The 58,056-nt window shown below is 45.0% G+C and overlaps 2 protein-coding genes across 2 annotated transcripts; one reads left to right on the top strand and one right to left on the bottom strand.

Annotated features, from left to right (window-relative positions):
- Window positions 1-12,919: 12,919 nt before the first annotated feature.
- On the bottom strand, window positions 12,920-15,328 carry LOC144141459 (uncharacterized). Its single transcript, XM_077673014.1, has 2 exons — window positions 13,748-15,328; window positions 12,920-13,081 (listed from the first exon to the last, which is right to left on the bottom strand). The coding sequence occupies exons 1-2, from the start codon at window positions 15,308-15,310 to the stop codon at window positions 13,073-13,075; spliced, it is 1,572 nt and encodes a 523-aa protein (XP_077529140.1). The 5' UTR covers window positions 15,311-15,328; the 3' UTR covers window positions 12,920-13,072.
- Window positions 15,329-26,632: 11,304 nt separating this feature from the next.
- LOC144141458 (uncharacterized) lies at window positions 26,633-37,054 on the top strand. The gene is made up of 5 exons (XM_077673013.1): window positions 26,633-26,774; window positions 27,319-27,470; window positions 30,523-30,590; window positions 34,095-34,178; window positions 36,899-37,054. Exons 1-5 carry the CDS (start codon window positions 26,676-26,678, stop codon window positions 37,015-37,017), a joined length of 522 nt encoding a protein of 173 aa, XP_077529139.1. The 5' UTR covers window positions 26,633-26,675; the 3' UTR covers window positions 37,018-37,054.
- Window positions 37,055-58,056: the final 21,002 nt, after the last annotated feature.

Below are 58,056 nucleotides of genomic sequence, written 5' to 3'. Positions count from 1 at the left end.
ACTCTTCCCTCCATTGTAAGCGAACTAGTAATGTCAACCTGCTGCTCCTTGCATGCCCCACTGTTTGTGTGACCACTATATTTGCCTGCGTCAATGATACGAAACTTCTCCTTCTTGGTAAAGATATTGAGCTTAATCCAGGTCCTCTAAATGAAGATAGCAAAGAGTACTGATGATGTACTTACCTGGTTGAAATCCTTGAGTACAGAAATAGACAAAAACCCTGCAGAAGTACTTTCGCAGATTTGTGAAGTTAAAGAAATACAGCGGACGCTTGAACATCAGCTAAATAACCTAAATGACAGGCGCATGGTCGTGGAGGAGGGAGTTTCTGCCTCTCAAACTCGAGTTGAATGTGGCATGGGTAGTTCTGCATCCGCCGCCGTCCGGAAAGAAACACACACTCTCGCACGGCGCTTAGACGAATTTGAGGACCTTACAAGACGGGAAAACCTGATCTTTCATGCTTTCGAAGACAGCCAGACGGAGACGTGGACCGAATCTGAGCAATAAGTTCGAGGAGTTCTCATTTCGGCAGTTAAAATTGAAGTACCTCAGCTGACAATTTCTCGTGCTCGCCGACTGGGAAATGTTATTCCAGAAAAAGGCCGGCCAGTGATTGTGAGGTTTTCAAGCTGCAAAACCAAAGACCCAATTTTTTTCCGGAAAGACAAAGCTCAAAGCAGCAGGCATTAACGTCAGCTAAGATTTTTGTCCCGCTACTCGTACATGCCGGATGAAATTAATTTAATTAGGGAAACATAGCGGCCAGAAGTGTATGCGTTACATAAGCTTCTTATAGGTAAAAATGCTACGCATACATCCCCTCCTGCGACAATGTGTGCAAAACTGATGCAGCTAGCAACGCCCGGGAATATGTCGGACTTGATAAATTTAAAAGCACAGAAATTCTATCCACGAGTCCCCTACCACGTACCTATCGAGCGCAAACCATGACAGGCCTACTTCTGGCATAGCTTACCTTCCTTCCAGGTCTTAGTGACTATTGCTTCATTCACTTTGTGCTTAATTAAAAAGTAACCGCCCAGTAACCAAACCGAAACAGATTCGAGATCATAGCAAGGGAAACTTTACTGCAATCAGCCAAGAACTAGCAATTTTTCTTGATGCATACAAGCGCAAGTGTGATGAGCACTCGGTTGAATGCAATTGGAACCTTTTTAAGGACAAAACTAGTGACTTAATAAACAAATACATTCCACTACGCACCATATCATGTAAGCATCGATAACCTTGGTTTGTTTCATTGAAACGTCTAGTGAATAAGAAAAAACGCATTTTTCGTAAAGCGAAGGGCATTGATGCGCATGAGCGGTGGCGTTCTTACAACCAGACTACAACTGCGTACAAAAACGCTGTAAAGAAAGCAAAGTTTGCCTTTTTTCATGACACACTTCCCACGCTTCTAACCCAGGATGTTAAAGAGTTTTGGAACTTGGTCAATGGCTTGAAACGTAACTCTGTATATTTAACTGATGACGACGGTGTAGCCTAAGCGGTTTCAGAGTGATGTAATGTGCTTAATAATGCATTTTCTAAACCTTTTTTACTGTTCCGTCGTGTGCGTTTCTACAACTTTGATGGTTCACAATTTCCACCCATGGATCCTGTGCACATTGATTGGGTTGGGGCAAAGCATATCATTCATAATTTAAAGCTCTGTTCTTCTTGTGGAGTTGATGACATTAACTCAAAATTCTTAACGAACACCGAGATGTATTCATCTATTATTCCCTCAAAATTGTTTTCCCAGTACCTTCAAACTGGTTGCATACCGAGCGATTGAAAGGTGGTTAAGGCGACGCCATTGTATAAATCCGGTAATAAACAATTACCGGTGAACTGTAGGCCGATATCAATAACTAACATGTCTTGCGAAGTCTTGGAACATATAATTCATCCCCAGGTAGTTACCTTCCTCGAGGTCAATTCGTTTTTTCCTCATTCAGCATGATTTTCGCAAGTCTTATTTGTGTGAAACGCAACTAATTTCTTTTACGCATGAACTTTTTGCAGCAATAGATAAGAAATCTGCAACATTGTATATTCCTAGATTTCTCTAAAGCATTTGATGTAGTGTCTCACCAACTTTTATTCCTGAAATTAGGCAAGCTAAATATCGACTAACAGGTGCTTACACGGATCAAAAATTTCCTTTCTAACCGAACCCAATTCGTTACAGCTAACGACTTCGACTCGTCCCTTTCTTAAGTTAACTCCGGTGTGCCGCAGGGATATGTTCTCGGGTCGTTGCTTTTCCTCATTTACATAAATGACTAGCCTAAAGTTGGTAACTTCTCCATTCAACTTTTGGCTGATGATTGCGTTATTTACAGGGAAATTAGTAATAGCTCCGACACTACAATGCTTCAAACTGACCTGGACAGTATTTCTGCTTGGTGGTCGTGGCACATGCGCTTAAATACTGAAAAATGCAAAGTGATGAGAATTTGTCGTAACACATATTGTAACGATTTTTGCAACTACCACCTCGATGGTTCTATGCTAGCAAACGTAATGTCATATCTCGGAGTTCACATTACCGCTAACCTATCTTGGGAAAAGCACATCGAGTACATATCATACAGCGCCAACCGCATGCTCGGCTATTTACGCAGGGGTTTTTACATGGCTCCTTCATCCCTGAAGATTCAGATATATAAGACCCTTGTGCGTTTAAAACTTGAGTACGCTTCCTCGGTTTGAGATCGCGGCCTCGATCATCTTTCAAACACCTCAGAATCAGTTCAGGATCGAAGCGCACCCTTCATACTATTCGATTATCAGCGTACTGCCAGCGTGTCGTCCATGAAGCTTTCTCTAAACGTGCCTCTTATTTCGTTACGTAGGAAATTGTCTCGCCTGTTTTTTTCACAAAATTTGTCATCACACCCCGAGTCTTAAACATGAACTCCTTCCCGCACCCGCACACTTATCTGCGCGTACTGATCACGCAAACAAAGTTAACATCCATATTGCGCGAACTAATTCCTTCTATCACTCTTTTCTTGTAAAAACGTTTAAAGAATGAAATGACCTGCCATCTTCAATTCCAATCCTTGCTAATACCCTCGGTTTTTAAACCGCTGTCGAGAATTCATATCGACCTCATTGATTGTATTTTGAATGCTGTATAATACTATATAATATTGTGGTACTTTGACGTGTTTTAGTTTTTTCTTTGATTTTTGTATGTATTGCTGCAATTGCATGTCCAATTTTTCATGTATTTAAGAGTTTCTTGTAGTGATTTTTAAGCTGAAAACCACTACCTTCTGTAACGCCCTACGGGCCCTGAAGGTATTAAAATAAATAAATAAATAAATAAATAAATAAATAAATAAATAAATAAATAAATAAATAAATAAATAAATAAATAAATAAATAAATAAATAAATAAATAAACAAATAAATAAATCTGTATCTGGGCGTACCTTGAAAAGCTTATTCTCCTTGGTAGATTTTGAATGCAGTAAATGGTCCGAGTGACATTCGTCTTGTAGTAAGGTCATTAAAACAATGTAAGGATGCCGACAGCGCCGGCTAAACTTTTTCCTGGTGATACAGTGCTGTTTCTTTTGCGATGGTCACATTTTCAGAAACACCCGCCCATAGTATACACCATACACCATCGGTCCTGCGTCTCCTTGAAAATGCCAGGTGTATAAACCCTTTCTTCCCGCTTTGTCGAACAGGGTCGTTTCCATTGCGAGACACTGCAAGTCTGCGTCGTCGCTTGATGTCATGGCCATAACGGCATCGGGCATAAATTTGATCACCTGCGAGAATATACGATTAACCGGTTGTTATCTCCGGAAGTTGCCGCGGGGTTATAGTATTTACAGCAGGCGAAAGCTATCTTCACTTCGTCTGGTATATTAATAACGGGACATGAAGTGAACATTGTGGGAACATTTATATATTAAGAGCGAAGTGGTTTTGAAATTGTAACTGTTCGTGTCCGCAGTTAAAAATACCAAGAAATTGCCGAGCGCGCACATGTGAGAGCGGGTTTCGCGGTGACCCCTCGGCAGTTAATAAAACAAAATAAATGCCGAGCGCTCGTGTGTGCGTGGCTTTCGCCGACCGCCCAGCGTCCCCGGCGCACGTTTGCAAGCCAAGCATACCCATTTAGGGAGATTGGCCAAGACTGCCCTAAAAAAAATCTCCAGCGTTCGTCGTAATCGTGGCAACACTTTCTCGAAACGAGCAAGACACGTCATAGGGTACGTCCTTCAAGGTGATGTCCTATGAATATCACTTACAAAAAATGAAGCAAGCTCGCATTTATAGCAACAATAATGGTGTAAAGATCATTGGGACAGCCCAAAAAAGCAAATCGACTGCAATCGGGGAGTTAAACCTTCGTGATGGTTGTGAAGGTTGCGAAAAGCTTCGCTGCATACAAGTTTCTCGCGGTAGTGTGACCTTCCTTCATTTTATGCTGTGTTAAGCTATGCCATAAACTGGAGTAACTGACAAAGCTTTGAAAAGAACACTTGACATTTCCCTGAAAGGGTTTTGATCTTTGAGGGCGTTCGGAATGCAGTTGGGCTATGTAGTTACCACGGTCTTGCCAAAGGATATTTATAGACTCGTTGTGTGCTTCTTGATCAGCAGGCATTTTAAACGAACTTTCGACATACTGCCACACTTCAGGTAAAAAAAAACGTTACTTTCTATCTTTGCTTACTGCATACGGCAGTGTAAAACTACAAAAGAAATTCAAAGCAGCAGACAGACCTAAATAATAAGGACGTTGGCTTCGCAATCGCATCATAAACACATGAAATTTGAGAAACGATGCACCTTAAAAAGTTCAACAATTTGCTCGGCCAATCGGCGTTTTTTCATGCCGAGAACCATTGACAGAAGCAGAAGGCTGAAATGAATACCAGGCACCAACACTGCGGCCGAAACCGTACAACGTCGGACGCAGTTGCAAATAACTTCTATCCGCTATTGAAACTCATGCTTCGTCCGGGCATTCTTTATTAAAAATGTTTTTTGCTTTATACTCTAAAGAATGTGAAAACAGAGATCCGTTTGGCAAAGCCATTTGGATACCGCTCCATGCTGCTTTCCATCATCTGGGGAGTGCTGCGTTTTACCCCGAGTTAAAAAAACTGGCCGAATAAAATCAGGGACTAAAAAACCATCCGCCGAACAGTTTGCTGAACTGTGAGCTTTTCTCCGTCGTTTCCGGCCAAGCCACCAGGTGCAGTGATTAGTTACAGGAAAAGAGATGTTTTCTCTTTTCGAATATCGGCTGGCAAATTTTATGAGAGGTTCCTACGACAAAAAGCAATTCACGTGCCAACCAACTCCCCTGTCTGTTTGCGATTTGTGACTTTTGTCGCACAGGAAGTGAACACTGCCGACTTCGAGTTAGAAAGAACAGCAAGAAGATCCACACCTGCACAGCTTTATGAACTGGAGGATAAAAGGGGTTCTTGAGTTGATATCCTGAACTTAGTACTTCAGAATTCTTTTTAGCTTTAACTGTCAGAAAATTGCACTGTAAGCCTGGATTGCGTCTATGTTCCTTTTTTTTAAAACTGAAATTATACGAATCACAAACGTTATATACGTGCACAGCTATATGTAATGCATTCTCTGCTTATGTTTAAAATTTAGAACCACTTTCTGCCCTCCAACCCTGGGCAAAGAAAAGTAGTTGGAGGGCAGACAGGTTGCGGAACTGGGCTGCTTATAAACGTGAAGTTTAATGTGGGACTAGAAGAGCCTGTTCGGCGACTTTTTATGAAAATTTAGCCTTTGTGTGATGTGCTCAATATCCTACTGTGTTCAAATATAATTTTATTATGGTAGAAATGTCCACGTTACAATCAATTATTGCAGGTTTGTTGGTTGCACCCAAAGGTAAGCAGCCGTTGTTGTCCAGGAAGAAGCGGTGACTGGTGGATTTGTCGACTGAGTACGCTAGAAACAGTGTTATACCTGCCCCATCTGCTCACTAAATGCTCATTATACTACTAATAAAATAGTTCTTTATTTACAGTATGCGCGCACAGGTTGCATTATGATGTTTTAGGATATAATAATAACAGCGGAAGTTTTGCATTTATACTTCCTCGTTAGTGGGATGTACGCGGCCACTTATGGTCGTTTGTACTCGTAGTTGATAGCTGCCCAGAAAAAAATCTATTATTTCGTTCTCGGTAGCTATTCGTCTCAGCCTGTGCACTGTATGACATAAAAAAACCTACTTGTACGTGTGAACCTCCATGAATGCTCCAACCCACATAACGGCTGACTTCGCATCAACTCAGTCGTTTCAAAAGATTATAATTGGTAACCACAAACAGAGGCTATTTATGGGCAAGCTGGAAAGGGAGGTTTTTGGTACAAGAAAACTGCGGCCGCTTTTTTACAAAAGGTTCATTGATAATATCTTTCTCATCTGGTGTCATAGAAAAATCAACCTTTTAGAATTCATCATGGGTTTCAATAACTTTCACGACCGCATTTCATTTTCCAGCTTATATTCTGCCTCAGAAATTAACTCCCTGGGCGGCTGAATCAAAAAGAATCTGTTGAAAACTCTTGTCATTAATTTAAAGCAGACCGACGGATAATAACCAATAATTGCACTTCAAGTGTAACCATGTCGAGCACTGAGAGACCGGCACACCGTACAGCCAGTCGCTTAGATTTAATTGTGCGTTCACACCCTCCTGAGTTGGAAGTTAAAAATGATTCGAAAGAAGTTGCGCTTCAATTGCACTTGCTGCAAATCATAGATGATACAATCGCAAAAGTTGATAAAAAAAGCAGAACCGAACTCGTATTTAGTAGTTAGGAGTGTGGTTCTGCTCCTTTATGCCGAAATTTCCACTTCAAAAGCCAAACGAACCTTATCCTGACTTGCTCTGCCAGTTCCCCGAACGTGAATAATATATATAAAAAGGATCACAACAGCCTCCCCCAAAGCAAGAAGAAACGCGTTCTTTCTGAACTAGCCCGAACTGTGTACCGGAGGGCTAGAAACACAAAAGGCATTGTAACTTCCTTTAAAATTAACTACTCCAACGGCACAGGTTGCAGACCATGCGGCAAAGCTCGGTTCAAGCGTTGTTCAATAATTCAAAGGACAACGGCCTCGCAGTGAGCAGTGTCACTCACATTTCTCTTTCCGTATACAAGGAAACTACAACTGCGACAGATCAAATGTAATTTATCTTCTCAAGTGTACAGTGTGCGAAGCGCAGTATATTGGACAGACAGGAAGCGTCCTCAGACTGTATATTAACAAGCACCGACGTCATGTAACCGGGCTGCCACACCTTCAAATATCCAAGCACGTCACCACACTAGGGCATCTTTAAACAAATTTGCAGTGACTGCATTTTAGTTAAGCCATAAGACAACTCACGACCGTCAAGTGCGGGAATATTTGGTGATGCACAAATTGAGCGATCTTGCAAATTGCACAAATGAGAGGGCTCGTAAACTTTACTTCCAGCCCGTGTGATCTATAGGACTTTGTACACCCCTCTTCCTGCACCCAGCTTATGGTCTTATCGGCAAATATATATCATTTACCACTAGTTTATCTTTCTTACCACTAGTATATCTCCCTACCCTTGGTGGTGTTACATGGTGTGGTAATGTATGCTGTTCACGACGCCACGTAGTTTGTAAGACCGTCCTTCAAACGAAGTGTGATACTACAACTAGTTATGTCATGTCCTGTACCTCGATAGCTATTTTGTAATGGTGTTCTGATGCCTATTTTTATCGTCAATATGGTTAGCTACAGGTCTAAAACTTTTTCACCTGTTCCACCGATTTGCTAGATGTGCACTCGAATTGATTCTGGTTTTGGCAGGTCTTCCCTTGGAGGGATACATACCAGCGCTTGTCTCTGTGTCAGTTTTTAAATGATCAATATTGTGATGTCAGAAGCACAATGAACGTGTTAAGACACGGAATATTATGTAAAAAGTTCATGAGATGTGACAACACTGAGACTTTCCCAAGTCTTAAACACTGTTAAAACCCATCACATTTACAACAAGCACTCATGTAATTTGCTTTTTTCTGTTTTCCTACTGTTATTTTCTTTTTATGCATTTATTTTTCAGTTTTCCTCTACCATACGCTGCTCTAATGTTTATTAACTTAGTATTTTTGATGTGTATCCACACAAGGTGAGTCTTGTCTGCCTTCTTAGCACTTATCACTGTCGCTTTGGCTTTCCGGCAGTTTAGTCCCATCGGCGTCGGTGCGTTTAGAGGTGCTTTGTTTAGACCGGCCATTTTCCGGCAGCCTTTTGGGGATCCCGTATATGCACTTCCCCAATTTGTCGGACACGTAAGTACCTTACGGCCATGGTGCCGGGCGCACATTAGGAAAACGTAGAGGGAGAAAAATGCGGGAACGTCTTTGGGACACGAAGCAAACACGTTCTTCTCGTACGCGGGAGGTTCAAAGGACGTGCACGTAAGACATTACTTGGGTATTGTACGCACGCCTTTGGAAGCTGGCGCTGACCAACACAAGTTACAACTGGTCACCCCTGCCAATCCCACAATTGTATCCCCAACCGCTCCCCGTCTAACAAGCCAAACATTCCCGCCTATCTTAATACCCCTGGCTCAATTTCATGCTTGTTTAGGTTTACTTTCCTCACCTAGTTACATCTTAAAAGGACAATAAAGGATAAATGAAATTTTGTTTTTACTGAAAGGTCATACGTTTCGTTGCACTCTCACCTTTTGTTCGAAGAGCAACGATGCGTTATTTCCAGAGAAATCCGCAAAGAAAGCTGGCCCTTCTCTCACCCGCTTCCCTTTCATTTTTTCGTTCCGTAGACATCGTGTCACAGATTAGGAGCGATGCACCGGTGCGGTGTGGCAACAGCAGCGTTAACGTGACCTAGCCAGAGCCGACCACCGAGAACGTTTCTTTGACCAAAGAGGCTGGTTTTCACCTTTAGTATTTGTCACCTACCGAACGAGAAATACTTTTCACCCCTGGCGTTCAATACACACTTGCTTCCCGCCGCTGTCTCGAGCAGTCTTCATGGCCGAATGCCCGAACATCGGTGCGGCTCCGCCCGGCCCAAACACAACAAGGGTAGAGCTACGCGCGCACGGTGTACGGATTATTTATCGCTGGCGGCTCGCAGCGAGTTGAACAGCACTAGTTCGGATCGTTCGGATAACGCCCTGCAGTATGTGTATCCCAACCATCTTGCTCCGTGCCCTAACCTTTCACGGTCGATAAGGTTCGAACCCGATAGAGGCACGCCTTACCGATAGCAACATCTGCGCGCAGAAAGCGCATTAGAAGCTCAGACTGGTAGGGTCGCTTAACCGCCTGCAGTGCATCTTGTCCCTTTGCCGCCTCCTGCGGGAGATATTGCTTGCACAAGCTCGGGCGTTCACCGTGGCAGGTTATTGATTTCGCTAATTGGCCACTAATATTCTTCTTTAAAACCGAACTGAAAGCATGATGGCTCAAGGCTGAAAGGTATGAAAGCTGCAATATGTTAGGAGCGGCAAAAATTCAAACTGTAAGTGGCAGTTACAACTCAGAAGCGAGGTATATTCAATAACAAGGAGTTCTGTTCTTTTACCCGGTTTGGAATGATGACTCATAGCAACGGAAACACTACAAGTGGCACCCATCACCGCTTTGTTGCTTCTTGGAATCGATTTTAGAGCACACATTCCAACCCAACGGCTCGCAGCGAGATAGCAAACTGATCGACACTTAGAGCATGGGCACTAACCGATGCTTCGATGACTGCGTCTGTTGTAGGCTTCTCACGCCTTCCGACGGAACCCAATTAGGCTGTACTAACGCGGTAACAAAGCGTCTGAATAAACTGTTTTAGCAGAAGGTGACGTTTTGCGGTTCTTTAAGGATTGGCGCATGTGCAGCGCGGTGATTTAAAACCAGCTAGCTTCTAGAGCGTGTGGTAAGAATATTATGTCCGCCTTTCTTAAAGAAGCCATGCAGACAAAGCTCAAGTTGGGTTCATTCAAAAGATTGCCTCGTTAGAACCACACTGGCACCACTTTTGACGCAAACTTCACTCAAATAAGCGATATAATTAGAACAAAAGGGAATCCCGATGCGACCCAGTAGCTCACTTCTCGCAATAGAGCCTATGATGTCATGTGCCCAGCCGTGCGATTGGTTGAGACTGGCAAAAGCAAACGCAAATTAGGCAGGGCTTATAAGCTCGCCGAACGAGCTATTTGCGCGTAGATTGAGGGCACATTCTTTTTATTGCAGTGAGAATTGGTGAGGGGGGGGGTATACGAATGAACACGCAAACACCGAAGCAGATAGTGCGGCACCTCGCCGGATGGCACTGCCTAACACAGTCGTCGGACGTGTTGGACTTGTCTCACACAACAATGACCGACTGACATAGCGGCAAGCTCACTTACAGTCGTGCGCGATTTGAAGGCGATCGCGCGAGCTTCGACCGAGAAAGATTATAACGCCACCGCGCGACATTTTACGGTGCGCCTGGGACCTAGTTTATGCATTCTCCTCTCCCTCGGTCGCTGTTACTCCAAGCTGTCATCACTCCGGCGGCTAGTAAGCACACTTTTCGCTTTGTGTTGATTTTGTGCGGTTGTGCCCACGTGTGCGCTTTCTTCTTGGTTAACCTGAGCAGCGATGGTTATAAATGCTCAGTGTTTCCCGACAATGTGTTTGTGCGCACCATTTCAAGAACTGCTGTAAGACACAAGTGGGATGTCGTTGTCGCGTGCACGATAAAAAAGTGGAAGAGGTTACTGGTTTTGCCGCGGGAGTGATAGCTGCCTGAATAAACCTCGGGCGAAGGAGAGAAGCATGCGTCAAGTAGGAACCAGGCGCAGTAAAACAAGCGCGTGGGGGCGTTATCGTCGTGGTCGGTCATCGCTCGCGCGATTACCATCAAATCGCACGCGGCAATACACGATGATGTTTGTCGAGTCATAGCTTGTGTTTCAGGAAACTATTAGTAAGAAACCTAATAAAAATCCGGCAGGTACGAAAGTCCGGCCCGAAGCAGAGGGCGAACACTGGCACTTCATCGTATTTCAGCGTCATATATAAAACTAGGAGATAAAAAAGACAACCAGACGGCCGCCTGTGCGATGGGAGGCCCTAATCTGCATGTGTCCTTGTCAACGTCCCGGAAACGGACGTTTTAGTTGGAGAATTGAAATTTGCCCGCAATGTTTAATTTCTTAGTCAATAAAGCATCGTTTGCTGCCGGATATGCGCTGAGGGCGCTATAAAACACGAAATCTTTGGAATAAAAAAATCGTTTATTTTGTCTGCGTGGCAGTAGTATTTAATGGGATGGGCAGCCACGAAAATGTTTGTGTGCCTGTTAGTCCGTTTACCCCAGTCAAAGCAAGCACAAAGAAAAAGTAAGATGCAAGAGCCAGGAACAAATTTCAGGAGAGGAGCAGGAATAGGAATTGATCCCGCAACCGGCGTCACCTTGTGGAACTCCAACAAGGCAGAAAATTGGGGTGGTTGGTACATTTTTAAAGACAGCAGAAACAGAGCATTGAACGACGCAAGTCCCGTTGTTCTTCCATGTCCACTCAGTTGGGCTGTTTCTGCTGTCTTTGTAAAATCTATTGGTGTTACCGCTCCTCACCACGTGCACCGAATGAAGGTGTCAACCCAGAAGCGGAATGGGTACAAGCAATTCCTATGACCACGTGCACAGACGCTGGTGGAGCTCGCATGCTGGTAAAAAGCGGACCACTTGAGTTGAGCCTGATGGATGCCTTTCTAGGTCCCTAGATCTTACCTATCCCCTTTTATTCCCCCTCTCCTCTTCCCCCCGACTGGGTTGTATGTTGGTGAACTCCCAAATGAGTTCAAAAAAAAAAAAAAAAAACCGAGTCCATTTCGTTTCCACTTTATTTCGATAAATCTCTCTCGCGAGAAAAGCTTTCGAAGGGGAATGACGGCTGATGGTGCTAAATGTCAGTGTTATAAACGCTGGTGTCACCAGATATTGTCTTCAGTGTCAAACTGCGCACCTTTAAATGCGCAGGAGCAAATAAATCTTGTCGCGTAATGAAGTATGCAATTAGACCCAAAATTGCGCTAGCTTAAAAATCTTTTCGTACAACAGCGAGGTGGCGGTTTCAGTGCTATTTACGGGAGATACAAATTGAAAGTGAATATAAATTCTTAGTTATTGGGCGATAAAATGGACACACCCAAGCCGCTGTTATCAATCGACATCACCACAGCGAAGCAAGTAAGCGTACGATAATTTTTTTAATGCCGCTTCGCACTGGCAAGCGAATAGAAAGAACCATGAGCATTGCTTGGTCATACAACCTGCTTGGCAGGCACGCGACTAGCATTGACCATTCCTAAAGGACAAGTCTGGCGAAAAGTGGTCACATTCGTAGGGCTGGTCGACACTAGAATAAAATTGCGTTGCTTATGTTTCACCCAAAACTAGAAGGCAAAGTAGGCTGTAAAAGCAAAGCTCGTACACAAAGGTGTCAAGCATGTCAACTGCAAATCCATCAGGAGCACCTGTGCAGTTTTTTTTTTACTTTCCCATTGCGCCCGTAGTATAGAGAGTCCGGAATGAGACTTGTTTGTGTAAATTGCGGTACACGCTAAAGAACTTCAGAACTGCTGTGAAAAGAAGCAACGGCGCGCCCTCGGCAAGGTCATCATTGTGTGCTGCGTGCTACTACCTTCGGAACAAGAACACGGGATGTTCCAGCAGCGTCAATAGCAATGCAATGTAGGTTGCCGAAGTGAGAAGTGCACGGATACTGGAAGCAGCAAAAAAAAGAAAGATGTGGGGAAAAAATTCACGAGAACGGTCATTGCAACCTACGGCACGCAGGAAATCAAACAATTCAAGATTGAAGTAGACCTTTATTTTAAAAGCAAGCGATCAGGGGAACAAAAACTTGGATGCCAAGGTGTAGGGTCATAAAAGCAAAAAGCAATGCGGCGATAAAATGATATGCGCCCGACACGTGTGGTGCGGTCCGCATGATTAGGCAGACGATTGAGTGCGAATGTCATGTCACGAGTCCTGAAAGAAACAGAAACAATGGTTGATTTACGGCAATGAAACCCAGCAGAGCTTAAAAGTTCCAAGCAGACAGAAATAAGTTGGAGCCATCACTGGTAATTGGAACTGTGACATCTGCCACGTCCTGTTGCCACGAATGTGTACAAGAACCGAATTCAATATAAAAAAGAAGCCAGAATATTCATATTGCGGGTATCAATGAAAAGCGGGGAAAACAATTTATGCGCTCGAAATTAACGACCAACGAAGAAGAACGCCTTATCACGGGAGCGGAATTGTGTTCTGAGCTTTAAATGGTGAAGCGAAAGCCCGTTTTAGTGACGAAAATACGGATTCTACATTTAAGGCGCGGATGCCTTCTTTCAACGAAACCAACTGTTACGAAATATGAACAAACGCCGCGAAGAAATAAAAACATACCGATGATTCCTTCAAGCTAACTTCCCGATACACTTCAAGTAATATTTAACCTCCCTCTGCGCCAGCAACGCGAGTTTAGGCCAAGGAAATTACTTCGCAAACTTCAAAACACTACTCATATTCGCATCACTAAGCGGCATTACCCCGCGAAATTCCTATAGTCAGCACAGTAGCCCATCCATTAGCATTTTACCCGGTATTCCCGTGTAAGTGACACATTCGTACCCCAAAGCGAAAGGGGCTTACATATTTCCACTGTCCGAAAGGGTGCTCGGGGGATCTTGGGGTTTCCGTTGCCCTCGTGGAACCCGCGCCGCCACTTGCTCCGCCGGGTTGTTCTAGGGCAGCCCCTCCACCTACGCCGCTTGGTTGCTCCGGGACCGCCCCACCGGTTCGTCCATCAGAAGGGTCCTCTTCAAAGGTGGCGTCCGACAAACTGCTACTGGCCTGTTCCGCAGCAACCGGACGCCGCGGTTCTGGATTCACGACGTCACTGGGGCGCTCAGGCTGGCCGCACAGCTCATAGACGAACCTCTGAGCGAGCCAGGCAGTGGTCGCTTCTTGCGGTGACAGCGGGTTGCTAGCGAGAAAACTCGAACCGTAGGCAGGTTTGAGGGCGAGGTCATCGGGCGGCAGAGTAGAGGCCGTGTTGGATGAGGGAGGTGAAATGGCGGAGCCTTCGTCTGGCGAGGACTGTTGAGCTATGACGGTGGAGTCGGTGCCATGCTGAGGATTGAGCACGGCAGCATCGCCGGAGGCTAAAGAGGCCGTATTGCCCGATGTAGGCGAGACGGCGGTGTCTTCAGCCTGTGAAGACGGCGCGGTGGTACTTCCGGAGTCGGTACTATGCTGAGGATTGAGCAGAGGATTGAGCACGGCAGCATCGCCGGAGGGGGAGGCCACGTTGTACGATGTAGGTGAGCGGGTGGCATCTTCAGCTAGGGAAGACTGAGCGGCGCTACCTGGGGAGTCGGTACCATGCTGCGGATTAATCCCGGCAGGATCGGCCGAAGGACTGGAGGCCGTGCCGGAGCACGTAGGAGAAGGGTCAGCGCCTTCGTTTTGCGAAGACCGCTCAGTACTGCTGGGGGAGTCAGTACCTTGAGGAGCATTAAGAATGGCAGCATCAGCGGACGCAGCAGTGGCCATGTCGTAAGGTTTGGGTGAACGGTCGGTGTCATCATTTTGCGAAATCTGTTGGGCGCTACCAGGAGAGTCGATACCATGCTGCGAATTAATCACGGATATATCAGCGGAAGCGCTAGAGGCCGTGTTGCAAGGTGTGACTAAACGGTCGGTGTCATATTCAGAAGACTGCGGGATGCTACAGGAGGAGTAGCTACGATGATGCAGATCGACACTGAGGACATCGGCGGAAGCAGAAGAGGTCGTGTTGTCTGATGTCGGTGAAAGAGCGGGGTCTTGGTGTTGCGAAGACTGCACGGCGCTGCCGCAGGAGTCACCGGTACGCGATGGATTCACCACGATAGCATCAGCGGATAGAGTGGAGGCCGTGTTGAACGATGTGGGTGACAAGGGCGCCTGGTGTACAGATGCGAGGCTAGCCGATGCTTCTGGAGAGCTCGGCATGGAAGAGCTGTATGCAAGACGTCTTTCCGGCGCAGGGGGTGGCAGAGACAGCTGTGGTGCGACGCGGTTGCGAAACAGCCTGTTCACTAGATTCCGGACCTGCTGCCGGGCTTCTTGGCAGCACCTACAACCACAACAGCTAAACAAGTGACCCATAACTACGCCCTGACCAGCTCCTATCACTACGGCAACTTCCCAGCAAGAAAGCAGCCCAGACATAAGTTGGATGCTGAGTAGGCCACTATATATTAGTATCGCTGCACTGAACGTCACACTAGAGTCGCCATCGTGATTGGCTGCGTTCGCATACACAACTTCATGACGTCACCAGTTAGCAGTGCTCTAAAAGAAGAAGCGGCAATGAATACACTCGTTTGTTTTTGCGGATTTTGTAAATTTTACGTGTCAGCTCGGTGTCTGCTTCCAGGTTGTGCGCGGGTGACGACAAAGGAAACGATGACGCTGCGAAGAGCGATTTCTTGTAATCATATAGTGACCATTTCGGCGTGGCTCCAGTAGAATCAAGGCCGATATGGAACAAAATCTGCACGACTGCAATTATAAATTTCAAGCCAGTCTGTGAACAGTTTTTGGGATCATTATACTTTCAGTGCTTTTCGTTTGAGGGAGCCGCACGCGTCTGCCTACAGTAAATTTCGTCATTTTTAACGACGACATTCTTCTGTGGTTACCTAAACGCGAACATTTTGGAGTGTGTGTCTGCATGTTTGTCACTTGACTTAGCCATCGGGCTAAGATGAACGAATGCTTGAACGCAAGCTATTTACATCCATAACGGTTCTAATCAAGTGGAACTGCTGGCACAGGTGCCGAGCTGCCGGTTGATTGTTAAATATCTGTCTCGGGTAACCTGTCTCGGGTATCCTCTGCAGTACCAGATGGGGGTTTTGTATTTCGGCAGCTCTAGTCGGGCGAGAGAAATATTGGAAGCGGCTCAGATAGCACATTCCAGTGATGAATGTGTCAGTAGATTATCGGTGGCTTCACCAAAACTAGAGCTTCATTTCTTGATGTTAGCGGCACGTGGCGGTTTTTCATCTCTCAGCTTTCACTCTAATTTCGATTTTTTTGCCTTTCCTTCTCTCCTCTTGCCAGCCAGACGTGTTTACATGCGCTGGTCCTGCAATAAACCATTTCTTGAAAAATAGCACTTTTCTCGTTCCTAGCCTCGTCCTCTGTTGTTACTGGGCTTGTTTTCTGTGTGCTGGCATGGCTGGTGCATTTCCGCATTACAGAGCGTGAAGACCTCGTGTGCACTTGAGGCAGTACGTAAGTAGATAGCCGATAGTACCAGCTTTACATTAATAGACAAATAATTGTGGCTTGAAATTGAATAGAAAATAAAAAACTAACACCTTGCAAACGGAGGCGAAGAGAGGGGAGATGAAAAAAAAATTGGCGCCAATCCACTCTGTAAATGTGGTTGGAAAGCAAAGCTGTAAACGGCGCCCACAACGATTAGCAATTTGATATCACTGAAATTCACTCACGTCGCTCTACAAATCGTGAAACCAGAGAGAAGCGAAATGCACTAACCACACCCTCTATTTCTTCAAAGAGATATTCTTGCTCAGGTTGAATTAATGCATGATGCATTAATGGTGGTTGGGTGAGTTGTATTGGTGTAGCACATGAGTGGAAACTTTTTTTTTGTAAAATGAAAGCTCAAACCCGGTGTCAGACGAACTCTATTCTCCGTATCTGCCGTAGCGGACGGAGGCGACGAGATCGGCGGCTGAGACGGAGCAGGAGCAGGAGGAGGAGGAGGAAGCGCAGGAGGAGGAAATACTTCTATTGAGATTTCTGAATGGCCCAGAGTACGGCACGGGGGAGTGGTTCCTTCCTCACTGTAGCCCATATTCAGTCCGCGCCGCCTGTGCTCTGTCCACCGGCTGAAGCTGGGTAGGCAGAGAGGATCTCGGCAGCAGCATCTCCCATTGATTTTGTTCGATAGTTGACGGAAAGAGAGGACGGTGCTCTGGGCTAAAGTCGCACACCCCGATTGTGTGGCAGAGTGTTCCTACTTATCAGTAAAGTTTACATTCAGCGTCGTAGCGATTCGGTTGCTTAAGTGAAGACGCGTCCAGCGTGGGAAGGAGCCGGATTGTACGAGCCATATGGTAGTGTGTTGTTCTATGGAGAGGTCCGGGTAAGGTGAAGGTAGGGTCTGTCTCTGAAGGCGATAATGCTGGGTTATGTCCGTTAACGAGACAAGCGGGTGGCTGCCCTCGTGCAGGTCCATACCACGGGGGGTGAAAGTGCAGTTTTGGTGGGCGTATTCGTTGCCCTCCATAGAAACGTGAGCAGGTGTCCAGATGAGCTGAATGGAACCATTTGGGGAGTGGTTTTAGCACAAGCACTGAAGGTCGGGACACCAAACCCGACAGGTAATTCCGGTAGGCTTGTTGGGAATTTGTAACTACCTTACGAACCCCTGGTTGAGAGCCAAGGCGATGGCTGCCTCTTTTTGCTGACATCATGTCTTCGGTCTTAAGTGAGGCAAAAGCAAGGAGGTTGGTTCTGGAGGTAGCCACGATGATGGCGAACTGCTGTCCTCGATGTGGGGAGGCGCCTGTGTAGATAACTGCATGATCCCCACCGAGGGTGGTGTTGAGCGCTTGAGCCTGTGCTTGTCAGTGACTCTCGTCGTGTGAGGGGTTCATATTTCTAAGCAAAGGGAGCATATTTATTTCTTGTTGCCAAAATCCCAGGAGGACAACAAAAGGAGTGACGTTCTGCGCTGCCCAGCCAATCTGGTGAAAGATGCGGCGACCCGCCGCAGTTCTGCTCATTCGGACCTTGTGGATAGAAAGATGACCCTCTATCAGCTCCTCCACCGTGTTGTAGAGCCCCCTGCTAAGCAGCCTTTCTGTGGACGCAGTCATGGGAAGACCGATGGCTTGCTCAACAGCCTTTGTAATCATTATATAAAGCATCTTTATGTCCTTCTTGCCGAGAAGAAGACAGAGGGTTGACGTAAGTGATTCTCTAGAGGACGAAAGCTTGAACTAATCGAAAGGTATAGGATTCCTTGAGGCCTCGCTTCTTGTTGGCAACTCACCTGATCATGTGTATGATTTATTGATGCTGTGTTTGTGGCACTGCAAGGATACGTCACTCTTGGTGTTGGCCTGAAGGTGTAGGCCCAAGATTTTGATGCTGGGGCTTGGAGTGATGGCCTGGCCATCAAAGAGTATTTGAATGTGTTCCTTGAGGTATCCTCTGGCGTGAGGGCGGACGACAAGGAGCTGATGTTTTACGCGAACACTGCAAGCCACAGGCCCATTGGCGTACTAGAAGTGAGATGCCATGGGCTGGTGTTGGCTTCCTTTATTCGCTATCGCGTGGCATTTAGCGAGAATGCAGGGGTTAAACCCGTAGATGTGCTTGGTCAATGCACCACTAATCTTCCCGGTCTCCGCGATCAACCTGGGAGAGGACGAGTCGTACAAATCTCTTTCGACGTGTACGGGAAGGGGGGTTAGGTTTAACGCATCTCTTTTTACGTCAGTTGGCAAACCGCTTTCTGTTTTGGAGAGATGTAAAAGATCCCTTTTTGAGCACCGTTTGCCAAGTGAGATTACGCAGGGTTTTGCCTGAGTTGTTCGTTACGACATTGTGTATGCCAGGTGGTATACGTGGCTATCTCAAAGAAGTTGTGGACTCGTTACGTTTTCTATGCGCACGGTTTTCGTTAGAGTATTTGAGCGCAGTTACTAGGAAGAGACTGTATAGCAATCTCTGCGACACTGTTTTTCCCGTTCCTATGTACAGAATTGCTCACTCGGCTGGCATGGGTCGAGATGTGTTAAATCGGGTTAAAAGAATGCCAGTTGCACCGGGATGGAAAACATTTTTCTTTCAACTACACACCGGGACGCTCCTTTTGAAAACATGGATGCAAGAAAAGGGCCTTTTTATGCCGTGGGGTGAACAGTGTTGGTTATGCAACAAACCGGAAAACACTGAACATGTTTTCATTGACTGTTGGGACGCGGTCTTCTTCTGGGATGTGCTGCAACGTACGCTGAAAAAAGATCTGCCAATCGATGTCCATGGTATTCGGTATTTGTCCGTTGAACATGATGATGATGGCGTCCCTCTAGATCTAATAATGTTACTAGGTCTGCAGAGTATATGGAGATGCCGAATGGCAGTCCGCCACTCGGACATTGATGCGCGGCCAGTAAATGAGTATTTCCGAGAGGCCATATTCTCTTTTCTTGAAGTTCAAAAGACACGCCAATGTGTTCCAGACTGGTTGTCACAAGTGGAGGAGTTAACAAAAATGAAAATATTTCAGCAGTCAGCACTGTATTCTAGAGTGGAACAGTGATTTTATGTCTTAGTGCAATAGGTTTGTTTTGTTGTTGTTATGTATTATGTTTGTAACAGCGGTGTTTGTCTGAAAATAAAGATAAAAAAGCGCTCGTGGCTAAATTGGTACGACTACGGGCTCGTGCTTTGTTACTTTGTTAGTTCCAGGTTCGATTCCTGGTGGTGCAGTAAATTCTTTTGTTTATTCGCGGGAGTTTTCTGATGACACCAACGGTCGCGAAAGAACCCTTGGGGGGTAGAGGTAAAAAGCTTTGCTTTAAAACATTGTAAAATGTGTCTGCCCGTGTCGTTTTGAGCTCAATAAAAAAAGTTGCAAGGAACATCTACGCTGAGGTCTTAAGATGTATGACGCGGTAGCGTTACTTCGGCGTCTAGGCAGCCTTTTAGAACGGACTTTCTACATTTAGTATTCATGCTACCGAAGTACTGAAGTTTCGTTACGACAGCTCGGCTAGGTGCAACTGTTTTTAATCCGCGCGGCAGAGGAGTGGCAGAGGCCATCTACGCTTGTGTGTCCTAAGATGTGGGGGTGAAAAGTTGCTGCTGCGTGTTATTAGCCAGTTTGTGTGAGAAGACGAGGGTGCCAGTGTTTAAAAGTGTTTATTCTGAAGAGTCGTGACCTTATGGTTTTTTATAAGAGAGAGAGAGAGAGAAAGAGAGAGACGTTTGCTGAGTACGACTCAGTGAAAGTTTGGAAAAGTGGGGACAAAGAGGAGGTAGCCACGAAGTGTTGAACCTGAAGTCTAGGGCCCCAGAGTTATCTCATGCTCGACAGGGCAACCTGCTAGGGATCGATATAACTGAATACGTAATGTTTTAATGCTTCACCTATGAGCATATTCTCGGATTAGACGAGGTTTCGTAGAAGAGAGTGCCTGTTTTCCTTAATTTAGTTTTGATAATGTAAGACGTTTTACACTGAACATCTTTGCTTATCTAGATTTGTTGGCATATGTGTTGGTTTGGATCCTGCGCAGAGTTTGTGATTCTTCGACGTTGAAATCCCCGTGTGGCACAAGGAAGGATGGTCTTCCTATAGGCGTTGATTGATTGTAGGGTTTAACGCGACCACGCAACGCAGGCAATGAGGCGCGCCCTAGTGGAGGGCTCCGGATTAATTTTGACACCTGGGGATCTATAACGTGCGCCAAAATCTCTGACACACAGGCGTTTTTGCTTTTAGCCTCCATCAGACTTCATATTGGCGTCGAATGAGGAGAGTTCTCATTTTTTTCGCGGAGGGGATTTTATTGGTTGTAGTCAGTACAAAGCACGGTATATGAGTTAGTGTATTTCTCGGTCCGCTTCATGATTCTTTTTCAGACCCTTGGGTCCGGGTGCCATGTAATGTTAAATTTTATGATTGTGGTTTAAACAATCTTTCTCGGGCGTTCAGGTGTTCTGCCTGCAGGCAGAACACTAATCGTGTTTTGAGAGTGTGCAATGACGGCTAAGTAACTATTCGATAGTTCCGGTATGCTTGTCGCCACAGGAATATGGGTCAGATTTCCACTTTTTTCTGTGTTTGTGTGTAAGAGGGTAATGACGTCACAGCGACTGCCACGATAGTCTACTACGCCAATTATTGCCTTCGTACTCTCGAACGTCCCCGCGTCGGCGTACACTCTGTTTTCATGGTTTCGGAAATTTGATCGAAATACTGGCTTGTCTCCTGTCCTTGTGCGAATTTGGATCTATGTTTTTCGGTAGGGGTAGGGTTTTTACGGAAATGCGCTGGATCGACGACACATACACAATGGCGTCCAGCTATTTTTACTCTGAAGTTAAGCCTGTATTCTTTATGATAACCGGTTTAATTTTGTGTTTTCTCAGACGCTTCTTTTGGGCTAGGAGACGAACTCTAATTTGGTCATAGGTATTATATTACACAATTTAAATACCTTTACGATGGTCGTAAAAATTGGGAGGTTGAAAGCGGCGCGATATGCTGCCTCCTTCAGTGCAAGTAGGTTTCAGGTGTGGCAGTCTGTACAATATCTGGCTAATGATGAGTGTCTGCATATGTTTTGTCCATTCTTTCACTTCCGCTCTGCCACTGTACAGGCGTTTGACAATGTGGTTTGAATGCTCAAAGACCCCGGCATCTTAGGGATTGTGAGATCGGCTCTGCCGCTTCAAAGTAGGGCCATGCCAAGCGTTCCCTACCTGACTGTCTCTCTTCCTTTTTTCCTCTTCGTTTTCTTTCTGCCGATGCACGGCCGGGCTACGGCTGCGGCGTTCACCGCTCTAGCCCGGCCATGGCCGATGCTGCTGCGTTCGGGGTGCCGCCTCCACGAATTCCAAGTAACAGCTGGCAAAATCTCTCGTTTCACTCTTTGAAGAGCCACGTGCGTGGATTCAAGTGACGATGCATGGACAATTGTTGTGGGCGTCGTTTAAAGCTTTGCTTCCCAACCACCCTCACGGCATGGATTGTAGCCATGTTTTTTTTTATAAAATTAAAGGAAGAGCAAACACGGTGTTAGCAGGATCTCAATTCTTCTCCGTCTCTGACGCCGCCGACGGAGGCGGCGAGATCGGCAGGAGAGACGGAGAAGTGAGACGAGTGTAAAGCATGCCCACGGCGCTCACAGCTGCTGCAAGTTCCGTGGGTGGAGTGCACAGCGGCGCGAGAGGCCATGTGACGCTATCGAGTGGAATTCAGCGAGAACGCAGGGGGTAAAGCCGCAGATGTGCTCGATGATTGCACCGTCTATCTACCCCCGCCTTTATGTGGGCTCGTCGCTCAATCGGTAGGACAACGGCCCCTCACTCCGCTTCTTTTTTGGTCCAAGTTCTATTCCTGGTGGTCCCAGTAACTTATTTTATTTCTTCGCGGAAGTTTTCTGCTGACACCAACGGTCGCGACAAAAGCCTTTGGGGGGTATAGGTACAAAGTTTCGCTTTAAGAGGATGCCCTAATCAGAACTATGCTGTGTATTCTTTTATTTGGGGTCATGTATGTATTTAGCGGTTGTGAATAAAGATTGCAGTGGAGAGTAGGCAATTCTTTATGTATCCTCTAGCTCTGCTAAGTTCATTGCGTGCTTTTCGTCCAGCTCCCTTTGGTTCAAAAAGACGTTACACAAAGTTGTTTTATTGTTTTCAATTTACTTTGTGCACTGATAGGGCAACAACCCCATAGTTTTCCGATAGTTCGCAGATTATCTCCCGAGCGAACTCTCGTCCGTAATTCAGCCGCACCCAAGGCTGGAAACTTGTGTTGTTGTCTTGTTTGTTTGACCATATCGAAAATGGATGACGACAGAGGTGGATTGCCAATTTAAATCTCATCTAGAAGAGCCCGGTTCGAGAGGGGACGCTGGACTCTGGCCAAACAAGAAAGGTCTATGGGCACCTATAGAAAAATTTATGGTAACCTATCGCGTCCTATAGGTCCCTATGGTAATACATAAAAGGGCGTAAAATAGCCGGGTACTAATTTTTATTTAGCGATGTCGAAAGACCTATTTCCAGAAAATTCTCATAAACGGTTATAAAAAATTTAAACTTGTTTAATCTATAGACCCACAGTTACTCAGGCCGTTTTAGCCGGCTAAGGAAATGTGAGTCTAGTTATATAGCCCAACAGCGACCAAAGCTCCGTTGACTGGCTATACACTGGTGTTGAGCTATATACCTGACACGATCCGCCTTTAGGGCCAGCTTAGGGAAAGTATTTACCCTAAAGCTAAATATAGGTAGTCATAAAAGCGCCTCGAAGTAGCTATACCAGAATATATGAATGTCTCTTTAGATGTGCGTCAATCAAGCAATGTTGAGCCTGCTATACAGCTGTTTGTCCTTAAACTGGAAAAGTTTATTCAGCTGGTGTTAAACAGACGTATGGCTGGAAACCCCTATACTCAGGATATACTTTCATTTGTGCTGAAGAGGCGGTTAAAAAAAGTATTCGTCCGGTAATGTTAGTTAGTGACTCTGCAGAACATTTGTTAAACCATGGAACTGGAGGAATGCATAATTAAAGGTGCAATTCGCATTGTAATTTGGGAACGTGTATCTACACCGAACGAACTGACTTCAGGGTAGTCTTCTGAGGTACTTCACGGCTGTCAGTGCTGTGGGGACGGTTAAGAATCGGGCTTCCCAGAAAACTGCATACCCAGATTTTACGCAGATTGGAAATAACTTCGGGCGCGCGGTTGGTGGACACGGCCAGGGATATGGTGTCAACTGAAACCACGGCCATTGCTTCTCCCGGAAAGCCCAGTTAGAGATTAGAGAGTACAGGAGATCAAGAGCTTCAGAAAATGGAATCGGTGAAATTATAAAAAAGGAGAGGCGACATCCCTGCTTCTGGTCTTATAGATTGTGCGCTTGGCTGACATACCGGTTGTTGGCGCCGTGAACAAGAGATTGATTTTGTGGACAGTAAAGCTGCAGGTGTCCCGCGCGCGTATATGCGTTTCCTAATCAGTACAGCCAGCCGTCACCTGAGCTTGCTTATGGGGGCTATATCACAGCATTAACGTAGCTAAAGCATACAAAACCACCTGAACTGAAATAAATAACAGCCAAAACAGACGTGCAATGGTTGAAAACCACGGTGTAACCCGCTGCGGTAAATAAGTGGCTATGGCGTTGCGCTGCTGAGCACGAGGTCACAGGTTCGATTCCCGGCCGCGGCGGCCGCTTTTCTGATGGAGGCGAAAAGCAAAAACGCCCGTGTGGACGAGATTTCGGAGCACGTTAAAGATCCCCACGTGGTAAAGTTTAATCCGGAGCCCTCCACTAAGGCGCGCCTCATTGCCTGCGTTGCGTCGGCGCGTTAAAACCCTACAATCAATAGAAAACCACGTTGTAGAAAAATATTCAACAGAAATAGCCGAGACCGACATAAAAAGGGAAAACCCACAACAAACGTAGAAGAAGCAGTAGCTGAAACTGAACAAACGGCAACGAAAATACCCGAAATACCATTTATAATGCATAAAGATGTCATAAATGCATTAATATGCCTGGTAACAAATGTTAATATTAATATACCACAAACCCTTGAAAATGAAAAAAAAAAGCCGTAGCGGGCTTTGAACCCGAGTTAGGATGTTCGCTTTGCAGGAGGGGAACTACTACATTACGAGACCAAGCGGTTCTGAGCGACTAAATTGAAGGCCACATGCATGTGGACAGATTCGAATATGCCCCTAGATGGCGCCTTGTGTTGCTTGGCTGTGCTGATTAGGAAACGCCTATACGTGTCCCGTGCAGCTCTAGTATTCGTGCCCGCTGCAAAGTTAGTTGCAATTTATCCCTTAGTACTGAGAACGGAGATATTTTGTACTAGCAGAGTCCTTCAATGCTTTTCGCGTTCTTTTGTATTTCTTGCTTCTCATTATAATCCTCGAGGTACAATACTACCGGACGGTTGCCAGCTTTCCTTCAAAGTCTGTGTATGCGGCCTATTGAAGTGCAGTTAACTTTAAGTTTTTTTGTGAATCAGTTTGTTCACTACTTCATTCTTTAAGTCCTCTTCTGTTTCATTTACTTTTTCCGCGAGGCCATATATGACGAGATTGGAACGGCGGCTACGGTCTTCGTTATCGACTGGCTTTTCTGACGTGTCAGGTACGGAAGATTTTAGTTGGTTTAAATTTGAATCAACCTGATCAATTTTGCTGGTTGATTTGGTCATTAGTGTGACAAGATTTTCGAGGTCAGAAATTTTACCGGATATAAACGTAAGCGAATTCTTTTGGGACGTCTGTTCGCTCTTCAACTCAATTAAATTTTTCAAGATGACATCCTGTTGCTCCAAGACTTTGACCAGCATTTCTTGTACCTCGGGACCGGGATTTGTTTCAACGTCTCCGCAAAGAATGAGCTTGCAGACATGGAAACAGTCATACATAATGCATATGCAAGTGTGTGGGCATGACACAACAACAAGAAACCTATTACTTGATCGTACCTGGATAACGAAAGGTACGGACATGGTCAGCGTTGCTGTTTGTTTCACTTCGCTATGCCCACTTAAGTGGAACCGTTGTGGGCCGCTGTTTATACTCTGCGCCGACGATGACGTTACAGAAGAGTACGCCACGAGGTGGTCGACGGGAGGCTGACTGTACAACACGTGCCTTGGTTCTGGCTCGTGGGGCAGTGCTGTAGTTGGCGACAAGGCAGGTGTATGTAAGATGACGGGCTTGACGTGACAGGCTGGCTGGAAGACGACGCCACCAAGCAGGATTGCTTGGATAACGAAAGGGACGGACATGGTCAGCGTTGCTGTTTGGTTCACTTCGCCATGCCCACAGTACTGGAACATGGAGAACTATGGTAAAAATGAAAATATCTAACCACAGTCACACTAGAAGCACTTTAAAAAAATCTAAATTCCCGTAATAGTGATATGCCAACCGGTTCGCGAAGCCTCCCATTAAAATTTATATCTAAACAACCGAGTTCGGCAAACGTGTTCACCTGCCACTTTTGGTTGCCCTAGGTTTGCGGACATCAAGCGATCCTTAATTTTAAACTGTTAGTTACTGCGAATGCGTTACGGACGGCTGCGCATGTGTAGAACTTTTGGAAGTTGTCGGCTTTCAGTTTGGAAAAAAAGGGACGTGGACTTCATCCAGGCTTTCACTGCAACGTCCTGACAGCCAAACCTGAAAGGTATTTTCCAACACTGAGGTCATGTGAACTCCTAATAAGCGACCGCTTTTTTCCTCTACTTTGTCGAACGCGGCACGTGTGGACCGTGTTGCTTATATTTTCACGTCGCAATCGACAGTTAACTTCCTGCGGGACAAACGTCACAAATTACAAAGAGGCTGTGTGTTTGGTTGGCAGATAAATCGCTTTTCGCCTGAAAAACACATCATAAAAACTTGCAGCGGATGTTCCAAACGAGAAAACATGCCTTTTCCTCTAACTAGTGACTGCACCTAGGTGCTCGGCCTGAAACGGTACAGAAATGTTCACAGTTGAAAAAAACAACTGCATGCTGATGAGTTTGTAGTCGTCCGTTTCATTCGCCCAGTTTGTTGAACTCAGAATGAAACGCAGAATTCCACAGTTAATTGAAAGAGACATCGGGCGGAGGAAAAATGGTTCTGAAAACAGGTATTTTTTTACAGTCTTTAGAGAAAAATATCGAAAAAAAAACGTACCTTTTCAAAGGAAGTCAGAACGAAGGGAGGGTTTAAATAGGGAACAAAAGATATTTGGAACTACGTCCCGGAGTTGTGTGGTTGGGGTCGTAATGTCGCTTTCTGGTATACTTGTGTGCCTCCTGCTTTTGCCAATAGTATTTGGCATCGGAGAACTGAAATTGCCCGAGGAGATTGTTGGTCCTATTAAGGTGAACCGTTTTTTGAATTTTATGCATCCCTGAACGTGCTTATGTTGCGACGGGGAAAACAACGTCCCTCTTGCTATTTCTGTCAACTGCCCTCAATTTCTTTTCCGTATTGCACTTCTTATTAAAGTTTGCAATGATGGCAACTAACGTTTTTTTTACGTGAAGTATGGCAGTGTTTCCAAAGTTCGTTTAAATTGCAGGAAATGCAACTTGATCCCAATCTCTGCTTCCTGATGTAGTTCACCGCAACAAACCTGAATATGTTTTGACAAGAATGTGTAACCACTTAGCCCAGGTACATTACAAACGTTCGTGACTAGAAAACTTTTTAAGGGTAATTTTAAGCGGTCTTCTCCAAGCTTAGTCCCCTACTCCAATTTGTAGCTTAGCTTAAAAAGCATCGTTTACATATTAGAACAATGTTTGCTTCAGTTTCTGTTTTTAATACGCGAGAGGGGGTGGAGATGGCTTTTGTGTGCTGCAAAAGCCGTAACCGAGCTGGAACGTCCGGAGATAACAACACCTTGGTCATATTTTGTCGCAGGTGATCGAATTCATGTCGGATGCGGTTCTTGCCATGACATCCAGCAACGACCCAAACTTGCAGTGTGTCACCGCGGAAAGGTCTCTGTTGAACCTACTTCGAGGAGAGGGTGCATACACCTGGCATTTTCAAGGCGACAATGGGCCCGAGGAGTATGTTACGAACTATTCACGGGCGTTTGTGAAAATGTGAACGACATCGCAAAATTAACAGCATTGTCTCATAATATAAATGTTTACTGGACGTTGATGGCGCTCCTATATTGTATCATTCAAAGTCTGACAACAGCAATGATAGTCAAATGATTGATTGAAGCTAAAATCTAACCAGGACGATAGGCGTAGCAAAACTCGCTGCGATACAAATTTACGGGTAATGATTGGTGGCCCGCTCCATGTTTAAAACAGTTCTTAAGAATACATGATAGCATGACCTCACTTATGAATGTATAAATTTATAGTTGAAACTCGATGAAAATAAAAGTTGAAAATAAAAAAAACGAACATTTTCTTTATGCTTAAAAACTCACTATTTCCGCTTAGGGAACACTTTTGTAGTGCTATTGTGCCATAAAGTTAGGTTAGTTTAAAGTTCGACTTCCACGCTCTAAACATAGCTTTAGAGCGAAATATGCGTAAGTTATCAGAAAAGTACAGATGGGAAGCAACAGCACTGCAAAATTGCTAAGGTGAAAAATAGCATGTGGCATTAGGAGTCAATATATTTGGCCCTATATAATAAGCCAAAAAGCTCTGCATTAAAACACTAATAAGCGTTCAATATTAGTGTCTTAAGACAGCAAATATTACAAAATCGCGCGAAGTTTATATAACTTAAGGTAGAGTTCAAAATTGTTAGGTCCGGCTGAAATAAATCGACTCCCGTTGAACACATTGGCGATGCTACAAAAAGGCTAAGTTTGCAATTAGCGACAACTTTTAAATTTATCTGATTTGCATAAGTTATTGAACTTCATGTGCAGAGTATTTCCTGGGGGTTTTTTTGAATGGTTTAAATTTCATATTGTGTCTTTATAAATTTTTTCTGAAAGAGGTTGGGGGTGGCAGCACTATTTACTGAGCCGTTGTGTGAGAGGGGTCCCTCAGACCAGGGATTCATGGTCCGATCGTGTGGTCTTAGCTCTGGACGCCAGAAGAAGCAGGGCCTCCTTTTTACCACTGGCGCACAATTTCTCCGGAATCTCAGTCTGTGGGAGGGGAGAAGAGGAAGAAAGACACAAATATTTTTATTTCTCGAACAGTCTGAAGTATGGGCCTCGCACCGTGAAAGGCATCCCTACTCCGGGATTCCTCGGTTTCGACTGGCTGCCCTTGCTCGGGTCACCAGGGTGAGCTTGGTATCCTGGTCTGGACTGGCCAGGGAAGCCCTGCACTGCTAGAAGGCGTGGTAGGGAAATGGTGGCAAGTCTAGACTGCGTTGGCACTCCCATACAATATTTACAGGGTGCCAGTCAAGACAGTGAGCACAAAGGGAAGGTTGCTGGGTGGGGCAGGTGAGTTGAAGGCGAGTGAGAGGGGGGTATGCATTCGTTTGGAGCCGCCGCAAAGTTGTAGCTAGGTCTCGGGAAATGCGTCAGTGTGGGGGAGTGGGAGGCTGCAGCGAGTTTGCCTGTAAGAGGCGAGAATTTCTGTGTGGGCGAGGTTGATTTTGGGGAAGTGGGGTAGAAATTGGCCACTCAAGGCAATGGTTCGGTGTATCAAATCGCGACCAAGCGGCGTGAGCCGCTTCATAGCCGGGATTTCGGCGTGTACAGGAGCCAAGGCGATGGGAATATGAGGGGCCGTAGAGCAGTTTTTGAGGATGAGTAGGGATGATAGAGAGATGCGGCCAATCGGTTAATTGCGTGTCGATGAAAGACTGGTTCAAGGCGGGAAGTGGCGGCCAGGGCATTAGCTATTTATTCAGCGGCATCGATTGAGGTTGCGGTAGTAGTGGCAGCATTGATGCATTGTCCGGTATGCGTAACTACACAGGCCACATGGCAATCGCGGCCAGTGCAGGGTACAGCATCGGTGTATAGGTCGGGGGTGCCGTTCCCATATTCCGCTCTAAAGGCTTGAGCACGAGTAACCCGGCGGCCATGATGGTAGTTGGCGTGCATGTTGCGAGTGATTGTGGCCACCCCGATGCAATTATTCAGAAATCGAGGGGTGAGTTCTATTATTCCCTCGGTGGTATCGGGCGGTGTCCTAAGCTGTATGGATCATGATTCGACAAGCGTACAAAACCGAACTTGGCCTTCCCACTGCCACTGCGAGCCAAAAACTACTCGCTTTGGGAGTTCACAACACGTCGGAAGAGCTGCAATTGATTACCACAGGGAGAATGGGAAGAAAGACGCCTTGTGACCACCATGGGATGATGTGAGGTAGGGTGCCTGATTATTGGCATTATTGGCAGTCGGGAGAGTGTCGAGTACGACACAAAGAATGCATCGGTATTGTGCAATGGAAAGCGTTAGTTCGGTGTGGGTGTATGTTTGATTAGTCTCGAATTGTTCCAAGAGGATCTACAACACTGCGTTATTTCTTCAAAACTGAGAATTGATATCTGCTTATTAATTTTACGATTCACAACGGCAGGTTCGCGCTGCAGGTATTTTGTTCATTACTTTTAAGTCAAACGAATGTCCGAAATCTCACCGAAGCCTGTCGCATACAAGGGGCCTAGAAATTACTCATACATAGATTTCTTAATTTCTACAATCGTAGGTGACCTCGCATAATAGATCACCGTGTAGATAGCGTTTGCGGAAATTGAGAAAACAAATTTTCCGCAAAAACAGCCGGTGCACATCACGAAAGTTATACAATCACATTGATTTGAACACGGTTACCTCTTAAACCAAATTTGGCCGTTAGCGCGGATGAAAGAAGATGCCAGAAACACTAACCGGATGTTTTGCGTGAGAACGCGGTGCTTGACAAACTGTAATTTTAAAACTGATTTTATACAAAATACAGGAGAATGCTACTAACCGTGTGGTTTTTCATGATAGAAAAAACCACAGGATCTGTTTGTCCCTTGAATGTTGCTTGCTTGTTTGTTTTTGGGACTTACAGCTATTTAAAAGCAAACTTTGCAACTTCATTACAAGGGTCCACACGCCTAACTGCGAGCGTCTTTAATGACAGCATAGCCGGATTGCGACGATGTCAACTCAAATAATGTCGTTCATTTCAGAGGCGATTACACAGTTACTTACACTCTTTCGATGAAACCTGGGCATGTAAATGCAATTGTAAACGGAGGTAAGAACTCAGTTTAACCATCTTTGTCAACCGTGATTGCACAAAAATAAATTGATTGATTGATTGTAGGGTTTAACGCGCCGACGCAACGCAGGCGATGAGGCGCGCCGTAGTGGAGGGCTCCGGATTAATTTTGACCACCTGGGGATCTTTAACGTGCGCCGAAATCGTACACACGGGCGTTTTTGCTTTTCGCCTCCATCAGAAAAGCGGCCGCCGCGTGCACAAAAATAAATGTTGACAAAACATTACATACGCATCTGCGGCTTATCTTATCTGTATGAGCTATGTACGTGAGGCAAAGGGCAATGCGCCAGGGACAAGTAAGTTCGGGTGGTGTTTGGGATTGTGCGATAGTTTTCTTCTTTTCGGTCCATGCGATCCTCGGCGCTCGGCCGCAGTTATTGCGTAGTTCGTACTGTGCTAGCAGAAAGAAAAGGTGCCTTGGGTGTATGTTGTGCAGAAATAGGCGGCATCTTAAGGGTGACCCATGTGCATCTAAAGTTTCAGACTCCTAAGCAATTGCACTACTTGAGAAAACTTACTAAAACCGAGCTTTCGCCCAGTTTATAGCTGAAGCACTTAAAATCGGTGCCTACTGTACTAAAAAAAATGAAGCGTGTGAGCTCTCCCGCCGCCATAAATTTCGTCTCTGCCTTTATCTCCGATTCTTTCACTCTTTCCCCCGCAATAAAGAGGTCATAGTTCAAGCGCATTGTACCTCACGCTATTGTCACCCCAGTGCAGTCTATCTCGCACGAACCCTGACCCCAAAATTTCAACGTTCATTATTTAACTTTACTGCGCATGAATGGAGCAGCCTTCCCGCCAACATTGCCACTATTGCCAGTGATTGAAACTTGCCATTGAAAATGCTTATCTTGAATTATCACCTGCTTGGTATTTGTTGCAAAGCTGCTTGTGTGTTCCCACACCTCCAGTAATGCCCCTGCGGGGGCTTTTGAGGTACTTATAAATAATAAAAAAAGAAAATAAATCAGTGAGGTAATCAAGAGAACTGACGTGTTCTGAGGGAAGTCCTCGAAAAATGTTTAGATGCGCGTATTGTTGATGATATGATATGAAGTACTAATGCGAGCCCTTTAAAGCACGCTTGCGTTCCTCTGCGATGTACTGGGAAAAGTAGATTCTTCTCGTAACGGGTTACATCGCGGGTCATGGACGCGAACATGTTAAACATTTTGGTTCGGTACGCGTTTCAGATAGCATTCATGGAAATAATGTACTTCCCAATTGTAGGAAAATCTCTACAGTAGGCATACAGTTCAAATATACTGTAGTGGTGGCACACGTTATGACGATTGTGCAACCTTAGCTTCAACTTTACGCAGCCAGAACAAGCGTTAAACTTCCGGTTTTGTTCTGTGCTTCAGAGAGAACACCCAATATTCATTGCTTTGTCACTAAGTGAGACCCGCGAACTGTGAGTACGGGCTCACGCGTGGAATTAATTCATATGCGAGAGCAGCGTAAATTATCTTTCCGTAGCGACGCTATCTCTTAAAATGTCTCAATGTTGCGGAAAAACCAAAGCGCCAGTGGAACTACACCCATGCATTGTAGAAGTGACGCACGTTTTTTATACTTGAGCAGCCTTTCAGCAGCTCATTCAAAACTTTTTAATAGTTTACACGCGGTCTGTGTCTATGGTATTGGGGCATGTAAATCGCAGACAAGACAACCTCTTCGACTATGTGATTTTCATAGCCGCTGGCGCTGAACATTTTGTCTCGTAAGATTGAAGTGGCGGCGTAGTAATTCAAAATGTTTCAGGCATAATGTACAGAATGTTTATGGCAACGGTGTAAAGTGCTCGACGAGGAAAGAGCACCAGCGCCCATCCTTATGCCTTCCCAGTTGATGAGGTGCGCGTGATGATGGAACATGTGAACGATCGCTGAATTGATTCCTCAAAGAAAGTAAAACCACATGGCAACTTAAAGAGCATCTGAAGACCGCGTACGGCCTCGAATCTAGGAAAGGTCGCCATGTAGAGGTCGCACTAAGTTCAGTTTTGATACCACCTGCAGTAAAAAAGCTGTATAAAATTTATTCATTTTAAATACCTTACAGGCCCCCTTACAGGCTTTGAGTGAGGGGGATAAAAAGGTGAGCCGTTGCAGAATCATACAGAAATATTTCCCGCATTATATGCGATAGCAGAACTGAAGGTGACGAGGTTTGCAATATAAGTTTAAGTTGGAAGACAATAACAAAAAAAAAGGAATGTCGATTGCATAGTGCACACACGAAATATACACACAAGAATGACGAGAAAACCGAATACCATCAGGGTATTCGTTGAAGAAAACAGCAATCAAAGATAGCCGACTGGTACCTTGTAGTGCCAGATGTGGTACCATGTGGTGCCACTTAAAGTGACTATGAAGACCGCGTACAGCCTCACATATATGAAAGGTGGCCCCGTAGGAGTTGCAGTGAGGCCAGGTTTTATACCACCTGCGGTAAAAAAGGCTTGCTAATATATCGGATATTAAGCATCCGCACTAGATAGGTACTAGATAGGTGCTACACAATTGTAGAGGGCGAATAATCAGGCACTTTTAAGAACCTAATTTGGGAAATATTGCATCTGCCTTTTGCAATTGGGTAATGCCGACAAAGTTCACAATATATTGTAATTGTTTTCGGTGACTGCACATGCAGGGGATGGGTGCGAAATAAAAACATTTTAGGCCAGTAAGGTGATTGACTAATGGATAGAACGAAACATCATCAGGGCAATTACCTTATTTTCGGGCCACAGCTTTCACTGGCTGCACTGCGTCTGCAGTGACACAGAGCTATATTTTGAGTGGCTGTCGCGACTATGTAATAGCTTTGAATTCGAAATAACAACAAAAAAATCGCTTCCTACGTTTATTTACCTGGCACGGAATGTTCATATGGACATTAGTCTTCAAACACTCTCTGCCCTCTTTGTTCTCAGCGGAAGCAATACTATTCGTCTAGGCCTATTAGCGGTTAATACGCTCATTGCACATCGCTAGGATTTGAAATGGTTAGCTCGGTCATGTTTGTCTTCCACAGAAATCCCGGAAAACGGGTGGTCCTGTTTAGCCGCGTCAGTAGGAAAAATGACTGCCGCGACCACTCTTTTTGCCCCAGAAGAACAGCGGCCGGCTTACCTAGTTAGCCGTTGTTATGCTCACAATCTTTGTTGATATTGTGAGTCTGAGTGTGCGTAACACAGGAGCCGCATTACTGATACTGTGATGTTAACAGGAGGAATCTGGCAAAATATGAAATCAGGGAGAGCTTGTATGGATACGTCATTGCAGCCTTGTGCGAAACACACTTATCCGTTGTGCGCAGGAACACCGACAATGTACAAGTACTATATGCCATGTCTGTCCGTCAGATGTTCGCTCATATGTTAACATATGTATCCGTTGCCATCGTATACCGTATGTTGTTAATTTTCTACGGAAGAGGAAGTAACTCTGCCCTTTTTTGCTTCAGACATCGCTCACCCTTTTGACGTGAAACTCGAGTACTCGGACTACCAGACCTGCCTCGTTGGACATTTTCCCTATAACGGATCGCGTAAGCAAGAAATTACTTTTGATGCCATAATATTTTTAAAATTTTTATGAACCACAATGGCCATGTCGTATTAAGTTTACATCAATAGGCATCTAAGTTTTCTCGTTCTAAACCGGCGAGAATCTGTGCAAGTGCAAAACCTAGCTTTCCAATAATAATCAGACTGTCCCAGCAAGCAGTTGCGTTTGACATTTAAAGCGAAGCTATAGTGTCCTCATTGATGCCATCGTACGCAAATACGAACTGCAAAAAAGCCAGGTTTCTGGGATGATCATTATGAATGATCGTGGCTGAAGTGAATGAAAAAACGTACCCCGTGGCTGTAGTCGTGTTATGAAGCCGGCGTCTATCCAATTTCTTTATTTAGACAAGCTCGAAGAAACTCCAAACAGCAGGAACTACTTCGGGCCGCGCACCCCAAACTGAAAAAAAAGAATTCACACATCTTCACGAAGTGAATCATGACTAGTGGGGGATGGACCGGGGATTGTTCTTTCCGTAAATCACCATGGCATTCCGCACTCACGCATGTAAATGATTGATAACGCGTGTGTACACTATACACAATTCCAATCAAACCCAATCCGATACAATTTAATTAATTCCGATCCAATACAATCCAACCCAATCCAATCCGATCTAATGCAATGCTCCTCGCACATGCGCAACACTGTGTGCACGGACGCCAAGGGACAAGCCACAGAAAAAGCGAGGTCTTAAGGTGCTTCCCCCCTAACATTAGGCCTACGGAAAACACATTCGAGAGTTGCCCTGGGTATTCTAGAAAAGTGGTGCGTACCTTCAGAGTAGCGCATATTTGCAGTGTTGGATTGCCCATCCACAAAATCCATCACGAGAAAGATTCGCGTTCAACCATCGTCGTCGTCAAACGGAGGGGTGGGGGGGAGGTGAAGGTTTTTAACAGCGAGGCTGTTGAGCAAATCCTTAGCGTATGGTGCCCGAAATAGAAAATACCACGAAAATGCGGTGCGGACGTCAGCGCGCGCATGTGAGCGCCGTTCATCGCGGAGACCGCCCGGCAGTTCAAAAAAACTAACAAAATGCCCAGCTCAAAAGGACGTACAATGGGGCCAGATTTTACTGCTCAATACTGAAAATGCGCTGGGTTTATTTAAACTAAAAAAATGGGACAACAAAAAGACAATAAACAGTTGCAAGTATACACTTTGTCCCAGTCCCCACGATGCCCCGCTTGTTTAACCTAGGGGTATACCCAGAGCACGTTTCCCAGCGAAAAATACGTAGCACAGTAATGCCTAGCGCTCATGTGTGCTTGTCTCGCGGTGACCGCCTAGCGTCAAGATTGTCAAGCTTGTCAAGATTAAGAAGCACGCTTGTCAAGCCAAGCATACCCACCTAGGGAGATTGGCCAAAACTGAGCAAAAAACTCCAGCTTTCACCGTAACTGTGGAAAGACTTGCTCGGAACGAGAGACTCCCGAATCTGGCGTACTCGTAGCAACACTTGCTCGCAATGATAAATACCCGTCATATCGCTCCCACTCCACAGTGAAGTCCGGCGATTATCACTTCCATAAAAATTAAGGAAGCTCACACTTATACCACCAATCATGGAGTATAAGTCGTTGCGGCATCGAAGAAGGCGGAAAACGGCTGCAATCGTGGACTTAAACCGTCGTGATGGTCGCGAAGGTTGCGTACGGCTTCGCTACCTTCCTTCGGAGTTTATTTTTATTCTTTTCTCTTCAGTATTCCTCCGCAACGGTATCTCGCCACCTGCCTTACCTTCCATCGTTTATGTGCAACATCTTCTGGCAAATAGTTAAAATTATTTCTGCGCCACCTGCCTTACCTTCCATGGTTTATGTGCGACATCTTCTGGCAACGAGTTAAAATTATTTCTGCTCATTTCCCTCCAGAACTTTATACCTATTTCTCAGAAAATCCGTTTACATCAGAGTTCCAGGTAGCTGAAAATGGTTATAATCCATGGCCTTGGTTTCACACACACTAGTGTGCCCAGTGGGGCAGACATTTGGATTTCACATAAACTTGATCCACAATTCGTTTCATAACCCAATCTAAAATGACAACAGAAAAATTGCAGAAACCCAACAAGAATTCCTGTCGTACGACAAAGAAGCTTGCTGTGACAACAGAAGCCCTGTTATTACGACAAAACCATCTGTTGTTAGGACACACATTTATGTCTTAATGAGAATGTTAGTTTTCTCAACTATAAATATTCCTGTAGTCCCCAAAGGACTGCCTGTCCCTACGACAGCCATCGTGCTGTCGTAGAATAGGCAGATGCCATAATCACGACATAAAAATACGACACGATGAAAGTACGAAAGCATTAAATACGTCAAAGTACAGGAATGTTTCCGGTCGTCATTTTCTACTTGGAAATAAACTTAACTGCGCGTGTTAAAATGACTTCCCGGAATTCCAAACGATGTTAAATCGTTAGAAAAAACAGCGCGAGGACGCGGACGACAGAACGTAAAAAAGACTGTACAAGCGCTGTACTGTACTGCAAAGTAAGTTTATTGAAGGAAGTCCCTATTATTGATATACTTGTATTTTTGCCTGTTCGCTTGTCTGAAAGTCTGCCTGGCTGCTTCCTCCCTCATTGTCTGAGTTATTATAGGTCCCTTTGCGTAGTGTTTAAGGGGCATCAAAAACGGCCGCCACACTGGTTGCAATTATGAAACTGTCACCTCTGTTTCTTTGCAGAATGTATGCTGTGGGTTACGGAGAGTGCCAGCAACTCCATTCCACAAGAATGCATCGATCACTTTGAAGAGGCCTGTGGACAAGGAGTGATAACGTACAGCGAGGAGCTTTGCGGATGAGATTTTTGATAACAGATAAATACGCGGGTTTCATTTACATTGCGTTGGGATTGAATCTTGCAATTTTCAAGCTTTCATGCAACCTTGTCATTTTACAGCCTGTGCTCCTATTTAAAAGCGCCGGGATGTGCAACGCTGAAAGTGTGACAATGAAAAAGATTGTGCCTTAACATGACCATGACTAGCTTCAGAATGTTTTGAAGTGCCACAACAACTTTACTCCATAGGCAGAAGGCACGCAATCTTCCACTTTAAACAGAAGGCAGGAGAGCTGGAATCTTTCCGGTTCTAGGCCGATCGTTTTACGATTAACAATAAGCCGTCGTGCATAGTAAATGCGCGCCACAGTAACCGCCTAACTCAACCCACTTTGGTGCCAAAAGTTATTTTCTTTACGAGAATACTTTTGTGAAGTGCAGGAGCGACTGGAGTTTAGCGCAAAGAAAAATTTCTTTATATACAGAGGTTTGCATGAAAGGTAGCCTGCATACGTTTTTTTCGACAGTACGGACAGGTACATTCCATTCCTTGAAACAGAGCGCATTTACTTGCTACACCGCTTTGTGCGTCGAGGCGCATGTGTCATCATAAGAAAACAAGGGGCTGAAACAGTTCTGGACGTGCAAATAGCAACTGTTATAACTGTTGTACGTAAACTATATTCCAACCCTCTTATAGGTGTTTTGAGAACGCACGCTCCCGCTGTGCGCCGCAGTATTGCCTGCGGTAGACAGGAAGCTAAAACCACGCTGCCTCAGCGCGCGTGTCTATGCTAGCACTCTATTGGCCTTAGTGCAACGGTACTAAGCCAGCGCCCCTTGCACACGCAGGAGTGGCTGTACGCAACCCTCAAATATTCCCATAGGATAGAATGCAGTCACTGGAAACCGGTTTTGAAGGGGGATGCTGCAGTCTCGCTTACTTCAGAGTAGCCGCTATAGCAGTGATGTCATGAAGAATTCGAAACTAGGAGTCAACTTTGACAGAAATAACTTGATGCAGTACTACCCTAGTAGTACACGCACAGAAGTGCAGGAAAGTATTGGGCCGGTTAACAAGAATTGCTCAGTACCTTCGGAATTGCTTAGCTCACAACAGGTATACGCAAAGGTATTGTGACAGCAGCAGTAAAGGTGTGAAAGAGAACCTAGCCTGTTAATACACTTCCTAGGAAGAAGTATTCTTATGATGCCATGGCGTTCGGTTAATGGCTGAGGCATTGTTATGCAGAGTACGAGAACCCTGCTTCGATTGCCACCGCTGCGGCTGTTTTAACGCGATGGCATTACTTGGCTAAGGTGGCTACACGGCGCACCTAGGGGTCGTCCGCAACAAGCATGCAGTATACAGATTGACCGCGACACGTTGAGTTGCACGTGCATTAGAAAAAATAAAAGCGCGAAACACACAATAGAAGCCCTGTATTCCGGATTGCCTTCACCGTGTTCATAGCGTGCATTAAAAAAAAAATACACGCACAGAAAAGAATGTGCACGCGGCATCTCTCCAGTTGCGTCTGCCGCCTTTACGCTTCATGGGACGGTTCTGCTGCAGCTGCATAGCCATTGATTTTGAAAATAGTGCGTCTTATCAACCCAATGTCGAGATTGTGGAATTAGCTCAGAATCTGGCGGAATTGATGCCAAATACCTCGACCGCATTAACGTATTTTGCTTTCTCATCCCTTTAGTGCACGCTTTGGGATATTGTGCAACAGTATTTCTATGGAGGTGAAAAGCTAAAACTCCTGCGTGTAGGCACTTTGGCGAATATCCTAAATTGTGGGGTGTGAAAAAAAAAATCTTCGCGGCAATCTACCCTGTGCTGGTCGTTGGGAAGCGCAGCTTTATACAGCACCTACCACGGTTGACAACGACCCGCGTGCGTGAATCACACGTTACACTGTACCTGGTCGTTATTATCGTTATTATTTCCCTTCAGCACGACGTTCAGAACGGCTTTTTAATCCGAATGATACACACTCACAGTTTGCGTTTTCACCGCCATTATAATCTTCGTGAGCGTTGAGCCAATGCACGTTCCTGTAGGGATGACAGTCGGTTGTTTGGTGTCAGTGCTGCACACGAGCCCGAACTCTTCCAGGACGAAATGGACGAACCGCTGGTTTTGCGGTGTCGCAATGACGACGTTAAAGTCACCGACGACGATCATGGGCGTAGCGTGGTCATCGCTAGTGAAGGCACAGTGCGTCCGTATAAAACGTTAGATGCCGGTCTTGAGTGTGTTTGGGGCGAAGTAGGCACTGTAAATGTCGATGCCATGTCACGTAGTCACTGCGCACAAGTCGCCGCAGTCGACGTCTTGGTCCAACGTTTCGAGCTTGCACGGCTGGGCACTTCTTTTTATAGGTATAGATGACACCGGCTCCTAGGCGGGACGCGTAGTTGCCGAAGGTGTCAACAGATGGCGACCGCTAGGCGAACGCGGGAAAACTAGACGGAATTTTACGACCATATGGATGCAGATTAAAAAATCTCGCTTGCCTTCTTGGGCGCATGTTAAGACAAAATCCTGAAATGGTTTTTGGGCAATTAAATGGGCAGCATTTTTAAGAAAAAACGAATGGTTGATTTCAACTGGCTGTGAGGTTATTTAAGAATGTTGAAAAACACAGTGTTTTCCCGAAACCCTGCTTGCCTCTATTGGAAGGGTGTCATTAAAAAATGTTGTAGAACAGTGTTGAGATAAGTGAGTAAGTTGCCTACCTCAACAAAAACCAGTTAAACATAAAATATGCGCAGCTTTCACCAGTGGCGCAAGGCCGTATTCAACCGCACAGCTTCTGGTCACCTATCTTTGCCGTGGCTTGGTTAAGTTGTTTCTAGGTTTTCGAGGTTATTATACGTTTTGCCAAGTTGTTGGGGGCTTGGCTTACTCTTTGCTAAGTTTGGAGAGGTTACCCAGAGCTTCGCTAAGGCGTTTCTAGGTGTTATGATGTTATGCTGGGGTCGGCTAAGTGGTTTCCATTTTTTGCGATGTTATGCTGTGCTTGGCTAAGTGGTTTCTAGGTTTTTGCTAGGTTATGCTTGGTTTGGCTAAGTCGTGTCTAGCTTTTGCGATATTATGTTAGGTTTTACAAAGTTGTATTTAGGCTTGGCTAAGTTATGCGCGGCTGGGCTAAGTCTGTATTCCGTTCTGCTCGGTCCCCCATACATCACAGCGTTCAAAATACGGGAAAACGTCTCATTATCCACCGGATCAGTTTTATGCGGGCGAAAATAGGTGATCACAAGCTCTGCTATTGACTCCAGCCCTGCGCCCGTAGTGCAAGTTGCGTATATTTCTGGGGGACTGTACCCGGCCAAGCAATGACTGAAACTCAGAATGCTTTCCTCGGAGTAGCGTCTTCTCAGTTGAAGGTTCGGCCCATTATTCCGGATCAGCTCGGCGGCGAAGCATCGCATAACAGTACGGTGCTCTTCCTGGTAAACCGCTTGTACCTCTGGCATCCTTACTTTCTTCGGACTTCCCATGGCAGCAGCACGTACGCACGGACTAGAGGAGGCGACAGGTCTTTCACCACGCCGGTGGTATGGAATAGAGGTTGTCACAGAACAACCCGCCAAATATTTGGAGCCACGTTGGCCAAAGTAGCCCAATGACAACCCATAGAAATTGCCAAATATTCAAATCAGAACAGTCTATAAATTCTTAAGCGTTTTAAGTGTCTCCTGCGAATAGCTTAATATTTCCGCATAATGAGTGCAAGCTATATAAAAAAAACATACTTGTTTGAAGCAGAAACAACTGCACTCGAGTATAATGCCGTGGCATGGAACCGCTTTAAAAAGATTTCTAATTATGGGAAGTCGTTACAACACTTGCCGTTTCTGGTGACTCGAAAGTTTACGTATAAAACGCTGCCCAAAGTATCTCATGACATTCTGTTCTAGAAGTGCGTTTTCGTTAAAGTTACTTAACCAGACTCGTCCGACTGCAGCATCTAAAACTTCCAGCTTGAGCAATGAAATGGCGAGTTGGGACAGCTGCCGGAACATTCGGACACCAGCGCTGTTTTTTGAGACCCAGAATACATTTCGAAAAGTGGTGCGGGAGTGGTCACCGAAATCACCAAGCCTAGGTTACAACAAAATATTTTGAAGGAACTTACGAAACAGTGCTTCTAAAGTTTTGGCCTACACACGCAGGTTTAGCGTCACCGACGTGACCTCGTCAATTGCTTCGCACTGCAAGTCGTGGCCGCCCGCATTCTGAATGCTTTAAAAAACGAATACAATTTCCGGACGGTTTTTTACTTGTTACTCAGCCCAATCTCTACTGTCAGGATTTTTAAAATTTTCATCTTAGGCTTTTTTAGTGCGCAGCCCTTCGGCGGTTGCTACTGTGGTTTCGCTGCGGCGACGGTGTGTTAACCTAGCGAACGGCCACAGAAAGAAAACAGCGAAGGAAAGTGTGGCAAAACTGTGATTGGAGGGCACTATGCTGAGCCAGCACGATGCGCTCGTAGGCGGCGACGCTTGGCGAAAGTGTGACGAGGAGGCAATGAGACATGCTCCTTGTTGCGTGGTTCATCCGAAGCACGGGACATTTGCGCGGAGGTTCAAACACGATTCACAGCAACATGGTCGGCGGCACCTAGGCGCTGTGACATAACGGCAGAGCAGAGCGTCCGCCGTGCGTTCGCTGAAGACGCGATCAATTCCTGATACTCAGCAGCTATGCGCCCTCACCGAGAAGTGTGCATTTCGCACTGCGCACAAATTTCGTATTAAGGAGTATAATCATCATCAGCAATTTTGTTTCTTTTTTTTCATTTAGAGTGTAACATTGGAACTGATCTTGTTACATTTTTGCGAGCCAACGTAAAAGGGGAAAGTTGTCAATTTTGAAATGTAGTATTTTATTATTGTTTACATCACTAGGCCGTCTCAAGCAAGAGTGCGTAATAGCCCGAAAATAGTCAGACGAAGGCTTTCTTAGTGACTTTCACCAGCACCGATGCAGCGCTTCCGGGGCCTGTTCTTTGCCTCTAAATGTTCTTATTTTCTTCCTTCATTGAGGTAAAGGCCTTCCCCTTTATCTCTACCCGTCTGGGGATGTCCATTAAGTTACCCTGGTGGCCTACCGGTTTGTAGTTCGCCTTACAGTAAAAACGGTGACGTAGAGGGCTGCCTTATATGTTTTTCTGTTAGCCTTCATTTGTTCAGTGTGTGTAAGTTTGTTGTGCGGTAGGCACTGAGATATTAAGCTAACGATCAGTAACTGCATGAGTGCGACCGTTTCTACACTCATTCCTGCTCTTCTTTTGAAGAGCGCGTTGTATTGTGGCAATGTCTAACAATTTTCTTTGGCGATTTTGGGATCGGCTGTGCCGCTTGGCTCTAGTGCGACACCGAGCATTCTCACGTGACAGTTCTCAAGGAGGATACCCGTCTGTATTTTAGGGTGACTTAAATCTGTGCGCGTGCGCCATCCCTCGTTTGCCCAATACAGCTTGCGGAAAAACTCCCAACTCCCCTCGCGGGAACCCCTGTGTAGATGCGACGCATAGGCGGAGCGTAGTTACGCATGAGCGATGCCGTGTCGTTGCTGGGGTGTGAGCATTGCTAAGAGAAAGGTCACGTTCTATGATCATGACATCAGCGCCATTGGTGGTGTGCTGACTTGATCTTGACGCTGACATTTGCGCTTGGCGTCGCAGGATCACTCGTTGTCCTGCGCAATGGAATCAATCGACGTGACGATCAAGCATACGCTACCCGCCGCGGTGGCTCAGTGGCTAAGGCGTTGCGCTGCTGAGCACGAGGTCGCGGGTTCGATTCCCGGCCGCGGCGGCCGCTTTTCTGATGGAGGCGAAAAGCAAAAACGCCCGTGTGTACGAGATTTCGGCGCACGATAAAGATCCCCAGGTGGTCAAAATTAATCCGGAGCCCTCCACTACGGCGCGCCTCATCGCCTGCGTTGCGTCGGCGCGTTAAACCCTACAATCAATCAATCGATCAAGCATACGCTGAGTGCTGCGGCGCCGTTCTGCTTACCGGGCCCCGAGGTTGGCTCGGGCGTACTCACATCCTCTGAGCACCTTTGCTTGCTCAGTTGTTCCTCGCATAGAGTTTCTTAGTAAGTCTACTAGAGAGGAAACTGCGCATCGTAAGCCATGTCGTCATTGGTGTTCATGGGAAGACACCCTTTTTGGCTTGGGCTTGGCATGACAATTGGATTGTTAAGCGTTTTTTGGGATTTGCTTTCTTCACTATGCATTAACACGTTTACAAGCTACAAGGAAGCCGAAATTGTTCCGTTTCTATGGTAGCCGTGTTCAGTGAAACAGCAGGCAATACGTGATCGCACCTGACGTTGCTCATGCCGCAGTCGAAGGACGTATGACTGAGCAGGTAATATGCCGCCGCAAAATTTGTAGCCGACGAAAAGAAGAAACAAAACGTACTTCGATGAAGACAAAATACGGCAGATACGGGCGCTTGTATTTGTCCTATCTTGTCATCGTCCACGACTGTTTAACGCCACGTTTTCATTTTTCTTGAAACTAGCTGGCGGTTGCGGTGCACCGGTTCACCACGAAGGCAACGTTTTCATTGGCACGCTCAAAAATCTTTCGAAACTCTTTAAACAACTTATCATTTGAAATATTGGTAAAACTAATAAAATCACAGTCTCTAATAAGCTATCCCCCAAATATTAACCTTCTTCGTAACTACAACCTTGGCCTGCGGAATAGCAGGCACAACCGTTCCGACAAAAAAATACGCTTTACTTCTTTTTTCCGTAGTTTTAAAACAGCTTGTTTTTAATTTCCACTTACATAATTGCACACTATTCTTCGCGTTTTTGTGGCACTTTGTTTAAATTTTCGGTCACTAAAACGTTTCAATCCAAGCCAATGATGAAACTAAGGCGAGCGCGATGTATAATGGCGCTCCATGACGACACAGACGACCTTGATGTGAGCCGCATAGACGCTAGCGCCAGATTCCTCTCTAGTGTATACTGCAAGAAACTCTATGGTTCCTCGTACCAACGCAGCGAGTGTGCCCTCTTTTCCTACGTGGCTCGCAAAGTAAGTAATAAACACCGGGCCACCGCCCGTTCTGCCACGAAACACCCCGCTGTGCCCGTTCCCTCTGCGGCTTCGAGACCTTGCACTCAGTTTCTTTCCGCGGGCGTGCCATGCGCTTTCGAGGTTTTGTACTTCGAAACAGCGTGCTGTTTGCCCCAGCCATGCAGAGCTTCGCTGTAATAACGGTTTCTGCAGTTCGTGTGCTAAAAATTACAAGTTCTAACAGAAGAGATAATGAGGAGGAATATCTAATAAACGAATTGCGCATTGTTTATTAAAAATTACTGTCTATTTAGAAACCGCTCCAAATGCTGTGTAGGCAAAGAGATCGAAACGATAATTTTTTGGTAACACTCGGTAAACCACCAGATGAGTTCGTGCTGCTACCGATGACTTTCCTAAACGCTGATCGTTAATTCAGAGAATTCTTTTGTGTAAAAGTTCGGTGTCTTTATTAAATACGTATAATACTCCATAGAATTTTGTGGATGTTTATGTACACATTAAAGTGGCCGTTTATTAAGCGACTAAAGTTACATTGCAAAATGCTTTTTACTACAGAATTGGTTGAAGATATATTGATCTGGGGAGATATTTACATATATTGAATTGGCATAAAGCAGTTTTGTGTACTTCACTCAGACTAAATGACCCTTTGTGAGACGTACAGACCGAGGTGAGTGGTGGATTTTAAACAGCCAAGTCTGACCTGCTGCTGCCTTTACGGCTAGAATATAGGCTGAAATTGCGCGGAGTCGAAGTCTTCTTCCGAGTGCACCCGAGTTGACGTGGTGGACATGTCACGAAACCCATGCGGACGCGTTTAAAGTTCTGGCATCAAAGCTCGCACACAATTTCTTTGCCGTGCGAGAGGCAGAGGTGAAGGACCGTGCCTCTGTGTCTGCGTCCATTGCCTAGAGGGTTTGGGGAGGTAAAGATGTGGATTTGTGTGAGACGGGCCCATTCCGTTGATTTTATGTTCAAATGTAACGCCTCCGGGTGCCACAGGCGTCACTACAGGCGTTTGTGCTTCTATACCAGCACCTATGGGGCTCGGGACAGAAAAAGTCATTTACACTATCAATGGTAGCGGCGGCTCTAATGGATTTCTGGCAAAGTGTAGTGCCGTTGCCTGTCCCATGATCATGATCTCAGCAATTTTCTCGAGCCTGTTGCCTTAGCTTGCGTTCCTACTGTACCTACAACAGTGACAGCTCCAGGCGTTGTGTTTGAGATGCGTGCTGTGGACCGACAACGGGGAAACCTGCCTCAGCAGATGTTTGCAAAACATGCGACCAAATGTCCGGATTACTTGTTTTCTGGCTTTTTACATGCCCTCTAAAAATAATGCGTCAAAGAGCAATTGGCGTTTGCTGGCCCAAGCCATAAAGCAGTTGTTATTAGCTGTCTTCTTGAAGTTCCATTTCTGAAAGGGTACATCGGCAGTGTTTGAGGCTTTATGTGATGTCACAGCGATTTTAAGTTTGATATTCTAAGTTGAACTGAGGTAACTCGCAATTGTTTTTGTGTAATTTACTTCGATCGGAATCAACCCGGTTGTTAGCATGTTTGCTATGTGGCTTTTTCAGACCAAACTTCTGATTTATTTTTCATTAGGAACATAGATTTGCTGAAATTGAGAGCTGCTTACTCGCTTGATTTCATGATGCCAAAATTTGCGCAGCCTCCCCTAGTGGTCCAAGGCTGGAGAAACAGCAGCGCTAGCGGCCCCTCCTTTTCGCCGGAAACGACGCTGTTTCACCTCACATAGTTTTCCGAACTTGCCGTTTGAACTCTTCATGACTGGCATGCCCGGATCTTTTTGCTGCAGACTTTCACATACCTCCCAAAGTAGACCGTGTTAGGGCAATCTGTAACCCGCAGCAACCAGCTTCGCGAACTCGGCGCCTGTAGTTCGAACTCGGTGTCTGTAGCGCCGACTCAAGTTCTGTGCTTCGCACTTCACGCACGAAAGCGCACGACCTGGCAATTAGAAGAGCACGCGATAGATCACGTCACAAAGCCTGGACATAAGGTTCTCGAAGGTCGATCTTGCCGAAGCGGGGCGCTCCTGACATGGCGGACGCTCACGTGCGCTCGGTATTTGTTTGGGGTATTTTTATGCGAACATAAAAAGACCAAATTCGAGCCTAAAAACTTCTGTTGTTAAAACGTGCACAGTTTTCAAGGTTTATTGCGTCACGCTTTGAAGCGTGTATGAGAATTGCTCCAGTGCGGCCCGTTATTAGAGCAGTACCTTTTTGGGAGCGAATCAGGAGCGTATACGCTCCAAACAGGTGAGCACGGCGTTTGCAATGATGCACTCACGCTCCACAAGGTCCCTACCGGCATTGAGACACCGGGCTCATTAGCCTGGTCTTCTCGAAAACGCCTACAGGCAGAGTAAAATATTTTTCCCTCTTCTTGTTTAAACTCCTCGTTACGGTTGCCCGCGACTTAAGCATAGATGCCAAGGGTGCGCGGTTTCGCCGCTCACAGTCACCAAGGTTTCTCAGGATGTATGGTGTACGGTCACACTTGTAAAATGTCTTGCTTGTGTGACTGGCACTGTGTTAAATGCACATAATGTCAAAACAGCGCACAGTAAACTGTCCCAGCAGATGCAGGAAGGATGCTCTTGCTTAGTATACGCGGTCGTTGACACACTGAATTGAAATTAAGGAGCCCAACTTGCCGTAGGTCTGTAATATCATAAAGTAAACATGATGTCAATGTCCTAGAAGTAAAGCAAACAGAGAAAGTCACAAGCTTTGATTTCATTTTGGCTCCTATAAACACCTACACAAAACAATTGCCTATTTTATGCCAGTCAAGCCAAATGACACACGAAACGAATATTTCACTTTTATATTCTTTCGGAATGAAAACTCTGTTTAGCAATGCTGAATCCATTTCTACCTCAGTGCACATTGAGGTTTTTCCTGTGTGTTTACCTTTTTCTTTGTCCCGAAGTTTATTGAAGAGCACGTCATGTCAACGTCGTAGTTGAACTTTCGAGTAAAAGTCAAAACAAAGGTCCCACATTAAACATGGAAACAGGCCGAAGTAGACAAAAAATGAATTCAATAATGACAGCCGTAAATTGGCCAATCAAACTATCACTGTTTTGAATAAGTAACCGTTCAAGTGTGCAGTGTATAGCATCATTACGTCTTCCTCCAGAACGTGTATTGTGAACAATAGATACGGCTAAAACACACCTTGGAGTTTCAACTGAGCAGTTTAATCGAAAACCTGTGGAAATGCTTGAAGGGATTTCTATTGAACGTTGCAAAATTATTTGCTTCATTATTCTCAACAGTCTAATTACGCCCACTGCAAGGCGAAGACACCTATCACGCACTTTTAGCCGCTCCAGAAGAGTGCGGCCCGAGTTATTTCCATGCTACATCTTAAAGCGAACCTTGCGGCCTCTCACTGATGTCTGTAATCCACCCAAAACGTACTGCGGACAAGCCCACTTTCTGTGACAATAATGATGGGTGTGGCTGAAATCAAGGAAAATTAGAACGCTTTGCGTGGTGGTATTTAAACCTGGGTCCTCGCGTTGTAGAGCCAACATCTATTCCATCATTGCGCGGATCTAGCATTATCAAGACTGTTTAGATATAGAAAGGCGTTCATAGATGTGAAAAAGTAGGCAGAAAATTCACCTGTACGTCTTACAACTGTGATAGGGGAACGCTGCAGAAAGCCACGGATTGCCCGTATCACTAAATCACCAAACCGTCCCGATATGAAATACCTTATGTGTATGGTAACGTGCTGCGATGTAGGTTCGCTCGCGTATGGGGTGGTTCGTTTGGGGTTGAACTTGATTTTGTAAATGTTCGCGTTCCCCCATCGTTGTCGTTTTGACAGGCGGTTAGTTGATTATTTTTTTCCTAGTGCGCCCTGTCATGTATTCGGCCTGCCCCTTATCCTAGTTTGTCTCTCTGTAAACAATATGTTACCCTTGCAGTCGATGTCTTGGGAATGCTTGTCCAGCTCACTTCTATTTCTTTCTCCCGCTTCAACAATGATCTCCTCTTGCATTGTTTCGGGATCGCACTGCTCCATCTGAATGAACGTTACTCCTCTCATCATTCCTCATATGGGTCCTTAGGTAAACCAGAACATTCTGTTTACGTGTGTGTGTGTGTGAGGGTGCCAAGTTTATGTTATATATGCCATCACTGGTATCATGCATAGATTTATATCATTCATTGCAGTGTTTGAGGTACAACAGCCTCACCAAGGCAGCTGTATTCGTCAACTGTTCCAGCATCTTGTTGCCTGCGATCAAGAGGGTGTGTACTGCAGGTGTATTTAAAATTACTTCGATTCGTTCTTACATATTCAACAGCCACGACAAGCCTTAATTTAAAACAGGTCATAAAAGAATTTTGCTGGTATCTTCCACACTTCCTGAACAAAACTGTTTCATCTGCGAAGCTTACGTCGCTCCAGTACTTCAACGTGCCTCAAATACTTCCATATATTTGTCATGCTGAGTCCTCCAAATCAATATTTTAAATACGCCTGTCCGGCAACTATTTAAATAATTTATTTTTCCGAGATAGTCTTACCCCTGCGGCATGACAAGTTGAATAAAGAAGAAGCCAATCGCCACCTTCAAACCAACTAATGCCTGCACGGCGCCCTCCTCCACGCCATCCACCATACGTCCCACTCCGCCACCTGCAAGTACTGTCCGCAACCATACACATGGCCTGAATGTGCCCCTCCACACCATTCCTCCGCACCATTCCTTCCACCAACCATGAGCAGTGGGAAGGCATGCTAGCCAGCCCGGACCCCAGCGAATAGCTTTGGGTGGTTGCAAGGGCCCGCCAGGCGTCGACCGCCCAGGGGCTTCAGGACTGAGAAGATCCCCTCACGCTTCCGTCCCCACTCCTATTGCCACGACTTCCAAATTAACTTCACAAGACTGGTTTCTAGGGTTAGTTGGTGATTCATCGTGTACGTAAGCGCGAAAGGAACAAGGACAAACGAAGTGGACGGGACGCGGTGCTATCAACTAGTTTATTTTCACTGTGATGTCCGATTTTATGCGGAAAGATACACAGAGAATGAAAGAAAGAAGGAAAGTGGTAGGAACACAAGCAAATACAAAAATAAAAAGTGAAGGATGACAGCTAGATACAAAGGCACCTTTGCAAGGTAAAATAAGATGATTGGATATGAATCGCACTTCTTTCTTTGTCAATGTTTTAGAAGCTGTGCTAACGCATTTGCCTGTCAAAGAAACTATCTGGAAGGCCTCGATGATTTCTCTACTTAGGTGATCCTCGTGTCGGGCTACAATGCCAGTCTTATCAATATGTGGCCTACACTCACAATCTATCATGTCTCTGGAGTATATGCCCAGATTTCCGTTAATTGTCTTACCTACATTGTTCCTATGCTCTCTAAGCCGATCATTTAAGCATGGACCTGACGTCCGACGTGCTGCCTGCCACACGATAAAGGATTGGAATTAACTCTTCCTTCTGAAGAATTCACGAACCGATCGTAATGCTGCGTTGGGCACTTGTTTTTCTTTTTTTCCTTTCCATTGGCCCTGTTCATTAGTTTCGACAATTTGTTGGGAGCAGAGAAGACAACGTTAACGTGGACGTGTTTTCCTATTTTCTTGAGATTGCGCGATATACCCTGTAGGTACGGCACGACAGCGCGCGTCAACTTTCTCTTTTATTCTCCCTGCGTTTCTCTTGCTGTACAAAATCGGACATCACTGTGAAAATAAACCAGTTGATAGCGCCATGTCCCGTCCACTTCTTTCATCTTTGTTCCTTTGGCGCTTACTTACACGTTCAAAAATAAGATACAAATAAAGTTTATTCCTCATCCCTCTCCTTGCGAGATGGTGCCTCCCTGTGTGCCTTCTTGGCGGTTACAAATCTTTCCGCCCTGTCTGAAATTTTTATTGTAAATATTGTCACGGTATAAACAAAACTACTAGCGGAATGGTTTACTTACACAGGCGCACTTGTGCCCACAAGCGAGCTGCGAACCTCTAGCCTTTTCGAACTCTCGAGCTCCTCTTCCTTCTCTTATTCTCCGGGTCCCTTTCTTCGTCGTCGTCGTCGTTTCCACAAGTTATCAGCGGCTATCCCCCAAGTTGGGTATGTGGAGAAACAAGAGCGGTTGGTGAATGCCTGCACATGGCATGGCGTCAAAGTTCAAACTCATTACCAGCCTTGGCAATATAAATTGTGCAAATTGCATACTTAGCAAAAAATCCCAAAGAGAAAACTCTCGCAAAACCTGCTGTAACAGTGTTTGATGGCACATGATTTTACAGAGGTTTGGCAGTTGGCGGTGAGTTTGCGAAAAATACAAAAGCAGGGTGACAAATAAATTATTGCAAGACTGTATTACACTTGCGTGGTGAGATTTATACAGTTGCTGCAAACACCTGGTAGAAATAAAGTAAACATTCTAAGGGGCACCGGTTAAGCTGTGTTGGTTATTGACGCAACGTACAACGTTCTGTGCTTCGAGAATAAAAACAAAATAAATAGTAAAAACAACACAGAACGGCACGTGATGCATCATATACCGCCTACATCTCAAAAAGAAAGCAGAGAATTATGAAGATCAAGGAACCGAGATTACCTAATTTCGATAGGTATTTTATAGCAGAACGGTATACCTTAAACTTGAACTGTTTTTGCCATATTTAGACTGTGCTTTCGAGGGAATGAGGATTCATTCATAATTTCCCGGAAAATAGAGTACTGAGTTTAGCATCACGAATCCTGTCAATAGCGATTATACAGGAGCGAAAGCAGATGATAGCTCAGTATCCCTATTTTAGTAGGGGTAAGCGTCTAACTGAAAAGATTTTGCACAGGTTGCAAATGAGAATATGCAAGATCCGTGTATGTGCCAAAGCTGATAAAACGAACAGTTTGGTTTTTTAGTGTTGAATTCTAGATACATGAGATTGGTCCGTACCACCCTATAATGAAATGCAATAATAAACGTGCGCATGAACAAATTCATAAAACCAATCAAGTATGGGAGCTAGAGAATTCAAGCAATAACACAAATAATACATCTCATTTTCGAGTGAATATTATGAACGAAATATGTTTTAAATTGTAGTCTTAAAGAAAAAAAAACCACATTCTGATGCCGCGAAGCTGTGGGTGCCAAGAGTCACTGAAGAAGATGAACGAAATTGATTTTAATGTGAGTGAAAGAAAATCAGGGGGATTTTAGTTGGGTGTCCATGAAGCTACTTTTTTACACCAGAGCAAAATGTTTTAGGTCGTCGTTGAGCCGTTTAGTTACGTTTATTTAAAGGAGTACTGACACCAATTTTCGGCATTAATATTATTGCCCAGTTTCCTTTCTTTATTCAACACAATACACTGGCTGAAATAAGAGCAGCCTCCGACGCGAAGAACATACTTTAATTGGATCTCATTTATCGCGCCGACGGAACAGCACCAGTAACGCCACTCAGCAAACAGACATAAGTGTGACATCATCCCTCGGTAGCCAGAAGTAACGCGGACAGCGCGCGTCCAAAACTTAATATTTCCTTTATTTTCCATCCTTGGAGATGGGGGAGGCAAGGAAAAAAAGCTGTACAATAATCCACGGCCAGGCCAGAGCGGCGGCGCGCGCTGTGTTGATACCAACGCGTGCGCGCACGCCTCCGCTCCAGCCAGGCCATGAATCAGCTTGACTTGCTCCCGCCTACCCCCCCCCCCAACATAAAATACAGTATAACATGTTCAATTTTTCAGCAGTGTACAGCGTACAATAAACACACCGACAAAAAGAAAGGAGAAAACAAAAAAAATGTGAAATGAACAATCAGCAGTCTTCGCAATAACATAAAGCGCGCAACAATCCCGGTTGCACGCGTTTTTTTACATAATACGAAATAAAAGAACAGTTGAGTACAGAAAGAAGAATATATATTGTTACAATAGGTAAGCACAGGAAAATACATGAAATAAAATCGGTAGCATTTACTTCATTTGTAGGTTAAAGAAGGCACGCAATTCCTTGACCGTTGCCCTTTCGATAACAATGGTGTTCGTATGGCAAAAATTTAGCAATTGCGGAAGTCTGTGTTTCAACATTTGGGTTCCACAGTTTGTTCTGCAGACGTCAATTTTCCAGATTTCATTTGTTCGAGTGAGATATGGGTTAATTTTTAAGGTGAGAGAGGACAACTGTGTGAGAAAGTTTCTTTGATGTTTAAGTTCTTTTTTATAAATTAAGGCTAAGCGATAGGAATATAAGTGATAAATTTTCATTATATTATGCTTAAGAAAGAGCTCGGCGGAGGGATGGTCAAAAGAGACATTAGAGATATTTCTCAAAATCTTTTTTTGCAAGACATGAATTGTTTGTAGATTTGCGATTGTAGTATTGCCCCACACAAGATGGCAATAGTTAATATGCGAGTAAAACAACGAATTATATAGAATTTTTTTATCTTCAGTTGGCAGTATGGCCTTGTAAATGTAAGTCAATCCGACTATTCGCGATAATTTTGATTTTATATGGTTGATATGCTCGTCCCAAGTGACGTGCTCACTTGACAAGCTCGTCCCAAGTGACTTGTGACGTCAATTCACGCGCGTGGCCCGGCGAACAGAGACTGGGCGCCTGCGCTTTCACAAACGGGTGCACGTAGCCAGAGCTACTGGCATAACCGCAGCCAAGAAAGGCACTGTTGGCGAATATAAAGTTTCACACTGGGCAAAGGAAGCGATATTATAGCCCGGAATCGCAATGAAAGTCGTCATAATATAGCCCGAAATCGCAATAAAAGTCGCCATAAGGACTTGTATTGAATGCGGTCATTGAATTTCCGCCGCAATGCTAGGCCTAGCACCTTCAGGCAGCTCAACCGTTCAGCACCGCGGCGGCGCCGTCGAAACAACGCCCTCACCGGCCTCCGCAGTGTTTTGACATCCGCACAAAATGGTGAAGTCATGCCGGGATTCTGTTATATGCGCCTTTCTGGCAGAAAGCGCGGGAAATTGAAACAAACGATTATCAGGCAGTTCAATGTAATTAATTGTCGCGCGCTGAAGTATTTAATTTGCTGTGTCGGGTTCGCAAGACCATTAAGCATCGATAAAAGCAATAAAAATGGAATATAAAATTTTTGTGACAGTAGTCCTATAATGTTCGTCTCCAGAAAATAGTGTGCCGTCACGTCCGCATAAAGTATGCAATAAGTATAATTAAGGCAACCCGGTTAATTAATCTGGTATACTGGACATGGCAGATATTTTCGGTGTGTCTGTAAGTGCCGAACTGTGTGTGGTGGCCTGAACCGTAGAGTTTCTCACTAGCTTACCTAGAGTGGAATCTGGCGCTAGCGTCAACGTAATTCGGCGGAAGCGCTCTACTCCTCCATGAGTTGCGCCATAGTGTGTAGTTCGGCCGGAAGTTCGGCGTGGCATGGCCGGCAATGACTTTGTGGCTAGGCAAATTGAGTTTTTGTTTAAAAATTTGCTCCCAAAAGTGCCGCTGTCAACAAAGTTGTTTTGTGTAAGGCACTGTGTTAGAGGGCTTATGTTGCAAAGCAAATTTGGTGGTTACAAAGAAAAAAAATAGAAGTCCTGTCTTTGGCTCACGCTGCCAGATACAGCGGGCCGTCCCGGGTATATTTTTAATTGATTACATACTCCAAACTGGACGAGTTTTTTTTATTTGTTTGTAATATTTAGCTGAAAAAATTATTAAGATTATCTAAATCTGTGTTCTTGCTCCCTCTCATTATTCTCATTATCGTATGCTACGTGCCTTGGCAGGCGATGCAGATGCAACATAGAGATGCAACAATAATGTAATCGCGTCGTATTTATTTGCTTTGTCCAAGCAGATTTAAATAAACTTAGAGGCGAAGCCTATCACCGCAAGTAAGTCTTCAAGCACGCGCGATGAAATTGCATCAATGGGTTAAATGGCAAATAAATACTGGCTTGTCGAGTAGCTATGTATGTTGTCTCATTGCGCTTGCCCAAGGAAGTGCATGCTTCAAGGGGTAAGTAAACGCAGCGGCGGCGACGAGCGATCCGAAAATCTTAACTGAATATGTGCAGAAACCGGATAATGTGGGCTAGCGTAGCTTATTTAGTGGCTGTAGTGTGGGCGGTGGCGGCAAGTGGTATGAACAGACCACTGGGACCTTCGCTCGCTTTTTGCTGGCCAGAAGCAGCCCACAAGCGAGATGCAGCGGCGATACAGTGAACTGTAGCGACGAGCGACGACGACAGAGGACATTGGTGGCAGTGTATTAATTTTTTTTCGCTTGTCGCTGTCACCCAGTACACTCTGCTGTTGTACCTTTTGAGTTACGTTTTCGGCGTCGCTTGTCGCCGTCACTGCATGTGGTCACCCCTTCATCTTAAGAAAGTCGCCGCTAACGCGAGCACATGCGTTAAGTGCTAATCACGCTGTTATTTAAACATATCTGTGATAGCTATTGAATGCCAGAAAGTGACATCCCAAAAACTGGAAAGCACACCAAAAACAGAACTAACAAGCACTTCAGAGCCGAGAAGCCTAATCCATAGCCCTTTCTACTAGCCACTTGCCGCCAATCCGTTTCGCACACTACCCACTATTCCCATGTCGGCGAGCGATCACAGCGACACTTTCCGCTCTAGGTAATATTGAGAACCTCTATGGCCTGAACAGCCCAGAACCATGACGTCACCAACTCTCACACGCTGGATATTGTATATTTTCCGTCGCAATATCATGGGGTCACGGAATCGGCAGGCCGCTTGACGCATCACTTGATGCCGCCGACCAACCCATTTCGCCTATCAATCGCCAGCACTTCTGTACCGAACCTACTGGGTGTCCCGGCTCTACCAGCAACCGTATGAGTGACCCGTTTATGGTAGTGCTGCCATTGCCCATGGCCGTGTTATTGCAATGCTAAAATTGCAGTGCCTTTAAGAAAATCGCCCATATCACGAGGGAATAATTTTTATAACCCTGGGCCGGCGTAGCTGTCATTGTTGAGGAATATAAAAAAGCAGCGGCCAAGATAAAGACATTAAGGAAGACAGGCAGTTAGAATGAAGAGAAAATTAGGCGGCTTGGTTATACTAGACATAAGAGTAGAACCTTGATAACTACAATTTAATCTGTGGGTCGTTCCATTGAACCCCTGGAACAGAAAAATCGTGGCATATTTAACCTTAGCAGGCGAAATGTCTTGGTCATGACGGCTCGCAGAAGTAGACGAATAAACAAGTAATACGCTAAGAGACACCCTGAACACGGCTATGCTACGCTGGTGTTGGAAAAGTTACCATAGCACGCATTGGGAGCTTAGCTAAACCCGCAGAAAAAAAAAATGCGGCCTGTTTCTTTAACTAGTAGACTGGAGACTATAACAGAAATTCTGAGAAGAGTATGCTAACTAAAAAAGACGATGGTTTCTATCGGCAAAGACTTCTAGATAAAGGTACAATAAATAAAGAAAAAGCTGTGTGGCATTGCCGAATAAAACCGCGAGAACAAAAATGTTAAAGGTTTCGTTTTCATTTGAAATATAGAGTCAACATTTTGTCCACAAAGAGATATTAAAAAAACACTAAATAACCAATTTTTGCTTTTTATCCCGCGTGAAAATTAGTTGCCAATAATGGTTCTCACAGAGCACTATACAGATGCTCTGCTGACGGTGTCCGCAAGTAGTTTGTTTCACAGTGCGTTGGCTGATGAAAATGAAGAATATTTGTGTGTGTTTATATTTGCTGTTAGGATGCCTGATAGTCCTATTAGGACTTGGACGCGAAGAATGCCTGAAGGGAGCTTGGAGGTAGTTAGTTCGGGTTATTATATAATGGTCGTGGAACAGATGATGTAGAAAATTTATTGTGGATATTATTCTGCAGTCTTCTTTGCAGATCGGACACTCTAGTAAACCTGGAGTGGTTGGAGAAAATAAAACGGAAAGCCCAGATGTGTATGCGTTCAAATTGGTGTACTAAATATTTTTGGTGGGAGTTCTGCTTATGCCGGAATACTTTAGAGTGGGCTTAATTAGAGGTTTATAGGCGTTATGCTTAACTATTAAGGGTGCCTGACATAGGTGCCCAGTTGAGAAGTTTAGCTTACCTAGTGATTTACTACATGTGTTGTCAATATGGCTTTCCGGGAATAAGTTGCTACAAAAGTGACATCTAAATATTTTACCTGGCAAACTTGACCACTTCACTATCGCCAATGTTGCATTGGAAATCTCAACGAGTTTTCTTATTAAATAAACTGATGCTTAACGTTTTGGTTTTGCTTAGTTTCATAGCCCAGTTTTTGCACCATGCCGGAGTAGAATTTAACGATTAGTTAAGTTTTATGTCATCTTTTGTGGTTATAACTTTTGCATACATGACACAATTATCATGGAACACTTAACTATTAAGGGTGCCGGACATAGGTGCCCAGTTGAGAAGTTTAGCTTACCTAGTGATTTAATACATGTGTTGTCAATATGGCTTTCCGGGAATAAGTTGCTACAAAGTGACATCTAAATATTTTACCTGGCAAACTTGACCATTTCACTATCGCCAATGTTATATTGGGCATCTCAACGAGTTTTCTTATTAAATAAACTGATGCTTAACGTTTTGGTTTTGCTTAGTTTCATAGCCCAGTTTTTTCACCATGCCGGAGTAGAATTTAACGATTAGTTAAGTTTTATGTCATCTTTTGTGGTTATAACTCTTGCATACACGACACAATTATCATGGAACACTCTAGTTGTAATAGATCAGTCAACAGAGAATTGAATATTGTTTATATAAATTAAAAATAAAATTGCAACAAGGACTGATCTTTGCGGCACACCAGAAAGTATATTCAGGGGCTTCGAGATGTGTTTATTTAAAGCAACGGATTGTTTTATTTCTTTTAAATAGCACCGAATCCATGACACAACTTTTGTTTCAGCTCCTATTCCACATAGTTTTTTTATGAGATCCCAATGGGGAACGGCATCATGCGCTTTAGAGAAATGTAAAAATATTGCACTTAATTGTGCTCTTGCGTTGAGTGAGTTGTAAATTTAGCAAGTTGGGTAACCGTTGACAGACCAGCTGTAAAACGATGTTGGCGCTCGCAGAGCGGAGCATTAGATTCTAGATGCGTCATTATAAACCTCCAACTGCGGAATAACCTTTAGAAGCTGTGTGCCATGCAATGTGTCGGGTGGCACAATGCGGTCACATGGTTTCTGGAAAGCATAGAAAAGGTCACAGAAGTCTTGTAAACAATGTCTATGTGGCACGAGCAACTTTCCTGTGCTACAGGCGTTACCACTCATGGCGTTTGGGGCTACATATTTTATTGTTGTAACAGTAGCTTTGAGCGGTAGTTCTTTGTTACGCTTCCCTTAGTTGGCTTCCAGAAATGCCCGATTTGTAATGACGCTTCCGACACATAATGCCACTGACTTGATCACTGTACTAACTGAGGGGTTTGATCCCAAAAAGGTTGACGGAAGTATTAGGTTAAATATCTAACATGCTGCCGACCTTGCAGAGAGCGTTAGCATTCCTTGATAAAATACCCTGTCCCATCCAGCGTTAGATGGTCACAGGAGAGATGCCTTTGCAGGACGCGGAATCGTATTTCCGACAAATATTTTTTACGTCTTCATTAGAATCTATTCTCGGGGGATTAACAACCGAAACCTCTCTACCACATAAAAACACATAAAAAAAGCTGCTGGAAAGCACTACATTGGTTGAATACACTCGCAGTGAAGTACCTTCGGGTAATTAGTAAGAAGGTGCGCTGTTTGAACAGAGTTCTAAAAGCCGTGTTGTTGTTGTGGGTGGCGAAATGGGCACGAGAATAGCACAAAGGACCTCTGCCATCGACGACTCGTGACAACCCAGCACTAAGAGCCAGGGTTACCCGAACATCAAAATTTTTCCACGGATCCTCGCCAGCTT

This window comes from Haemaphysalis longicornis, unplaced genomic scaffold (genome assembly GCF_048455015.1).
Source record: "Haemaphysalis longicornis isolate Haplotype H1 unplaced genomic scaffold, Haemaphysalis longicornis Haplotype H1 scaffold_6, whole genome shotgun sequence".
Classification (NCBI taxonomy): domain Eukaryota; kingdom Metazoa; phylum Arthropoda; class Arachnida; order Ixodida; family Ixodidae; genus Haemaphysalis; species Haemaphysalis longicornis.
The sequence above is the reverse complement of the archived record's forward strand: the minus strand, read 5'-3'. Positions and strand labels throughout refer to the sequence as shown.

Excerpts from the sequence above, each read along its gene's own strand:
- LOC144141459 (XM_077673014.1), bottom strand. The coding sequence starts at position 15,310 with ATGTCTGGGCTGCTTTCTTGCTGGGAAGTTGCCGTAGTGATAGGAGCT.
- LOC144141458 (XM_077673013.1), top strand. The coding sequence starts at position 26,676 with ATGTCGCTTTCTGGTATACTTGTGTGCCTCCTGCTTTTGCCAATAGTA. Across the intron at positions 26,775-27,318 it reads AGATTGTTGGTCCTATTAAG|GTGATCGAATTCATGTCGGA; the intron begins GTGAACCGTTTT and ends ATTTTGTCGCAG. Across the intron at positions 30,591-34,094 it reads AAATGCAATTGTAAACGGAG|ACATCGCTCACCCTTTTGAC; the intron begins GTAAGAACTCAG and ends TTTTTGCTTCAG.